Raw genomic sequence first — 72,089 nt, 5'->3', positions numbered from 1 at the left:
CGACACAGTGACCTTAAATATAACACATTCTAATGCTCCTGAATACATATGGTCTATGTTGTGCTCCCTGCACAAAATATGACCCCCACACTGTCTATCTTATGGTACCTGGCCTCCACACTATCCTCTTCTATAAAATAGTGCCTCCACACTGTCCTATCTTATGAACTATACCCATCACTATAGGTATATTTCTGCTATTCACAGGAACAGTCACAGAAACTACGACGCTCATCAGAGAAGCAGCGAAACCTGGCGCAGCGAGACCCGGCTACGCTGATGACCATTCACAGCACTACCTGGCACCTGTGAATAGTGGTCACGTTACAGCTATTCACAGATGCCGGAGACATCAGGGAATGTGGACTACATTGGACCTGCATTGCAACATTTTAGATAATATAGGGAGTTTGTGTTGTCTTTAGTTCTGTTTTTTTATGTCTTTCAGGTATCTTTTTCTGGACTACTTTGGATTAGTTGGATTCGTTTTTTTATAAATTGGTGAATGAGGGAAAGTGTGGAGGTGTCTTTATTCTAATAGTGTTTTTTTCTGTTTGTGCTTTTATTTTTTAGTACCAGTTAGTAATAGGGGTGTCTGATAGATACCTCTCAATTACTAATCCCACGGATTGATGGCAGCTGTTACCCCAATAGCCAGCGCACTTGGGCATCTAATGTGATGCGGTGATGCGCCAATTCTGAGGCGGCTGTAGGCTTGTATTTTTAGGCTGGGAAGGGCCCAATAATCATGGAAATTCCAAGCCTGATAATATAAGCCCGCAGCTGTCTGCTTTACCTGGGCTGGTTATCAAAAATACGGGGGACCCAACGTTATTTTTTTAATTATTTGTTAAAGCCAGGTTAAAAACACCTGCGCAAGTGCACTTACAATGCATGTGCTTTTTTATCTGTGGATTTACCGCATCTATACTATGACAAGATTGTTCTCAGCTGCAACCTGGGAGTCAGAGATGCGACCTGGGAGTCAGAGATGCATCCAGGCTTCTTCCCCTTGCTGTTACCATTCAATTTGAGCAATGTTTCCATCCACTTCAGCGATTTTCCTGCCTCCCTAGGCCTCCTGTTAGGGTCTTCAGGAAAAATGCTTGAGTTTCCTATTGACTTTCATTATACTCGGTACTCGAGTCAAGCCCATCTGAGCTTCCGACCTGCTTGATTCGAATACCGAGCACTCGAGCATTTTAGTGTTGGATCATCACTAGTCCCCATTCCATGCTAACACTTGTGGCATGAAGAGGGGTAAGTAACAAGTCCCCACAATGTGCACTCACACTCATGGATACCGTAGCAAGGAGTTAAAGGACATGGATACAGATGTCAGCAAAATCCCTCCCTTACAGCATCCCCTCACAAGATCCCACCACCCAATAAAACTCCTCTTTCTTGGGGTCCATCGAGTTGCTTACCTTAGCACTGTCCTCCTCTGCAGTGCAGAATTGACATCAACAGCGTGATGACTTGACTTGATCACTCAGCTGATGTTGCCTTGACCCAGGAAGTGTTGGTGGTCAGATATCCAAATGTATTTGCGATATCTAAACACAAAATTGAAAGCAATGGCAGGAGATTATTATTGGCACCCTTGTTCAGTTTAAAACAAAAGACAAAATCAGATTAACCTGTGATTAATTAGAATTTAAGGGACCCATACACATTAGACTAGATCAATGGGTTCGTCCTATGGTCTAATATGCATGGGATACTGTACTCTGTGTCTTTGTAGTTGCATTACCTCTTGCTGTTCTAGAATCAAAAGATTACTGAGATGAATGGGCACCTCAATAAATGAACATTCTGTCAATCAGGCACATTCAGCTACACTCATCTGTCAAGGATTTTAGATGTGGCTGCAAAGCAATGAGTGAAATTCATAGCTAAATCTGAAACTAAATGTTATATGAGTGTGTGGCACACTGCTGTTCACAGGTACCACAGGACCCAAAAGGGTGCATGGACGGACTTCGCCACAAGAGGCCCTCATTACATACAAACACCTCCACCCTTCCTCCTCATACCACCAGAGGGAGCCCGTTAGGGATATATATATATATATATATATATATATATATATATATGGAGGGTGGAGCCAGGCAGTCAGTCAGACTGAGTGAGAGAGTCAGAAGTTCAGTTAGTCTGAGGAATCATAGAATCATAGAATCATAGAATGGTTGAGTTGGAAGGGACCTCCTGGGTCATCTGGTCCAACCCCCTGCTCAAAGCAGGATTCACTAGATCATCTCAGACAGATGTCTGTCCAGCCTCTGTTTGAAGACGTCCATTGAAGGGGAACTCACCACCTCTCGTGGCAGCCTGTTCCACTCATTAATCACCCTAACTGTCAAAAAGTTTTTTCTAATATCTAATCTGTGTCTCCTCCCATTTAGTTTCATCCCATTGCTTCTAGTCTTTCCTTGTGCAAATGAGAATAAAGATGATCCTTCTACAATGTGACAGCCCTTGACATATTTGTAGACAGCTATTAAGTCTCCTCTCAGTCTTCTTTTTTGCAAGCTAAACATTCCCAAATCCTGCAACCGTTCCTCATAGGACATGGTTTGCAGACCAGTCACCATTCTGGTCGCTCTTCTCTGAACTTGCTCCAGTTTGTCTATGTCTTTTTTAAAATGTGGTGCCCAAAACTGTACACAGTATTCCAGATGAGGTCTGACCAAAGAGGAGTAAAGACCGATAATGACTTCACGTGATCTAGACTGTATGCTTCTGTTAATACATCCCAGAATTGTATTTGCCTTTTTTGCTGCTGCATCACACTGTTGACTCATGTTTAGTCTATGATCTATTAGTATACCTAAGTCTTTTTCACATGTACTGTTGCTTAGCTCTATTCCTCCCATTCTGTATATGCTTTTTTCATTTTTATTGCCCAGATGTAGTACTTTGCATTTTTCCCTGTTAAAAACCATTCTGTTGGTTGCTGCCCACTGCTCCAGTTTATTTAGGTCTTTTTGAATCCTCTCTCTCTCTTCTCTAGTATTAGCTATCCCTCCTAGCTTTGTGTCATCAGCAAATTTAATCAGTTTACCCTCAATTCCTTCATCTAAATCATTGATAAAGATGTTGAACAATACAGGTCCCAGGACGGAGCCCTGTGGTACCCCACTTGAGACATTCATCCAGTTAGATGTGAAGCCATTTACAACCACCCTTTGAGTCCGATCACTAAGCCAGTTATGAATCCACCTAACAGTTGCCTGGTCCATTGCATACTTGGTCATTTTTTCAATAAGGATGGTGTGAGATACTTTGTCAAATGCTTTGCTGAAGTCAAGATATACTATATCTACAGCATTTCCCTGATCCACCCAGTCAGTGATTCTGTCATAGAAGGAAATTAAGTTAGTCTGACATGACTTGTTAGTTACAAACCCATGCTGACTCTGGTTAATCACTTCATTCTTATCCATGTACTTACATACATGTTGTTTAATAATTTGTTCAAAGATCTTTCCTGGTATAGAAGTCAGACTCACCGGCCTATAGTTCCCTGGGTCCACCTTCTTCCCCTTTTTGAAGATAGGAACAACATTTGCTCTTCTCCAGTCTTCTGGGACTTCTCCTGTTCTCCAAGAATTTTCAAAGATTATGGAGAGTGGTTCTAAAATTTCTTCTACGATCTCCTTCAGTACTCTGGGGTGTAATTCATCTGGACCTGGAGACTTGAACTCATTTATGTTAGCTAAATATTCCCTCACAATCTTTCTGTTTACAGATAACTTTGATTCCTCTATTCCTTTAAAAGGACAGTGAAGATCAGTTGATGTTACATTTTCTTTCTGAGAGAAAACAGATGCAAAATAGGAATTAAAAAGTTCGGCCTTCTCAACATCCTCTCTTACCATTTCTCCATTTTCATCCTGTAAAAATCCTATAGCATCTTTGACTTTTCTTTTACTTTTGACATACCCCCAAAATCCTTTTTTATTGCTTTTGACATCTCTTGCAAGCCTTAATTCATTGTCAGCTTTAGCTAACCTGATACGTGTCCTGCAGGATCTGCAGACTGCATTATAATCTTCTTTAGATATGCCTCCCTCTTTCCATTTAATAAACATTTCTTTCTTTCTTTTTAGCATGTGTTTAAGTTCTGTGTTCATCCATCCTGGTTTCCTTAAATGCTTCCCATTCTTCCTACTTTTTGGGATTGTTAACGATTGTGCTTTGAGAATCTCATTTTTAAAAATTTCCCATCCTTCCTGGACATTTTTGCCCTTAAGGACATCCAGCCATTGGATCCCTCCTATTCTCTTTCTGAGTCTCTTAAAATCTGCCTTTCTAAAATCTAACCTTGAAGTTTGAGTCTTCACATGTCTTCCTCCTCTAGTTATCCAAAATTCTATAATAGCATGATCGCTGCCTCCTAGGGTCCCAGCCACCTTTACCTCCTCAACCATTTCCTCCCTGTTTATAAGGATTAGATCCAAAGTAGCAGATCCCCTTGTTTTCTCCCCTACCTTTTGGAAGATAAAGTTGTCAGCAAGAGAGGATAAGAATTTGCTTGACCTGTTAGTTTTACTTGAGAGAGATTCCCAACAAATGTCTGGATAGTTGAAATCTCCCATGACCACTACGTCATATTTTTTGGAGAACTTGGTCATTTGATACATAAAGAGTTCATCCATATCTTCAGCTTGCCCAGGTGGCCTGTAGTAAATGCCTACAATGGTGTCCTTTCCGTTGTTCTCTCCTTGTATTCTTACCCAAACAGTTTCCACAGAACTCCCAGTCTCTGAAGCTTCAATCTCTGTGTAGATATACGCTTTTCTAACATACAATGCAACACCTCCTCCTCGTTTATCAAGTCTGTTTCTTGCAAATAAGTTGTATCCTTTTAGCCTTTTATTCCAATCATGTGTATCGTCCCACCAAGTTTCAGTGATTCCAATGACATCATATTCCTTTTCCTGCATTAGTAGTTCCAATTCTCCTTGTTTGTTGCCCATGCTTTGTGCATTTGTGGCACCCCAGGGGTCTGGTTTCCACAGTAACAGCAATGTTATGTCTGAGAGCAGGTGGGAGGTCTCTTGGTCAGGAATCCTCTGCATGCCACACCTCCTGCCCAGTCCTGGGAGGGGAAGGACTTCCCCTATATAAACCTGGGGCTGAGGCAGGGTTAGTGAGAAGAGTAGAGAGAAGAAGAGAAGCAGCATAGGAAAGAAAGATCAGGAGCTCTGTGGGAGCAGGCTAAAAGGAATCAGGGGCTGGCAGCTGAAGAGCTCGCCCTGATTGAAGAGTTACTACCGGACCCGGAGTCCGAGGCTGTGGGGATTAACCCAGACCCAGCAGCAGAAACCGCCCGGCAGGGGATTTCAGGTCCTCTGGCCAAGAAACCCGAAGGCACGGTCACACGCGTGGGACCAGCACCGCCGTCGTGGAGCGGAAGCCACTAGAAGGCCCCGAGTCACCGGGCATACGGGTGAACACCACACGGTACACTCGGGGACGTGGGCTACTTTTACCCGCCTCTAGCAAGGTAGCCAGAAGAGTACGATTAGTTGGGGAGGCCTACAACTCCGCCTGGCCAAGGGGATCCCATCTGCTCAAGGACTGACCAGGCCCCGACCGCTAGCCAGTACTCCGGGAGGGTCTATCTTTGTCACCAGTAAAGACCCTGAACTACACCGCATCGTCTCTGAGTGGTTCCTGCTACCCCCATCATCCACGTCGGCTGCCCTGAGGCCATACCCCTCCCGTTGGGGGTTATACCATCTACGCTGCACTATCCTACCACCGGCCTCAGCGGTCTGCCCTGCAGCGGCAGCTCCATAGCTGCATTCAACGGGTGGCGTAGTCGTCCTACATCTACTGCTAATATACCGCCACTTAGTCTGACTCCCTGGGCACGGACCGGGTCACCGCCACGAGACTACTACCCCCAACAGGCCCGGCTCCGGGTAGTCCCCGCGTGCGCAACGCTACACCAAGTAGGCCCAGGGGCGCGTCAACATTTGGCGTAGTCGGCAGGATTTCGTGCCCGCAACCACCGGGTACTGCGTGCCTGAAAAAGACTGTTCAAACTTACCAGTGGTGAAGATTCCCGCCATCCGGCGCCATCTTCAGCCTTCTTCCCGCCATCGGTGAAGGTTTCCGCCATCCGGCGCCATCTTCAGCCTTCTTCCCGCCATCGGTGAAGATTCCCGCCATCCGGCACCATTTTCAGCCTTCTTCCCGCCTTCCGTGGAGTTTTCCCGCCGTTGGACGCCATCTTGAAGACGCCGCGCGGGAAGAAGAGGGGCGTGGACTCCAAAAGCGCGCGAGAACTGAAGCCTCGCCTCACGTCCGGACGTTGCCTAAGGTCCTGGAAGGAGCCCAGCAGACGCCGACGTCACAGGAGCGCGACGGAAGGTCCTCAACCCTGACGATCCACTGCGGAGCTGCGGCCTACGGAAGAGGATCATCGCAAGGTAGGCCACGGTCCACTAGGGGGGAGGAAGATGTCGGATACGGAGGAGAGCTTCACTGCCTCAACCCCCGCCAGCGCTGCTGCAGTCATGCCTTTCACCATGCCCTATATCCCGGGAGCAGCCTGGCTACCCCAGTACTCAGGGGAGTCACATACCCTGAATGACTTTAAAGAAAAGCTGGATAGCCTCTTCCAGATGTACCCCCTCACAGAAGAGCAAAAAGTGAGCATCCTGGTGGCCCAACTAACCGGGGCAGCCCAAAGGGAGGTAAAGTCCTGGCCACCTGGGAGGAGGACTGTCGCAGGGATACTAACCCGGCTGAGGGACACCTTTGATACCCGCACCTCAGCTGAGATTAAGCTTAGATTCTATGGGTGCAAGCAGCGAGCACATGAGAGTATAAGGGACTATGCACTAAACCTACAAGAGGCCCTGAGAGCCATTAAGCAGACCGACCCTGACGGCGTGGGAAACGAGGACAGGCTGTTGACCGAACAATTTATAGAGGGACTATATTGCAATGCCCACCGAACCCAGTTGCGGGCAATGGCCTTACAGGATCCTCATCTGGACTTTGCACAGTTCAAGGACAGAGCCATCCGGGTGCTCCGAGAACCGGCACCGGGTGGCGTTGTGACCCACAGGCGCCCTACTACCGCTTACCACCAGGAGGCGGCGCCCTTGTCGGCAGGGCCTGTGGGAGCTGACGCGCAGGCTTTGAACAATGACCCGGCTCCAGACCTGCACCATCAGGTCCAAGAGCTAGCTAAAAGCGTTGCTGCGCTAACCCGAACTGTGCAGTCTTTACAGGTTTCCATTCCAGGGAAGATCCAGCTGGCATCCGGACCGGAGGACATCCCGTGGCGTCGACCAAGGAGGACCCCACCGGCCAGAGGAAGACCCAGCGACCGATACAACGAGGACGGACAACCCATCTGCCGCCGCTGCAATCAACCCGGACATATGGCAAGGTACTGTCCTTTAAACTGGCACAACCTGGGGTAGAGGGCCAACCCCCAGGAAAAAGATCACCAGGCCCATCGAACTGGCGCGACAAATATGTGGGAGGACGTCCAGTCTTGCCTGTGGTACTGGATGGCATCCCTATGAGTGCCCTACTGGACACCGGGTCACAGGTCACCACCATCCCGTACGTGCTCTTCAAGCAGTACTGGAATGACTCGGATATAACCCGCTACCCTGACGACGACTTGAGTATCATCGCCAGCAATGGTCAGCCCGTGCCACAGATCGGATTTAAAGAGGTGACCATTAAAATCGGTAGAGTCGAGCTGGCAGCCCAGGGACTGATCATTGTGGACATTGACAAGCGCGAGAGTCACCCTAAGATAACTCTAGGAACTAATGTAATTGGAAATTGTCTTGCAGAGGTGATTTTTATTTTACAGCAGGTTGCCAAGAACGCCAGCTCCGGCCAGCAGCGAGTGCTCCAAAAAGAGATCCGGGCACTGATGCGACGGCAACAGGTGGAACTCTCCGGCGGTGAGATTGGTAGCGTGAGAATGTGTGACCCTTTTCCTATTGCCATGCCCCCAAAAAGTGAAATGATGATTTGGTGCCGGGCAGCTATTGGTCTGAGGGGTAGAGATTACCAGGCAATGGTAGAACCAGTTTACTCAGACAGTAGGCCCACCATTTTGACAGCACGGGGGGTGGTCAATGTACGCCATGGGAGGGTGCCCGTTCGCATAATAAATATCGGGAAGAGGGAAGTGTACCTGCCCCGGTATGCCACGCTACCCAAATTGTATACTATCAATCAGAATTCCATACAGTCCGTAGAACCCTTGCCTCCATCTTCTCCGGAGGAAGGTAACGGCTCTAAACAACAAATGGAGGATTGGTGTCAGCAACTACATTTGGGTACTGACTCCACTCCCTCACACCAGAAACAGGGAGTCTATCGGGTGGTTCAAGAGTATGAGAGAGTGTTTAGTAAACACCCGTTAGACTTCGGGCGAGTCAAGGGGGTAGAACACCACATCCCCACGGGAGACCATCCTCCCATAAAAGAGAGGTATCGACCCGTACCCACTGCACACTACCAACACGCCAAGGGGATGCTTACAGACATGAAGGAGGCTGGGGTAATCAGAGATAGCTGTAGCCCCTGGGCAGCTCCACTAGTCTTGGTCAAAAAGAAAGACAACACCATGAGAATGTGTGTAGATTACCGGAAAATCAACCGTATCACACACAAGGATGCGTACCCCTTACCAAGGATAGAGGAGTCTTTGGCTGCTTTAAAATCTGCTAACTTCTTCTCTACCTTGGATCTCACTAGCGGGTACTGGCAGGTTCCTGTAGCAGAGGCGGACCGGGAGAAAACTGCATTCACCACCCCGATGGGACTTAGTGAGTTTACCTGCATGCCGTTCGGGCTCTGTAACGCACCAGGAACCTTCCAACGATTGATGGAATGCTGTCTGGGACACCGAAACTTTGAGACGGTTTTGTTGTACCTGGACGATGTCATCGTATATTCCAAGACTTATGAGGACCACCTGAAACACCTGGCGGAAGTGTTCGAAGCTCTGGCAAGCTACGGCCTAAAGGTGAAACCCTCCAAGTGTCACCTCCTGAAGCCAAAGGTGCAGTACCTGGGACACGTGGTGAGTGCGGACGGAGTGGCTCCCGACCCTGATAAGATCACCGCAATTAAGGAATGGCCAAGCCCCTCCAGCGTAAAGGAAGTGAGGCAGTTCCTCGGGTTGGTAGGCTACTACCGAAGGTTCATTCCCGGTTTCACCAAAAAGGCAGCCCCTATGCAGGACCTCCTGATAGGCCAGTCCAGGAAAGCCAAGAACCAGAAGCCACCCTTCAGATGGGAGAAGCTGGAAGAAGAGTCCTTCCGTCAGCTGAAGATGGCCCTCACGGGGGATGAAATCCTGGCGTACCCTGATTATAGCCAGCCCTTTATCCTCTACACCGACGCCAGTAACATCGGGCTAGGAGCCGTACTGTCCCAGATCCAGCAGGGGAAAGAACGGGTAATTGCTTACGCCAGCCGAAAACTGCGACCCACCGAAAGAAACCCTGAGAATTACAGCTCATTTAAGCTAGAGTTCCTGGCAGTGGTGTGGGCAGTCACCGAACGCTTTAAGCACTACCTCGCTTCTTCCCGGTTCACCGTGTACACGGATAACAACCCGTTGACACACCTGGACACTGCAAGACTCGGTGCCCTAGAGCAGAGATGGATGGCCCGCTTGTCCAACTATGAGTTTACAATCAAATACGGGGCAGGACGCTCCAATACCAACGCGGACGCCCTGTCCAGGATGCCAAACCTACCGGACGAGGGTGAGGATTCAGAAGACTTGGAAGAGGTCGAACTCCCTGCGTTTCACCGTCATGGGACTATCCAGTATTCCCACCGTGTAAGGGGTAAGCAAGCCGCTACGTTCAACCCCTTACCTCACTACAACTGGGCGGAAATGCAAGACAGTGACCCTGCCGTCCGGCTGGTGAAGGAGATGCTGACTCAGCCAGAAGCTCGCCTTGACCCAGACGCTCCGGAGGAGGCCAAGCAACTGTGGGCAGAGAAGAGTCGACTGTTCCTTTACAAGGGGAAGTTGTGCCGCAGAATGGTTAACTCCCGGATGCATGAACTGATCTGGCAAGTAGTGGTGCCAAGAAGGGACGCAGCTATGGTGATGGAGGCATACCACGACGGGGCTGGGCACTTCGGATGGAAGAAGCTGGAGTTCCTGCTGCGCGGGCGGTTCCATTGGGTAGGCATGAGAGGAACCATCGAGAGGTGGTGCAGAGACTGTGGCCCATGTAACCTAAGAAGGAAGGACCGTGCCAGCCAGAAGACCCCCCTTCAGTCCATCGTCACCCGGCAGCCGTTGGAACTGGTCGCCTTGGATCATGTAAAACTGACCCTAAGCAGAAGTGGCTACGTCTACGCATTAACCATCGTGGATCGCTACTCCCGGTTCTTGGTTGTCATCCCCGTCAAGGACTTAACGGCTCAAACAGCAGCTAGAGCCTTCCAGCAACACTTCTGCCGTCCACACGGCTACCCAGAGCAGGTGCTGACGGACCAGGGACCTGCCTTTGAAGCGGAGGTCTTCCAAGAGTTCTGTACTCTGTATGGCTGCCGGAAGATCAGGACGACACCCTATCATCCGCAAACTAATGGACTTTGTGAGAAAATGAACCAGGTGGTGATAGATCTTCTAAAAACATTGCCCCTGGAAGAACTCAGTCTGTGGCCTGAGAAGCTGCCCGACCTGGTGGACCTATACAACTACATCCCTGTAGGTTCCACCAACTGTACCCTGGCTTACCTAATGAGGGCAAGACCCGGTAAGCTACCTGTTGACCTGGAGATGGGAGTCCTGACACCCGAGGACACTTCACCGGAAGCAGACTGGGACACAGAGAGGCAGCAGCGGTACCGGAAAGTACAGGAGAGCGTGGAGCGAAGTCTCTGTCTAGCTAGGGAAAGACAAGAGAAAACTTACAACCAGTATGCTCCCGCTGTTCCCTTGGTACCCGGAGAGCAGGTCTTGAAGAGGAAAAGACGGCTCCACAAGTTGGACGACCAGTGGGAGAAGGACCCGTACATCGTACTGCCCTCAAGCCACGACAACCCAAAGGTCTGTACCATCAGTAAAGACGGAGGGGAAACCACAACCATTGTATCCCGGGATCACCTGAAGAAGTGTCCCGAACAGCTACGGAACCCTGAAGAGGAACAAGAAGACCCTCGACCCGTAGAGGAAAGGGAAGATGTGGTTAGTACTGTGCTCGGAGACTTCCCTCGGTCCTGGACTCAAGTCAATGGTGCAGTTGTGGTACCCGTCCTCACGTTCCTCCAACCAGCATCCCAAGTACTTACGGAGCAACCGGTAGAGCTGGAAGAACAGCCGGTCCAGGAGGCAGAAGACTCCACACAAGCAGATCAGGAGGATCAACCCTCTGCTTATAGTGAGCCTGCCATATCCCTAGTGAGCCAAAGAGCCCATAAACAGCTGCCCAGTTTATCCTTGACAGCTCTTACACCCTGTAGTTCAGGGCCAGACAGTCAGCTCCGTAGGTCCACTAGGGCCACTAGAGGCCAGTTACCCGCACGTTGGAGGATTTGAAGTGTTTAAATTGTTTTATTTGTGGTCACCTGTCTGTTACTTGTAAATAATTATGTGTTTCTAGTTATTTTTAGGAGTACTTGGTGGATTACCGGGAATCCTTGTACAATTGGTTGGAGCGTAACTTAGGAATGGACTAAAGACTGTTAAGGACTCGGGGCAGGATAGACCCCTACCTTGTTACGTCTCCCTGTTTTGGTGAAATGGACACCTTGCTTTTCTTCAAAAACTGCACCCGGTTGCGGACACGCCGTGACCATTCTAATATGTTTTTTTTTATTATTGTACCGTTTCTGTTTGTATTGGTTATGTTTTTCTAAAAATATGTTTAGTCCCGGAGTACTAAATTTCACTAGGGGGGAATGTGGCACCCCAGGGGTCTGGTTTCCACAGTAACAGCAATGTTATGTCTGAGAGCAGGTGGGAGGTCTCTTGGTCAGGAATCCTATGCATGCCACACCTCCTGCCCAGTCCTGGGAGGGGAAGGACTTCCCCTATATAAACCTGGGGCTGAGGCAGGGTTAGTGAGAAGAGTAGAGAGAAGAAGAGAAGCAGCATAGGAAAGAAAGATCAGGAGCTCTGTGGGAGCAGGCTAAAAGGAATCAGGGGCTGGCAGCTGAAGAGCTCGCCCTGATTGAAGAGTTACTACCAGACCCGGAGTCCGAGGCTGTGGGGATTAACCCAGACCCAGCAGCAGAAACCGCCCGGCAGGGGATTTCAGGTCCTCTGGCCAAGAAACCCGAAGGCACGGTCACACGCGTGGGACCAGCACCGCCGTCGTGGAGCGGAAGCCACTAGAAGGCCCCGAGTCACCGGCCATACGGGTGAGCACCACACGGTACACTCGGGGACGTGGGCTACTTTTACCCGCCTCTAGCAAGGTAGCCAGAAGAGTACGATTAGTTGGGGAGGCCTACAACTCCGCCTGGCCAAGGGGGATCCCATCTGCTCAAGGACTGACCAGACCCCGACCGCTAGCCAGTACTCCGGGAGGGTCTATCTTTGTCACCAGTAAAGACCCTGAACTACACCGCATCGTCTCTGAGTGGTTCCTGCTACCCCCATCATCCACGTCGGCTGCCCTGAGGCCATACCCCTCCCGTTGGGGGTTATACCATCTACGCTGCACTATCCTACCACCGGCCTCAGTGGTCTGCCCTGCAGCGGCAGCTCCATAGCTGCATTCAACGGGTGGCGTAGTCGTCCTACATCTACTGCTAATATACCGCCACTTAGTCTGACTCCCTGGGCACGGACCGGGTCACCGCCACGAGACTACTACCCCCAACAGGCCCGGCTCCGGGTAGTCCCCGCGTGCGCAACGCTACACCAAGTAGGCCCAGGGGCGCGTCACATTTGTATAAAAACATTTTAGTTTGTGATTGGTTTCTCTTCCTCCCATATTTTTATTATTTCAATTGTTTTGTCTTTGTTCTTCCTTTCCACTTCCAGTAGCAGAGATCTCAATAGTATTTGTCAGCTGTATGGCTTTTTCTGGCCTTTTGCTTCCCTTCCCACATTGTTCTAGTTTAAAGCTCTTCTGATGAGTGTAGCAACGCGACTTCCAAATACATGTTTTCCAGTCTTCGTAAGGTGCACCCCATCTCTAACAAGTAGTCCATCGTATAGGTAATTCATTCCGTGATCCAGAAATCCAAATCCTTGTTGACGACACCATCGACGTAGCCAGTTGTTCACCTGTAGAATCTTATTCCACCTCATTGTTCCATGGCCATCCACTGGGAGGATGGATGAGACCACCTGCGCTCCCAATTCTTTCACTTTCTTGCCTAAGTCTTCAAAGTCACTGCAGATGGTTTCCAGGTCCTTTGTTGCGGTGTCATTTGTCCCCACATGTATTAGCAGGAATGGGTAGTGATCTGTAGGTCTGAAGAGTCTTGATATCCTGTCAGACACATCTTTAATTTTTGCTCCTGGAAGACAGCACATTTCTCTTGAGGTTATGTCTGGTCTGCAGATAGCGGCCTCTGTTCCTCTTAACAGGGAATCCCCCATGACCACCACTCTCCGTTTTTTCTTCACAACATTCTTCTTTCTCCATCCAGGAGGATTCTGAGGGCTTACAAGGTTATTCATTGCTGGCAAAGTCTTATTTTGCTGTATTTCTTCATGGTTCTCCTGCGTGAGAGCCTGGTACTGGTTCCTGAGCAGTATGGGTGCTGACTGCCTCTCGATCCTCCTGCTTCTGTGGGTCACATGCTTCCATTCCTCTGTTTCGTCAGATGCAGTTTGAATTTCTTCTCTTTCTGAATCATGAAGAGATAATTCTGCTCTGTCTAAGAACTCTTCACCTTCCTTAATGATTTTCAAGGTAGTTAACCTCTCTTCTAGATTTCGCAACTTTTCCTCCAACAGGGACACAAGCTTGCATTTCTGGCATGTGAAGTTTGGCTTTTCCACTGGCAAGTCTGTGAACATGTAGCAGGATATGCAGCTCACCAAATGGGTCCTGGACTCTTCCATGTTCTTATTGTTAATGTTCTGAAAACAGTGAAAAAAGCTTAAAAATAAAGCTTCAAAATGCGCGCACCGGTAGGCGCGCGGTTTACCGATGTCTTCTTTTCAGCTCCAACAGCCAAAATCCAGTGTTCTTTGAGCTCGCGGAGACTCTTCACTTACCCCAAAATGCAGTGGGAATATGCAAATTATCTCCTCAGGACTCCTCCCCTGGTTTACCGATGTCCTCTTTTCAGCTCCAACAGCCAAAATCCAGTGTTCTTTGAGCTCGCGGAGACTCTTCACTTACCCAAAAATGCAGTGGGAATATGCAAATTATCTCCTCAGGACTCCTCCCCTGGTTTACCGATGTCCTCTTTTCACCTCCAACAGCCAAAATCCAGTGTTCTTTGAGCTCGCGGAGACTCTTCACTTACCCCAAAATGCAGTGGGAATATGCAAATTATCTCCTCAGGACTCCTCCCCTGGTTTACCGATGTCCTCTTTTCAGCTCCAACAGCCAAAATCCAGTGTTCTTTGAGCTCGCAGAGACTCTTCACTTACCCCAAAATGCAGTGGGAATATGCAAATTATCTCCTCAGGACTCCTCCCCTGGTTTACCGATGTCCTCTTTTCAGCTCCAACAGCCAAAATCCAGTGTTCTTTGAGCTCGCGGAGACTCTTCACTTACCCCAAAATGCAGTGGGAATATGCAAATTATCTCCTCAGGACTCCTCCCCTGGTTTACCGATGTCCTCTTTTCTGCTCCAACAGCCAAAATCCAGTGTTCTTTGAGCTCGCGGAGACTCTTCACTTACCCCAAAATGCAGTGGGAATATGCAAATTATCTCCTCAGGACTCCTCCCCTGGTTTACCGATGTCCTCTTTTCAGCTCCAACAGCCAAAATCCAGTGTTCTTTGAGCTCGCGGAGACTCTTCACTTACCCCAAAATGCAGTGGGAATATGCAAATTATCTCCTCAGGACTCCTCCCCTGGTTTACCGATGTCCTCTTTTCAGCTCCAACAGCCAAAATCCAGTGTTCTTTGAGCTCGCGGAGACTCTTCACTTACCCCAAAATGCAGTGGGAATATGCAAATTATCTCCTCAGGACTCCTCCCCTGGTTTACCGATGTCCTCTTTTCAGCTCCAACAGCCAAAATCCAGTGTTCTTTGAGCTCGCAGAGACTCTTCACTTACCCCAAAATGCAGTGGGAATATGCAAATTATCTCCTCAGGACTCCTCCCCTGGTTTACCGATGTCCTCTTTTCAGCTCCAACAGCCAAAATCCAGTGTTCTTTGAGCTCGCGGAGACTCTTCACTTACCCCAAAATGCAGTGGGAATATGCAAATTATCTCCTCAGGACTCCTCTTCTGGTTTACCGATGTCCTCTTTTCAGCTCCAACAGCCAAAATCCAGTGTTCTTTGAGCTCGCGGAGACTCTTCACTTACCCCAAAATGCAGTGGGAATATGCAAATTATCTCCTCAGGACTCCTCCCCTGGTTTGTAGTTTAGAGCATGCTGATGCTGAGAGCAGCAAAGAGACAGCACGTCTGCTGCAGTGTTCTGAGGGCCCCGAGTGTGGCCGAAGGAAAAGAGGAGATGAGAGAGGAGATGAGAGAGGAGTTGAGGGGGCAGAGGAGCATCATTGGCTCACCCCCGAGTATACAAACCGGACACCGGGTCCGCGCCTACAGGGTCCCTTTATACAAAGTAGGGATCACCGGCATACCAGGAGGACTACAAGTTCCTGGCCGACCTGAAGCTAAACCCATTACAGGACCCGGAACCACGAAGGTCCCGGTGCCCAGGGATAGTGGTTGCCAGCGGAAGGTCCTACTACCAAGCGACAAGTGAAGAGAGCAACACGATACAGAAGCTAGGACCAGTTGCAGGTTGGCCAGGAGCTTAGAGAGAGGGAGACACGGACCAGGAGGCCCTATACCCGCAAACTGGGCAGAACTCCTGAAGTGCACCCTTCCTACCGAGTACCCTGGACCGTACCTGACATCCACACCAGTAAAGGTATTGAAGCGAATGCCCTGTCTCTGTCAGTTACTCCTGCTGTGCCATCCCATCTGCACTACAAGCCCCAGCATCACCACCCACTGTTAAACTCTACACTGCCCTGAGGCCCACTCCACCTGTGGGGAGCTGTTCCATCCTAGCTGCCTATCAACTGCCTCAGAGGTCTGCAGCAGCGCTGGTACAAATTACCAGAAACCACAGGTGGCGTCACGATCAAACTACAAATCCCATATAAACTATCCCCTTTTTGTTGACCGCCCTGGGCCACGGACCGGGCCAGCCACTGTGACATATTCCCCCCCAGCATCCATAGGCCCGGACACCGAGTACCCCACTGCCCTGGAGCCGCGTCAAGTGTAGGCGGCACAGTACTGCACTGCACACTGAGAGTAATCTGCTTAGTAATGTGATGCAATTTTTGCCACAAAATTGGCATGTGTGCAGTGCTGTGTTACCAAGAATGCTTAAAGTGCACCTATCAGTAAAATTGTTATCATTTATTTTAAAAGCTGATGTGATATTATTAATTATTTCACAAAAAAACTTGTAAGCGAAGCATATACCAAATCTGAAAATCTGAGAAAAACATCTTTATGGCACTCGTCTCTCAGTCAGATGAGACGACTATATACTACTATGAGACGACTACTATACTATATGTATATATATATGTATATACACACACACACACGTGGTCAAAATTGTTGGTACCCCTCGCTTAATGGAAGAAAAACCAAAATTGGTCCCAGAAATAACTTGAATCTGACAAAAGTAATAATAAATTAAAAATCTATGAAAATGAACGAATGAAAGTCAGTCATTGTATTTCAACCCTGCTTCCATACAATTTAAAAAAAAATGAAACTCATTAAATAGGCCTGGACAGAAATGATGGCACTCTTAACTTAATATTTTGTTGAACAACCTTTTGAGTAGTGATGAGCGAGCACTAAAATGCTCGGGTACTCGTTGCTCGGGTTGAGCAAATTGGAATACTCGGGTGCTCGACCCGAGCAATGAGCCCAATTTAAGTCTATGGGAAACTCAAGCATTTTTCAGGCGGCTCCCCCCGGCAGTCTGCAGAGGGCCTAAAAATTGCCCAAATCGATGGAAACAGTGCTCAAATGACATGGGAACAGCATGGGGAAGACCCCTGGAAGCATCTCTGACTCCCAGACACTACTGTCAACAACATGGTCAGAGTATTACGCCACTTTTACGTACTCACAATGAAACATACAAAAACTAAGCCAAAATGGATTTTCCAGGGAAATATGTTAAGGAAAATCCTTTCCTGGGTAATGACTTGTATATAAGGCAAAATAAATAACCAAAAACAAAAATACTCGTCCACAACTTGGGCTATGTTCACACGTAGTGTTTTTGATGCGTTTTTGCACTTTTGCATTGCTTTCAACCAAGACAAATGCATTCACCAGGAAATGTCATTTTAACATTTTACAAACTTATCTGGCCATGTGGTGTGTGACACATTATCAGACACATGCATACAGTGCTGAAAAGACATGGGAACAGCATGGGGAAGACCTCTGGAAGCATCTCTGACTCCCAGGTCACTACCTAAAAGTGTGCCCATCATAAGTGATCCCTAGTGCATGTGAAGATGCCTCCCGCCATGCACATGTCATTGCAGTTGTCCCTACCCCATTCCTTGGAATGCAAGCGCAAGTATTCAGGCAGCCACCCACCCACCGGCTGCAATACTATACTGTCAAATTTTTTACAGCTGCTTGCACTTGAAATGTGGCCTTTTAGTCTCATTGAGGCGGAAGCTTTTCATAACCTCATGCCGGCAGCGGCCGGGTGTCCCTACTCGATCCCCAGCCGCCACTTTATTTCCCGGTATAGCCTCCGCCTTCCACAAGCACGGGTCCCAAAACATTACCCATGCCCTCCCCTGTGCACTTACTGGGAAGGACCGCCTAACCACAAACACGTGGAAAAGTGAATGTGGCCAGGGATGGTACGGAGCCAGTTCACAACTTTTTTTGCTGAGAGTTGTATTTAGCTCGGTGAAAGGACTGGCATAGAGGGAAACCGTATCTACCCTGCGTGTCATTTCTCCCAGGAAGTCCTGTAATTGAGCTTGTTGCAGAAGCAATGACAGCCCATCCAACATCAACTCGCACTTGTCGGTGGTGCTTTGACACACACACATCTTTCTTTGCGCATTTAATTTCTTGAATACAGAGTTGGACAATGGCCTGATCCGTAATGCGTTTTGAGAAATAACATGCATAAGCATGGCCGATCCACATTAAAAAAGCAGCCATAGAATGTCCGGGAAACTTCCCCCACACTTTTCTTAGCCAGGGCTGCTTTTCGGCAGGGTTGGATGGGCCCACCAGAGAACCGGAGACTGCTCCGGCAGGCCCTGGCTTCTCCTTCAGGAGAGTTCATAGTGCCGAGGTGAGGCCATGATGATGATAGAGGCCACCATTTGCTTAGTTTTCTGTCACTTGGAATGCAAGTGCAAGTATTCAGCCAGCCACCCACCCACCCACAGCCCGCAACACTAAACTGCCAGATTTCTGGGCAGCTCTTTGCACTTGAAATATGGCCTTTTAAGCTCGTGGAGGCGGAAGCTTTTCACAACCTCATGCCGGTGGCGGCGGGGTGTCCATACTCGGTCCCCAGCCGGCACTGTTTCTCCCGGTGTTGCCTCCACCTTCCACAAGCACTGGTCCCACAACATTACCCGTGCCCTCCCCAGTGCACTTACTGGGAAGGACCGCCTAATCACAAACATGTGGACAGGTGAATGTGGCCAGGGATGGTACGGAGCCAGTCCACAACTTTTTTTGCTCAAAGTTGTATTTAGCTCGGTGAAAGGACTGGCATAGAGGGAAACCGTATCTACCCTGTGTGTCATTTCACCCACGAAGTCTTCTAAAGCTGCTTGCACTTGAAATGTGGCCTGAACATTACTGCTGGTACTTTTCTGTGGGTATTTGCTTGCCTCCTACCAGCCTGGAATATTTCCAGCAAACTATGATACGACGCCATGGTATTAGCACTGCCCCCAGTACCAGTAGCAAAGCCATCCCCAATTTCCTTCTCAGGAATTTTATTTGGTAGACTGAGTGGCTGCCCAAATACATTTTCTCACAAAGGAGCTGAAGATAGAGTGGCAGTAGGTGCAAGTTTCTCCAGCCTGTTAGATATTAGAGGGTGAACGGCAGCACATTGGATCAGTGGTTAGCACTGAAGCCTTGCAGCGCTGGGATCCTGGGTTCAAATCCCAGCAAGGACAACATCTGCAAGGACTTTGTATGATCTCACCGTGTTTGTGTGTGTTTCCTCCACAGTAAAAAAAGAGTGTCCGGGAACCTTCCCACACACTTTTCTTAGCAAGGACTGCTTCTCGGCTGGGTTGAACGGTCCCACCAGAGAATCCTCTGGTGTGCCTTGGCTTCTACCTCAGGAGAGTTCATGATAGCGCTAACTTTACAGCTGCTATGGGGCTCTTGAGCAGGTGAGAAAGGTTATCCCTCAGAATTAAATCCACTGGTGGGCACAATGTTTTTTAATCTGAAACAGCTTCTCAGTGGGAGTTGTATTTCCCCACAGCCATATTCTTTAGCTTGGTGAAAGGACTGGCATAGAGGGAAACCATATCTACCCAGGCTGTCATTTATCCGTCACCAGGTTCCGCCAATTGTCACACACGAACATGCCTGGCTTTATGTTCATCGGTGAGAGCCACAGATCAGGCTGCTGTGTTACAGCTTTCAACAATTCTGCAGCGTTTGTCAATTAAGCTTTAAGCATGTTATCTTCAGCACAGCCTGTTGCCGATTGGACAAGGCAGTGCTGCAGTGCTGTCAGTTTGTGACTGATGTAGTCATTTCGGAGATGGAGGAGCTGGTGCATGAGCTGAACAATGTGATCACATTGAGGTTAAATTGGTGACATTGTTTTTTATACTAAAGAAATATCCTATTGTTTTGTTTTTTTTTACGTTATTTTTTAAGACAAATGCATTCACCGGGAAATGTCATTTTAACATTTTACAACCTTATCTGGCAATGTGGTGTGTGACACATCATCAGACACATCCTGTTTCATTTATGATGGAGGGACTCTAAAAGTCACAAAGCGTATTTTTATAGGGCCATCAGGCAGCCCTTACTATTCTTAAAAGGCCAGCAGTCAGCCCTCGCTATTGTTAGAGAGCCATCAGCCAGCTATGCTTTGTTGCTCTTATTATTAACAAGTGGGTCTCCTATACTGTTATTGCGTATCCAGTGACTGCAATGGCTGCCAAAAATTTGGACGCAACTAGAGATGAGCGTTGTTCTACTCGAACTGTTCGCCAATCTCAAATTCGAGCTGTTTTGGGCGGTGTTCGAGCCGGTCGGCGAACACGAACAATTTGAGAAAAATTCGGCTGTTCGAGGTTATGTTCGATAACTGTTCGTGCACCAAAATCATAACTGGATTTTTTCTCAGTAATGATGAAAATTAATGTTAATACGCAGTTTGAGTGTACAGCGGGGCGGGGGGAGGGGCAGGGGATGGATCTCTGCAGGAACAATGAAGATCTCCATTTTTTTTCCTCTTTCCCGCATTTGCAGTGGGGAGGTGCAATCTGTCAGCCTATCAGCAGCGCACACACGGAGCGAAGTGCTTTTTTTCACACAAGCAAGGGCATGTGTGATTGGCAGTGTATGTCACATGTCCTTGCCCTATAAGACCAAGCCATTTTCCCCGTCGCCACCATTTTCTCACTGCTGCAGCTGCGTGTTAGATGGCACCGCTGTTGCTGTGTGCGCTATACCTTGTTAATTTCAAGCCAATTTTCGCACAAATATACAGATAGCTTGGGAGTAGGGAATAGTTGTGATTGCAGTCCTTTTAAGGACTAGGTTACAGCATTTCCTACGACTTTTATCAGGCAGGTCTGTGCTCTTAAATAGATAGATTGTGGGAGTAAAGACTAATTGTAATTGGAGTCCTTTTCAGGACTAGGTTACATCAGTTCCTATCAGTTTTTGCCAGGCAGGTCTGTGCCAGTGCTGTGCAAGTTTTTTTCACAGCATTTGGCTGAATCTAGCAAAGCTAATCCTTTTTGGCCTATTGCAGAGTGTGTTAGTCAGTGGAGTAGCCTATCTGTGTTGCAAGATATACCACCTGTGTATAGAATACCAATTTTTTTACTGCACCTAGTGAAGTAAAATCTTTTGGGCATAGCATCATTCTATTAGTCCATCTATACTGACCTCCATCAGGTTGCAAACTGAATATAATTTTTTTCTGCATCGAGCTCTGAAAAAATATTTGGGCTTCTAGCAGTGTGTGGGACTTGGTCTATTAGTCCATCTATACTGACCTCCATCAGGTTGCAAATTAAAAATAATTTTTTTCTTCATTTAGCTCTGAAAAAATATTTGGGCTTCTAGCAGTGTGTGGGACTTGTTCTATTAGTCCTTCTATACTGACCTCCAGCAGGTTGCAAATTGAATATAATTTTTTTCTGCATCTAGCTCTGAAAAAATATTTGGGCTTCTAGCGGTGTGTGGGACTTGGTCTATTAGTCCATCTATACTGACCTCCATCAGGTTGCAAATTAAAAATAATTTTTTTCTGCATCTAGCTCTGAAAAAATATTTGGGCTTCTAGCAGTGTGTGGGACTTGGTCTATTAGTCCATCTATACTGACCTCCATCAGGTTGCAAATTAAAAATAATTTTTTTCTTCATTTATCTCTGAAAAAATATTTGGGCTTCTAGCAGCGTGTGGGACTTGTTCTATTAGTCCATCTATACTGACCTCCATCAGGTTGCAAATTAAAAATAATTTTTTTCTGCATCTAGCTCTGAAAAAATATTTGGGCTTCTAGCAGTGTGTGGGACTTGGTCTATTAGTCCATCTATACTGACCTCCATCAGGTTGCAAATTAAAAATAATTTTTTTCTGCATCTAGCTCTGAAAAAATATTTGGGCTTCTAGCAGTGTGTGGGACTTGGTCTATTAGTCCATCTATACTGACCTCCATCAGGTTGCAAATTGAATAAAAAAAATTTCTGCATCTAGCTCTGAAAAAATATTTGGGCTTCTAGCGGTGTGTGGGACTTGGTCTATTAGTCCATCTATACTGACCTCCATCAGGTTGCAAATTAAAAATAATTTTTTTCTGCATCTAGCTCTGAAAAAATATTTGGGCTTCTAGCAGTGTGTGGGACTTGGTCTATTAGTCCATCTATACTGACCTCCATCAGGTTGCAAATTAAAAATAATTTTTTTCTTCATTTAGCTCTGAAAAAATATTTGGGCTTCTAGCAGTGTGTGGGACTTGTTCTATTAGTCCTTCTATACTGACGTCCAGCAGGTTGCAAATTGAATATAATTTTTTTCTGCATCTAGCTCTGAAAAAATATTTGGGCTTCTAGCGGTGTGTGGGACTTGGTCTATTAGTCCATCTATACTGACCTCCATCAGGTTGCAAATTAAAAATAATTTTTTTCTGCATCTAGCTCTGAAAAAATATTTGGGCTTCTAGCAGTGTGTGGGACTTGGTCTATTAGTCCATCTATACTGACCTCCATCAGGTTGCAAATTAAAAATAATTTTTTTCTGCATCTAGCTCTGAAAAAATATTTGGGCTTCTAGCAGTGTGTGGGACTTGGTCTATTAGTCTATCTATACTGACCTCCATCAGGTTGCAAATTAAAAATAATTTTTTTCTTCATTTAGCTCTGAAAAAATATTTGGGCTTCTAGCAGTGTGTGGGACTTGTTCTATTAGTCCTTCTATACTGACCTCCAGCAGGTTGCAAATTGAATATAATTTTTTTCTGCATCTAGCTCTGAAAAAATATTTGGGCTTCTAGCGGTGTGTGGGACTTGGTCTATTAGTCCATCTATACTGACCTCCATCAGGTTGCAAATTAAAAATAATTTTTTTCTGCATCTAACCCAGCCAATAGTTTTGGCCTAATACCACAGTTTGGCCACTCAGCTCTGCTCGGTTACCATCCATTGTTTTTTTGTGCAAACAACTCCAGAGTTGTGAATTAGTTAACCACCAAAATGAGTGGAAAAAGGCCTGCTGCTGGTGGAAAGGGGAATAGGCGTGTTGGGAAGGGGAAAAAAGGTTGTGTCCGTGGGGTAGGTGCAGAAGAAAGACCATCTTCCAGCCAAACTAAAATGTCTACTTCTTTTAGCGGACAATGTGATAAGATCCCTTTCTTACGGCCACGCCAATCGCTACAAATTCCAGATGAGGCACAAAAACAGCAGGTGCTTCAACGGATATCAAGTGCTCCTTTAAGTGGGCTCTCCTCCACATCAACTTCAACATCACAAATACTCCAGTCCTCAAAGGTGTCACCCAAATCGCACTTGCTTCCTCACAGCTCCCAAATCTCCAGCTGCCCGTCTGAGTATGAGGTAGAACAGATGGTTGAGTCTGCAGAGCTGTTTACTCATACTATACCCTGGGAATCAGAGGTCGACTCCAGCGCTTCTGTGAATCCAGACGAGGAAATGATCTGCACTGATGCCCAGAATCTTTATGAGTCGGATACAGGACCAGACGCAGAAGGTTCTGACCATAATGTAGACCCTCATTCCCAAACTGTAACTCCTGTTGGTGGAGACAATGAGGAAGACGATGATAAGACTCAAATACCTGATTGGAGCGACAACTTTAGTTTTTTGTCAGGGCAGGAACAGGTTGGCTCTGAGGACGACGGGTGTGATAACGCACAGGGTGATGATGATGAGGTCGGAGATCCCACTTACTGTCAACCCACAGTCAGCCAAGAGATGAGGTCAGCAGAGGAGGTGGAGGAAGATGCTAGTGACGACGAGGTCAGGTTGCGCCTTCCTGGACAGAGACGTAGTACTGGAAGCACGTCAACAACTGCATCCTCAAACACAACTCTGCCTCTCACCACAAGTCGTGGTGGCTCTTCAGGTCGCATGGGTGCTAAGCCTTGCATAGCCTGGGCATTTTTTCAGATCGATAAAGATGACCCAACTCGTGTTATCTGTAACATTTGTCAGCAAAAGCTAAGTAGAGGCCAAAAAATACATAGTTTGAGTACTTCATGCATGAACCGGCACATGGACATGAAGCATAAGTTGCAGTGGGAAGCTCAGTGTGCTACAATGCGGTCTAGCCGGCCGGGCCAACCACCGTCTGCCATATCTTGTGCATCCGCGGCCTCTTCATCCTCTGTGACTGGGGGGACAGCAGTCACACCTGTTTTGGGGCACAGACCTGCCACCTCTTTACCCGCAACAGCCAGCGTGATTGGCAGGTCATCATTTTCTTTGGAGGTGGTAACACCAGCTGGTCTTGAGCGCTGTCCGACATCGATAGCACCACCTTTGGATCAAGGCAACCTAACATGTCCGCCTGCATCTTCCTCACAGACCGGCAGTTTGCCGGGGACACCCTTATCAACCCCGTCTAAGCACAATAGCCAGCCCTCGGTCCCTCAGATGTGGACAAGTAAAAGACCATTTCCTCCTAGCCATGAGAAAGCTAAGAGGTTGAATTTCACCATCTGCAAGCTCTTGGCTACAGAAATGCTGCCTTTCCGCCTGGTGGACACAGAGGATTTTCGAGACCTTATGTCCGTCGCAGTGCCCCAGTACCAGATGCCCAGTCGGCACTACTTCTCAAAGAAAGGTGTGCCTGCGCTCCACCAGCATGTCGCACACAACATCACCGCTTCTTTGAGAAACTCTGTGTGTGACAGGGTGCATTTCACCACAGACACTTGGACGAGTAGGCATGGACAGGGGCGTTACATGTCGCTGACTGGGCACTGGGTAACTATGGTGACAGCAGGACAAGGGGCTGCTGTCCAAGTCTTGCCGTCCCCACGAGTTGTGCGTCAATCCTCTTTATGTCATTTTTCCTCCACTGCTTCTGCCTCCTCAACCTCCTCTCGGTCTTCCACCTGCACCCAAAGCCTGTCTGGTCATGCCACAAGCTTTCTAACTGCGCAGAAGGGATCCTGCACACCTCCTTACTATGCTGGCAGTAGGGCTCAACGTCATCAGGCGGTTTTTACATTGAAATGTCTGGGAAATGTGAGTCACACAGCTGAGGAGTTGTGGTCAGCTCTGGAGAACCAATTTCATGAATGGTTGTCTCCACTGGACCTGAAACCAGGGAAGGCCGTGTGCGACAATGCTGCAAACCTGGGTGCGGCCCTTCGCCGGGGCAATGTCACACACGTGCCTTGTATGGCTCACGTGTTGAACCTGGTTGTCCAGCAATTTTTAGCCCACTATCCCAGACTAGATGGCCTTCTGCAGAGGGCACGGTCGCTGTGTGCTCACATCCGCCGTTCGCATCCCGCAGCTCAGCGACTTACATCTCTACAGAAGTCGTTGGGCCTGCCACTTCACCGGCTAAAATGCGATGTGCCTACCCGGTGGAATTCAACTCTGCACATGTTGCAGCGACTGTGGCAGCACCGACAAGCCCTGGTGCAATACGTTCTGACGTATAGCCTGGGCCAACGAGATTCAGAGGTGGGGCAAATCACGCTGGAGGAGTGGTCTCAGATCAGGGACCTATGCACCCTTCTGCACAGTTTTGAAATGGCGACGAAGATGTTTAGTGCTGACGATGCCATTATCAGCATGACTATTCCGGTGATTTACATGCTGGAGCACATGTTAAACAGAATTCGGAGTCAGGTGGTGGCACAAGAGGAGGTGGAGGAAGTAGAGGAGGAGGAGTTATATGCGGAAGGGCTAACATCTGCAAGGTCCAGACGGTCGGCAGCACCAGGGCGGCAGGCATGTGAGGGTGGGGGAGATGATTTTACCAGGGCGCATGGTAGCAGCCAAACTAGTGAGGAAGGTGCAGGAGCCCAGGAAGAAGTGGAGGACGAACTGATGGAAGACTCATCAGATGAGGGAGACCTTGATCACATTTCTGTTGTGCGAGGTTGGGGGGAGAGGACAGAGGAAGGAAGCATGATTGTTACCTCGCCACCAACACAACAGGGACTTGGTGCTCCTGGATGCGCAACACACATGAGTGCCTTCTTGCTGCACTACCTGCAACATGACCCTCGAATTGTGAGAATTAGAAATAATCCTGACTACTGGGTTGCCACACTGTTAGATCCCCGGTACAAAAGTAAATTTGCAGAAATTATTCCTGCCATAGAAAGGGATGCACGCATGCAGGAGTATCAGCAGAGACTGTTGCAGAATCTTACATGTGCTTTTCCACAAAATACCAGTGGTGCACGTAGTGAATCTCACAGTTTCAACTTGCCAACCGTGGGACCGTCAAGTGTTCAGCACTCAAACCGTAACAGAACCACAGTATCTGCTGGTAACATCAATTTTGCGGAATCATTTCACCACTTTTTTAGCCCATCCTTTGCAAGGCCACAGGAGACAAGAAGTCTGACACATAGTCAACGCCTAGAGACGATGGTACAGGAGTATCTCCAAGTAAACATTGAAGCCACGACTGTGTCACTGGACCCTTGCTCTTTTTGGGCTTCCAATCTGGATAAATGGCTGGAGCTAGCCACTTACGCCTTGGAGATCTTGTCATGCCCCGCAGCCAGCGTTCTGTCTGAACGTGTGTTCAGCGCTGCTGGTGGTGTGCTGACAGATAAGCGCACGCGGCTCTCCACTGATAATGTAGACAGACTCACGTTCATAAAGATGAACAAATCATGGATCCGAAACGACTTTTCTACCCCTGTGTCATCCTGGGGAGAGTAAAAGCTTGATGATTGGTTAAAATCACCCTACCAACCGTTTTAAGCTTTCAAATTACTAATCATGTTTATCTGTATCTTGACTGGAAAATAATTTGGGCTTTGTAGCAGTGTGCAGCACTGATCCTATTAGGCCATCTATAATAAGCTTCACCAGATTTAAAATTAAAAATAATTTTTAGCTGCATCTAGCCCGGAAAATAATTTTGGGGCTCCGAGATGCGCAAGACACATAAGTGCCTTCTTGCTGCACTACCTGCAGCATGACCCTCATATTGTCAGAATTCGAAGTAATCATGACTACTGGGTTGCCACACTCTTAGATCCCCCAAACTTTTCGATCAACCTTTTCATTTTAATAAAGACCAAAAAAATGGTCATTTTTGAAATTATAAGCATTAGCAGGTTGTTAGAAACTGAAATCAAACAGTTTTCAACTCAAAACTTTATTCTAGGTGATGTTACATTTTCACATAGGACCCCTTGTTCGAAAGGAGCTTCTGAACTCTCTCGTCCATTGAATTTGTCAGGTTTTGGATGGTTTCTGCTTCAATTGTTTTGCATGAGGACAGAATACCCTCCCAGAGCTGTTGCTTAGATGTGAACTGCCTCCCGCCATCATAGACACTCCTTTTAATGATGCTCCAAAGGTTCTGAATGGGGTAGAGGTCAGGGGAGCATGGGGGTCACACCATAAGTTTGTCCCCTTTTATGCCCATATCAGCCAGAGATGCAGATGTTTTATGTGCAGCATGAGATGGTGCATTATCATGCAGAAAAATGATCTTGCTGTGAAATACACGGTTCTTCTTCTTGAACCATGGCAGGAAGTGCTGTTTGAGAAAATCCACATACATTATGGAGTTCATCTTTAGCGCCTTCAGGGATCCTAAAGGGGCCGACAATCTCTCTCCCCATGATTCCAGCCCAAAACATTACTCCACCTCCTCCTTGTTGGCGCTGTAGCCGTGTTTGCGTGGGGTGTCCATCAACCAGCCATCCTCCACTCCATTCATCTGGACCATCGAGCGCTGCACGGCACTCATCCGTGAACAAAACAGTTTTGAAATCAGTCTTCATGTAATGTTTGGCCCACTGGAGCCGTTTCTGCTTGTGTGAAGTGGATAGAGGAGGTCGACAGGATGGCGTATGCACAGCTGCAAACCTCTGAAGGACCCTGCATCTTGTTGTTCGGGGGACGTTGGAGGCACAAGCAGCTTCAAAAACTTGTCTGCTGCTATGACAAGGCTTTTTTGCCGCTGCTCTTTCAACCTGACGTAATTGCCTGTAGGAAAGAGTCCTCAATTTGCCCTTATCAGCACGCACACGTGTGTACTGTGAATCAGCTACATACTTCTTGATTGCCAAGACACTTCATCCTGATCATCGCACAATGTTGATTGTAGTCATGCCTTGACCTAAACACTCCACAATTTGTTGCTTCTCAGCAGCCGACACATCCTTTTTCTTTCCCATTTTGGCAGGAAATGTAGGCTGCTTAATAATGTGAGAGAGCCTTCTTAAGTAGTCTTGCCTTTCATTGGACACACCTGCCAAACTAATTAGCACAGGTGTCTGCAATTGCTTACAGTGATATAAAGAGCCCTGACACACATCACCATCAATGAGTTTAACTGACAAACAAACAAATTCTTCCCTTATCACTCCTAAACACTTTTTGCATAATAATTTGGAACGCGGTGTACATGTGCTTTTCCACAAAACACCAGTGGTTCACGTAGTGAATCTTACAGTTCTAACTTGCCAACCGTGGTCTGTATGGAATTGTTCAATAAAGGGCCCAAAATTAAGATAACATAGATGGGAGAGGTCTCTATGAATAGGAATTCCTAAGTATTTGATACCCTGTGAGGGCCAGGCAAAGGGAAAGTTGGACTGGATGGAATCCTATATGGATTTAGGGAGGGAGACATCGAGGGCCTCAGACTTCGCTGCATTGATTTTAAAATTTTACCATGTAACAAAGTGATCTATTTCAGCCATAACAGCAGGGATGGATATATGTGATTGAGTGATATATACTAGGACATCATCAGCAAATAGAGAGCACTTGTACTCGGTGCCTCCCACCTCAATCCACCTAATATTGGGGTTATGGCGAATTGATGAGAGCAGGTGCTCCGTCACTAGGATGTATAAGAGAGGGGACAGAGGACATCCCTGCCTTGTCCCATTGGTGATTGTGAAAGGTGATGAAAATGTTCTGACGCACCCCCTGGGCCTTGGGACACCCGGAGCTGGACCCTTTTTGGTGGATGCTGGTGGTTGTAGTCTTCGTGGCGGCGATCCGGTTCCGTGGCTCAGGGCGGTCAAACCAGTGGCGGAACTATTTATGTGGTTTTGATGTTTAAATGTCCGACTACGCCACCCGTGGATTGCGGTCAGAGTGAACCGCCGCTACAGGGCAGACCGCTAAGGCTGGTGTTGTGGGTTCAGCAGAGCGTAGCATAACTCCCCACGGGAGGAGTATAGCCTCAGGGCAGTGTATGCGGAGGATGGGGGTGATGGTGCAGGGCAGCAGCAGTAACGACACGGAGTCAGTGATGCAGTTCAGGGCCTTTACTCACAGTTCTTATTATCCAGACCACGTCTGCAGGTAACGGCTGCCCACGTCGTACTGTGCTCACCAGGTGAGGGGCTCAGACAACTCCCAGATAACTTTGGAGCGCTTCACAGGACCCCCTTTGTGTGTCCTTTGTCTGGCCTTTCTTACCAACACTTCTGTCCGGCTGCCTCGGGCCTCCTCTTGGTAAACTTGGCGCCAGTTTCCCTGACCCTATGTGGTGCCTTCCTAGCGGGTGGAGCAAGGGGCTGCGCCACATAAAATGTCAGAGCCTCCGGTTTCTAGCTGAGGGTCGTTTCCTGCCTCCACTAGTTCGGGGACCGGTCTCCCCCTTTGGCCTGACCCCTCCACGCAGGTGGATTCGGGCGTGCGGTGGCGACTCACCCGTCCGCACCCCTGGGATCCCTTCATTCCTCGTTCCTGGAGCCTTCTCCGCTCCTCTTCCTTCCTTCTCCCTCTTGCAGGCCTGGGCCTCTGTTACTAGGCCCGCCTCCGGAGCAGAGCTCATGCAGAGCCCCTGCTCCCTGCCACTTCTGCTCAGACTTCTCTGCACTGAACTAAGATGGTGCCCACCTTTTATACTCCCTTCTCAATGCACCCAGGAACTGCTTCCTCCCTGCTCCTGCACTGCAGGGTTCCCCTTCCTCAGTGTTCCCTCCCCCCACTCCAGCCAGGGACAGGGACTGTCGTGCCCATCTCAGGGGCATATTGGTCGCCCTGCCCCACGGCAATGTGGTGTAATGCATGCAGGTGTCGGGTCCTGATCCACACTCCATCCTTATCTGAGAGTGAGATATCACACCTCTGGGTGAGGTACAATACGTCTGTAGCAACCGAGCCCTCGGTGCTACAGTTCCATTTATCTTCAGCCTAGGTGACGTATTGTGATACAGGGCCGTGATTTTGGCTATAAAAGGGTCCCCTAGACCCCTACCCCAAGCTTTTTAAGAGAATCATATATGGCGTGCCAGGAGACTCTATGGAATGCTTTCTCAGCATCCAACGAGAGTATCTACTTACAAATTTTTAACTGCATCTAGCCCAGGAAATACTTTGTGCCTAGTAGCAGTGTCTGCTAGTCAGCGGATTATCCCAGCTGTTAAGCAAGCTACACCACCTGTAGTTTGGACACTTAATTTTTTCAAAGGAAATGCTTCGGGACCACGGGATACTTAGTGAAGAGCATCAGGAGGCACCCCAAGGCATAGGGGCTGGGACTGGCACTAGGATGCCTTGCGGTGGACAGCCGAGCTCGATCCTTATAAAAGCTTTTTAACTGCAGCAGCTTTAGTGGACGCTACTGGAGCTGGAATTACGCGGCTGCTGGCATGAGACTTGCCCTCCAATAGATCCTTGTAAATGGATTTAAAGTGTATTCATTCAAATTAGAGGGACAATTTAAATTAAAAAGCTTAGAGCTGCCTCCACCACAGGGGGGCTCTCTCGACCCACCAGCGGACAGGCACCAGTATTGGGAGAGGGGGGCTGGCCGTCAGGGTTCACCGCGGCTCTGGCACAAACCCGGCGACACGGAGGTGGCACGGGCAGGAGCGGACTGGCCGTCTCGGCTTCTCACTTTTTGGATTTTAGAAGGGCATGACATGCCTATATCTGTGTCTCCCCCTCCTTTTACTCCTCCACCTCTTTTCTTTTCGCATGACTATATGTACTTGTCACTTTTCCATGTGTTAGTTGTGTCTTCTGAGCAGTTTGTCAGCTTTTGGACACCTTTGAAGGTGTTTTCTATGTGTTTCTATGTGTTTTTGTTTGCCTGCCATTGGTTTTAACGGTGTTCGAAGGTGTTCGACGAACAGTTCGACGAACAGTTCGGCGAACACACGGGTGTTCGACGAACCGAACCGAACTCGAACACTACGGGGGTGGCTCAACACTAGACGCAACCCAATACCCCTTTGAAGAGACATAGAGGAGGGTCTCAGTTAAAAAAAATGTTCCCATTATAAAGGAGCGTGTCTCCTATAGTGGTTTTGCCCATGCTGTGACTGCAAGGGCTGCCAAAATTTGGGAAAAACCCCACTAAGAATTTAAAGACACATAGAGCAAGGCCACAGTAACAAAAAATTCCATTTAGAAAGGAGAGAGTCTGCTATACAGTTATAGGGTATGCAGTGAGTCCAACGGCTGAACAATTTTAGGAAAAACCCCACTAAGAATTTAAAGACACACAGAGCAGGGCCACAGTAACAAGGTCCGACATGTTCCCATTAGAAAGCAGAGGGTTTGCTATACAGTTATAAGGTATGCAGTGAGTCCAACGGCTGACCAAATTTAGGAAAAACCCGACTAAGAAATTAAAGACACATAGAGCAGGGCCACAGTAATGACAAATTACCATTAGAAAAGAGAGAGTCTGCTATAGAGTTCTAGGGTATGCATTGAGTCCAACGGCTGACGAATTTTAGGAAAAACCCCACTAAGAATTTAAAGACTCACAGAGCAGGGCCACAGTAACAATGTACAACATGTTCCCATTAGAAAGGAGAGGGTCTGCTATACAGTTATAAGGTATGCAGTGAGTCCAACTGCTCAGAGCTGCCACCAGGTTCTGGCCATTGTCACACACGACCATACCTGGCTGTAGGTTCAGCGTTGTGAGACACAGATCTGCCTGCTCTTTCAGACCTGTCCACAACTCTTCAGCATTGTGCGGTTTTTCACCTAAGCATATTAGCTTCAGCACAGCCTGTTGCCGCTTGGCCGAGGCAGTGCTGCAGTGCTTCCAGCTTGTGACTGATGTGGTCATTTCGGAGATAGAGGCTGAAGAGGAGGAGGAGGCTGAGGAGGATGAGGTGCAGGAGCTGTAGACCGTGGGGGCAACCCTGATTGACCTAGGGCCCGCAATCCTTGGTGTCGGGAGGACATGTTCGGTCCCAAGGTCCGACTGGGTCCCGGCTTCCACTATGTTAACCCAGTGTGCCGTCAGCGAGATGTACCTTCCCTGCCCACAAGCACTTGTCCACATGTCCGTGGTTAGGTGGACTTTACCGGTAACTGCGTTGTTGAGAGCACGGCTAATGTTTTGGGACACGTGCTTGTGTAATGCGGGGACGGCACACAAGGGGAAATAGTGGCGGCTGGGGACCGAGTACCGAGGTTGCGGAATGCTTCCGTCTCCATGAGCCTAAAGGGCAACATTTCGAGCGCAAGCAGTCGTGAAATGTGAGAATTTAGTAGAGTGGCCTTTGGGGCGTTGGCTGCATATTTGCGCTTGCGTTCCAAGGACTGGGGTATGGACAACTGAACGCTGCGCTGGGACAAGGACATGGACGTGCTTCTTGATGCTGCTACTTCAGAGTGTGCAACAACAGGTGCAGGGCAGGAGGCGAATTCGCATGCACCATGGACAGGGGATTGGCTTGCATGCACAATAGCGGATGAAGCAATGGTGCCACCCGCAGACACTGTTCCTGAACCCTGGGGTTTGGCCCACAAAGTCAGGTGCTTTGCTGCCATGTGCCTGATCATGCTGGTGGTGGTCAGGCTGGTAGTTTTGCCACCCCTGCTGATGCTGGCCTGACAGGTGGTGCACATGGCCTTTTTGGGGTTATCGGCAGAGTCTTTAAAAAACAACCAGACTCGGGAAGACCTAACAGTTGTACTGGCAACTTCCTTCGTGTTGGTGTTATCGGGAACGGTTGCCTGCCTTCTGTCTGTGGCCACCACAATGCTTCTTCCTGCCTGTTGGGGTGCTCTGCCTCCCTCCCCCTGTGTGCTGCTGTCCTCCTGCCAGGTTGGGTCAGTTACTATATCATCCACCACCTCATTTTCCACTTCTGCACTCTGATCCTCCTCCTGACTTTCTGGCAATTGTGTCTCATCATCGTCCACCTCTTGTGACACTTTCCCACTGTCGCCTTCGTGTGACCGTGGCTGCTCAAATATTTGGGCATCGCTACACACGATCTCCTCTTGCCCCGCTTCAAGTGGACCGGGTTAGAGGCCCGAATCTATAAATGGAAAAGTGAACAGCTCTTCAGAGTGTCCAAGTGTGGGATCAGTTGTCTCTGGGTACTCGGCATGGTGGGAGGAAGGAGGATCAGGGTGAGGAATATGCGGTCCAGAATAACGGCTACTGAGACTTGACCGTGTGGAAGACAGGGTGATGGTGGCTAAGTGACTGGAAGCATTATCCACTATCCAACCAACAACCTTTTGACACTGCTCTAGGTTCAATAGTGGTGTGCTGCGGTCCCCTAGATATTGAGACAGGAAGTTCAGGCGAGAAGATGTGGGTGTTTGTTGTGGCACAATTTCGGGTTGCCCACGGCCTTGTCCTCGGCCTCTGCATGCACCATTACCATCACGTCCAGTTCCCCATCCCTTGCCCATTTTAAATGGTGGACAGTATCTTCCTTGCTCACTACAAATGACTGAGTTTGGAGCGAACTTATATGTGATCCGTGTGATGGAGAAAACAGAGTTTTAAATACCTGGCCTGTAGGTTAGTAGTTTGATCAGTAAACTGCTGTGAATTGCTTCACTGACACAGTGAAAGAAATTTTTAATGGAGGCCAGAAATGGCAGTATATTCTGACAACGTATATGTGATCTGTGTGATGGAGAAAACAGAGTTTTAATTACCTGGCCTGTAGGTAAGTAGTTTGAACAGCAAACTGCTGTGAATTGCTTCACTGACACTCTAAAGGAAATTTTTAATGGAGGCCAGAAATGGCATTATTTTCTGACAACGTATATGTGATCCGTTTGATGGAGAAAACGCAGTTTTAAATAGCTGGATTTCTAGCGCTCTAATATGGAAAGGACCTGGCTGTATTCTGCAGTGCCAACAAGCAAATGGTGCAGAAAAAATGGTGTTCTCTGGATTGCTTTTTAAGCAAAATATGAGGATTAAGATCCAAAGAAAAGTATTCCTGGCCCCTGAGACCTGGGCCTTTGTATAGAAATATCTAACAGCAGCAGAAGGCAGAATTGGAATGGAGCCTCTTGTGCTATATGCACTGCAGTCTGCTATATACACTGCCTGCCTATACACCCTGCCTGCTTGATATCTCTGCAGATGGATTAGTCCTCAGAAGGACTGTTTGTTAAGATGGATATGTGTAATGTACGGTTTCTCTCCCTACACTACCTAATACACAAGCACATCAGTCCCTGACGCAGCAGCACCTCTCTCTACACAAGCAAATGGCGCAGAAAAACGGTGTTCTCTGGATTGCTTTTTAAGCAAATAATGAGTATTAAGATCCAAAGTAAAGTATTCCTGGCCCCTGAGACCTGGGCCTTTGTATAGAAATATCTAACAGCAGCAGAAGGCAGAATTGGAATGGAGTCTCTTGTGCTATATACACTGCCTGCCTATATACAACCTGCCTGCCTGATATCTCTGCAGATGGATTAGTCCTCAGAAGGACTGTTTGTTAAGATGGATATGTGTAATGTACGGTTTTTCTCCCTACATTACCTAATACACAATCAAATCTCTCCCTACACTGTCTGATCTGGAGTGACTGTGACGAGCATGGCGGCGTCAGGTCTGATATAGACCTGATGACGCTGTGCCGCTAGCCAATCACTGTAATGTCCACAACCAACATGGTTAACATGCAGGGAGGGGACCCGAGATCCCGCCCGAGCAACCCGGAAATACTCGGCGAGCGCCGAGCACCTCGAGCAGTGAGATGCTCTGGCGAGCACCGAGCAGTAGCAAGCATGCTCTCTCATCACTACTTTTGAGGCAATCACTGCAATCAAATGATTCCTGTAACTGTCAATGAGACTTCTGCACCTCTCGACAGGTATTTTGGCCCACTCCTCATGAGCACCCTGCTCCAGTTGTCTCATGTTTGAAGGTTGCCTTTTCCATATGGCATGTTTCAGCTCTTTCCAAAGATGCTCAATAGGATTTAGGTTAGGGCTAGTGATGAGCAAGTATGTTTTGTTAACCCTTTCACCGAGTATACTCGGCCGAGCACTGAGTACTTATAGCGTGCTCGGGCTTTAAGCTTTCGTCGCTCCGTGATCATGATTTGCAACTGTTTGACAGATTTAATACATGTGAGGAATGCCTGTTTTTCCAGCATTCCTCACATGTATTAAATCTGTCAAACGGTTGCAAATCATGTTCACGGAGTGATGAAATCTTAAAGCCCGAGCACGCTATAAATACTCAGTGCTGGCCGAGTATACTTGGCGAAAGGGTTAACAAAACATACTTACTCATCACTAGTCAGGGCTCATAGAAGGCCACTTCAGACTAGTCCAATGTCTTCCTCTTAGCCATTCTTGGGTGTTTTTAGCTGTGTGTTTTGGGTCATTATCCTGTTGCAAGACCCATGACCTATGACTGAGACCAAGCTTTCTGACACTGGGTAGAACATTTCTCTCTAGAATCCCTTGATAGTCTTGAGATTTCATTGTACCCGGCACAGATTCAAGACACCCTGTGCCAGATGCAGCAAAGCAGCCCCAGAACATAACAGCCTCCTCCATGTTTCACAGTAGGGACAGTGCTCTTTTCTTGCTATGCTTCATTTTTCCATCTGTGAACATAGAGCTGATGTGCCTTGCCAAAAACTTCCATTTTTGTCTCATCTGTCCATAGGACATTCTCCCAGAAGCTTAGTGGCTTGTCAACATGTAGTTTGGCAAATTCCAGTCTGGCCTTTTTATGATTTTTTTCAACTATGGTGTTCTCCTTGGTCGTCTCCCATGAAGTCCACATTGGATCAAACAACGACGGATGGTACGATCTGATACTGATGTTCCTTGAGCTTGAAGTTCACATTTAATCTCTTTAGACGTTATCCTGGGCTCGTTTGTTACCATTCATACTCTCCGTCTCTTTGATTTGTCATCAATTTTCGTCCTGCGGCCACATCCAGGGAGGTTGGCTACAGTCCCATGGATCTTAAATTTCTGAATAATTTGTGCAACTGTAGTCACAGGAACATCAAGCTGCTTGGATATGGTCTTATAACCTTTCCTTTAACATGCTTGTCTATAATTTTCTTTCTAATCTCCTGAGACAATTCTTTCCTTTGCTTCCTTTGGTCCATGTTGAGTGTGGTACACACCATGTCATCATGTCATCAAACAGCACAGTGAGTATCTGTAGCCCTATATACAGGCCCACTGACTGATTACAAGATTCTAGACACCTGTGATGCTAATAAGTAGTGTTGAGCCACCCCCGTAGTGCTCGAGTTCGGTTCGGTTCGTCGAACACTGGGATGTTCGAGGAACTGTTCGTCGAACACCTTAGAACACTGTCGAACACCATCGAACACCGTTAAAACCAATGGCAGGCAAACAAAAACACATAGAAACACATAGAAAACACCTTCAAAGGTGTCCAAAAGCTGACAAACTGCTCAGAAGACACTCTCTTTAAAAAAGCCGGCCGGCAATTCAGCAGCGGCATACACCGGTACCCGACAATTTAGACAAGAAGGAATAGAGCATCACACATATATTAGATAGAAACATGTCAGTCGCGTATATAAGAAGTACAGTGACAGTGTTGGTTACTGTACTTGTCATTTAGTGTTAAAGGATTTATTAAAAAAAATATTAGAGTTTTCATGCACCGTCTCTTTAAAAAAGCCGGCCTGCAATTCAGCACCCGACAATTTATAACAGAAAGAATAGAGCATCACACATAGATTAGATAGATAGAAACATGTCAGTCACATTTATAAGAAGTACAGTGATAGTGTTGATTACTGTACTTGTCATTTAGTGTTAAAATAAAGGATTTATTAAAAAAAAAATTGGCGTGGGGCTCCCCGTAATTTTAGTCTCTAGCGGAGGTTAAGCAGATGGCTGGGGCAGATGTTTGAAGCCTGGGAAGGGGGTTATACCCACGGAGCTTCCCAGGCTACTAATATCAGCCCCCAGCTGAATACCTAGCCTTTACTAGCTATTAAAATGGGGGACCCCCAAAAAAATGACATGGGGTCCCCCCTATTTTAATAGCTAGCAAAGGCTAGGCAGACAGCTGGGGGCTGATATTAATAGCCCAGGAAGGGTGCCATGAATATTGGCCCCCTCCCAGGCTAGAAACACCAGCCGTCAGCCGCCCCAGAAATGGCGCATCCACAGGATGGCACTTAGCCTCGCTCTTCCCACTGCTCTGTAACGGTGGCAGTGGGGTAATAGGGTTGGGGTTGATGTCAGCTTATAATGCCAGCTGACATCAAGCCCAGGTTAGTAATGGAGAGGCGTCTATAAGACACCCCCATTACTAACCCCATAGTCAAAGTTACAAAAAAACACAAACACCCAGAATAAAGTCCTTTAATTGAAATAAACACACAATTCTTTATTGCTCAGCTGTGATCCAGCCTGTCATCTCAATGCCATCCCAGCGTGGGAGAATTCTCCTGCTCAAGCGCAGTGACGTGCATGAGGTGAGCTGAGTTCATTGGACATGAACTCGGCTCATCTGGATGCCGTCACAGCCAGACACTGAGGAGCGCAAGCATGCCTGCGCTTCTCAGTGTCTGCCGCATGGCAAGCTGGATGGCAGCGTTCTGCTGCGGTCCAGCCTGTCATGTGAATGTAGCAGAGCTGAAGCTGTCGTGGGAACAATGGAAAGGTAAGGATGATGTTGCTTTATTATTTTACTTTTATTGCAGGAGATCGTTGGCTTCAGCTGGAATGGGCTTGATGGTAAGTATGGTTTAATTTAGAACAATAAAGAATTGTGTCTTTATTTCAATTAAAGGACTTTATTCTGGGTGTTTGTGTTTTTTTGTAACTTTGACTATGGGGTTAGTAATGGGGGTATCTTATAGACGCCTCTCCATTACTAATAGTGTTGAGCCACCCCCGTAGTGTTCGAGTTCGGTTCGGTTCGTCGAACACCCGTGTGTTCGCCGAACTGTTCGTCGAACTGTTCGTCGAACACCTTCGAACACCGTTAAAACCAATGGCAGGCAAACAAAAACACATAGAAACACATAGAAAACACCTTCAAAGGTGTCCAAAAGCTGACAAACTGCTCAGAAGACACAACTAACACATGGAAAAGTGACAAGTACATATAGTCATGCGAAAAGAAAAGATGTGGAGGAGTAAAAGGAGGGTGAGACACAGATATAGGCATGTCATGCCCTTCTAAAATCCAAAAAGTGAGAAGCCGACACGTTCAGTCCGCTCCTGCCCGTGCCACCTCCGTGTCGCCGGGTTTGTGCCAGAGCCGCGGTGAACCCTGACGGCCAGCCCCCCTCTCCCAATACTGGTGCCTGTCCGCTGGTGGGTCGAGCGAGCCCCCCTGTGGTGGAGGCAGCTCTAAGCTTTTTAATTTAAATTGCCTCTCTAATTTGAATGAATACACTTTAAATCCATTTACAAGGATCTATTGGAGGGCAAGTCTCATGCCAGCAGCCGCGTAATTCCAGCTCCAGTAGCGTCCACTAAAGCTGCTGCAGTTAAAAAGCTTTTATAAGGATCGAGCTCGGCTGTCCACCGCAAGGCATCCTACTGCCAGTCCCAGCCCCTATGCCTTGGGGTGCCTCCTGATGCTCTTCACTGAGTATCCCGTGGTCCTGAAGCATTTCCTTTGAAAAAATTAAGTGTCCAAACTACAGGTGGTGTAGCTTGCTTAACAGCCGGGATAATCCGCTGACTAGCAGACACTGCTACTAGGCACAAAGTATTTCCTGGGCTAGATGCAGTTAAAAATTTGTAATTAGATACTCTCGTTGGATGCTGAGAAAGCATTCCATAGAGTCTCCTGGCACGCCATATATGATTCTCTTAAAAAGCTTGGGGTAGGGGTCTAGGGGACCCTTTTATAGCCAAAATCACGGCCCTGTATCACAATACGTCACCTAGGCTGAAGATAAATGGAACTGTAGCACCCTGAGGGCTCGGTTGCTACAGAGGTATTGCACCTCACCCAGAGGTGTGATATCTCACTCTCAGGTAAGGATGGAGTGTGGATCAGGACCCGACACCTGCATGCATTACACCACATTGCCGTGGGGCAGGGCAACCAATATGCCTCTGAGATGGGCACGACTGTCCCTGTCCCTGGCTGGAGTGGGGGGAGGGAACACTGTGGAAGGGGAACCCTGTAGTGCAGGAGCAGGGAGGAAGCAGTTCCTGGGTGCATTGAGAAGGGAGTATAAAAGGTGGGCACCATCTTAGTTCAGTGCAGAGAAGGCGGGCCTAGTAACAGAGGCCCAGGCCTGGAAGAGGGAGAAGGAAGGAAGAATAGCGGAGAAGGCTCCAGGAACGAGGAATGAGGAATGAAGGGATCCCAGGGGTGCGGACGGGCGAGTCGCCACCGCACGCCCGAATCCACCTGCGTGGAGGGGTCAGGCCAAAGGGGGAGACCGGTCCCCGAAACTAGTGGAGGCAGGAAACGACCCTCAGCTAGAAACCGGAGGCTGTGACATTTTATGTGGCGCAGCCCCTCGCTACACCAGCTAGGAAGGCACCACATAGGGTCAGGGAAACTGGCGCCAAGTTTACCAAGAGGAGGCCCGAGGCAGCCAGACAGAAGGGTTGGTAAGAAAGGCCAGACAAAGGACACACGAAGGGGGTCCTGTGAAGCGCTCCAAAGTTATCTGGGAGTTGTCTGAGCCCCTCACCTGGTGAGCACAGTACGACGTGGGCAGCCGTTACCTGCAGACGTGGTCTGGATAATAAGAACTGTGAGTAAAGGCCCTGGACTGCATCACTGACTCCGTGTCATTACTGCTGCTGCCCTGCACCATCACCCCCATCCTCCGCATACACTGCCCTGAGGCTATACTCCTCCCGTGGGGAGTTATGCTACGCTCTGCTTCACCCACAACACCGGCCTCAGCGGTCTGCCCTGCAGCGGCGGTTCACTCTGACCGCAATCCACGGGTGGCGTAGTCGGACATTTAAACATCAAAACCACATAAATAGTTCCGCCACTGGTTTGACCACCCTGTGCCACGGAACCGGGTCGCCGCCACGAAGACTACAACCACCAGCATCCACCAAAAAGGGTCCGGCTCCGGGTGTCCCAAGGCCCAGGGGGTGCATCAGAACATTTTCATCACCTTTCACAATCACCAATGGGACAGGCAGGGATGTCCTCTGTCCCCTCTCTTATACATCCTAGTGACGGAGCACCTGCTCTCATCAATTCGCCATAACCCCAATATTAGGTGGATTGAGGTAGGAGGCACCGAGTACAAGTGCTCTCTATTTGCTGATGATGTCCTAGTATATATCACTCAATCACATATATCCATCCATGCTGTTATGGCTGAAATAGATCACTTTCTTACATGGTCAAATTTTAAAACCAATGCAGCGAAGTCTGAGGCCCTCGATGTCTCCCTCCCCAAATCCATATAGGATTCCATCCAGTCCAACTTTCCCTTTGCCTGGCCCTCACAGGGTATCAAATACTTAGGAATTCCTATTTATAGAGACCTCTCCCATCTATGTTATCTTAATTTTGGGCCCTTTATTGAACAACTCCATACAGACCACGGTTGGCAAGTTAGAACTGTAAGATTCACTACATGAACCACTGGTGTTTTGTGGAAAAGCACATGTACACTGTGTTCCAAATTATTATGCAAAAAGTGTTTAGGAGTGATAAGGGAAGAATTTGTTTGTTTGTCAGTTAAACTCATTGATGGTGATGTGTGTCAGGGCTCTTTATATCACTGTAAGCAATTGCAGACACCTGTGCTAATTAGTTTGGCAGGTGTGTCCAATGAAAGGCAAGACTACTTAAGAAGGCTGTCTCACATTATTAAGCAGCCTACATTTTCTGCCAAAATGGGAAAGAAAAAGGATGTGTCGGCTGCTGAGAAGCAACAAATTGTGGAGTGTTTAGGTCAAGGCATGACTACAATCAACATTGTGCGATGATCAGGATGAAGTGTCTTGGCAATCAAGAAGTATGTAGCTGATTCACAGTACACACGTGTGCGTGCTGATAAGGGCAAATTGAGGACTCTTTCCTACAGGCAATTACGTCAGGTTAAAAGAGCAGCGGCAAAAAATCCTTGTCATAGCAGCAGACAAGTTTTTGAAGCTGCTGGTGCCTCCAACGTCCCCGGAACAACAAGATGCAGGGTCCTTCAGAGGTTTGCAGCTGTGCATACGCCATTCTGTCGACCTCCTCTATCCACTTCACACAAGCAGAAACGGCTCCAGTGGGCCAAACATTACATGAAGACTGATTTCAAAACTGTTTTGTTCACGGATGAGTGCCGTGCAGCGCTCGATGGTCCAGATGGATGGAGTGGAGGATGGCTGGTTGATGGACACCCCACGCAAACACGGCTACAGCGCCAACAAGGAGGAGGTGGAGTAATGTTTTGGGCTGGAATCATGGGGAGAGAGATTGTCAGCCCCTTTAGGATCCCTGAAGGCGCTAAAGATGAACTCCATAATGTATGTGGATTTTCTCAAACAGCACTTCCTGCCATGGTTCAAGAAGAAGAACCGTGTATTTCACAGCAAGATTATTTTTTTGCATGATAAAGCACCATCTCATGCTGCACATAAAACATCTCCATCTCTGGCTGATATGGGCATAAAAGGGGACAAACTTATGGTGTGACCCCCATGCTCCCCTGACCTCTACCCCATTCAGAACCTCTGGAGCATCATCAAAAGGAGTGTCTATGATGGCGGGAGGCAGTTCACATCTAAGCAACAGCTCTGGGAGGGTATTCTGTCCTCATGCAAAACAATTGAAGCAGAAACCATCCAACTCCTGACAAATTCAATGAACGAGAGAGTTCAGAAGCTCCTTTCGAACAAGGGGTCCTATGTGAAAATGTAACATCACCTAGAATAAAGTTTTGAGTTGAAAACTGTTTGTTTTCAGTTTCTAATAACCTGCTAATGCTTATAATTTCAAAAATGACCATTTTTTTGGTCTTTATTAAAATGAAAAGGTTGATCGCAAAGTTTGGGGGATCTAAGAGTGTGGCAACCCAGTAGTCATGATTACTTCGAATTCTGACAATATGAGGGTCATGTTGCAGGTAGTGCAGCAAGAAGGCACTTATGTGTCTTGCGCATCTCGGAGCCCCAAAATTATTTTCCGTGCTAGATGCAGCTAAAAATTATTAATTTTAAATCTGGTGGAGCTTAGTATAGATGGCCTAATAGGATCAGTGCTGCACACTGCTACAAAGCCCAAATTATTTTCCAGTCAAGATACAGATAAACATGATTAGTAATTTTAAATATGGTGGAGCTTATTATAGATGGCCTAATAGAATCAGTGCTGCACACTGCTACAAAGCCCAAATTATTTTCCAGCCAAGATACAGATAAACATGATTAGTAATTTGAAAGCTTAAAATGGTTGGTAGGGTGATTTTAACCAATCATCAAGCTTTTACTCTCCCCAGGATGACACAGGGGTAGAAAAGTCGTTTCGGATCCATGATTTGTTCATCTTTATGAACGTGAGTCTGTCTACATTATCAGTGGAGAGCCGCGTGCGCTTATCTGTCAGCACACCACCAGCAGCGCTGAACACACGTTCAGACAGAACGCTGGCTGCGGGGCATGACAAGATCTCCAAGGCGTAAGTGGCTAGCTCCGGCCATTTATCCAGATTGGAAGCCCAAAAAGAGCAAGGGTCCAGTGACACAGTCATGGCTTCAATGTTTACTTGGAGATACTCCTGTACCATCGTCTCTAGGCGTTGACTATGTGTCAGACTTCTTGTCTCCTGTGGCCTTGCAAAGCATGGGCTAAAAAAGTGGTGAAATGATTCCGCAAAATTGATGTTACCAGAGTGCTGAACACTTGACGGTCCCACGGTTGGCAAGTTAGAACTGTGAGATTCACTACGTGCACCACTGGTGTTTTGTGGAAAAGCACATGTAAGATTCTGCAACAGTCTCTGCTGATACTCCTGCATGCGTGCATCCCTTTCTATGGCAGGAATAATTTCTGCAAATTTACTTTTGTACCGGGGATCTAACAGTGTGGCAACCCAGTAGTCAGGATTATTTCTAATTCTCACAATTCGAGGGTCATGTTGCAGGTAGTGCAGCAAGAAGGCACTCATGTGTGTTGCGCATCCAGGAGCACCAAGTCCCTGTTGTGTTGGTGGCGAGGTAACAATCATGCTTCCTTCCTCTGTCCTCTCCCCCCAACCTCGCACAACAGAAATGTGATCAAGGTCTCCCTCATCTGATGAGTCTTCCATCAGTTCGTCCTCCACTTCTTCCTTGGCTCCTGCACCTTCCTCACTAGTTTGGCTGCTACCATGCGCCCCGGTAAAACCATCTCCCCCTCCCTCACATGCCTGCCTCCTTGGTGCTGCCGACCGTCTGGACATTGCAGATGTTAGCCCTTCCGCATACAACTCCTCCTCCTCTACTTCCTCCACCTCCTCTTGTGCCACCACCTGACTCCGAATTCTGTTTAACATGTGCTCCAGCATGTAAATCACCGGAATAGTCATGCTGATGATGGCATCGTCAGCACTAAACATCTTCGTCGCCATTTCAAAACTGTGCAGAAGGGTGCATAGGTCCCTGATCTGAGACCACTCCTCCAGCGTGATTTGCCCCACCTCTGGATCTCGTTGGCCCAGGCTATACATCAGAACGTATTGCACCAGGGCTTGTCGGTGCTGCCACAGTCGCTGCAACATGTGCAGAGTTGAATTCCACCGGGTAGGCACATCGCATTTTAGTCGGTGAAGTGGCAGGCCCAACGACTTCTGTAGAGATGTAAGTCGCTGAGCTGCGGGATGCGAATGGCGGAAGTGAGCACACAGCGACCGTGCCCTCTGCAGAAGGCCATCTAGTCTGGGATAGTGGGCTAAAAATTGCTGGACAACCAGGTTCAACACGTGAGCCATACAAGGCACGTGTGTGACATAGCCCCGGCGAAGGGCCGCACCCAGGTTTGCAGCATTGTCGCACACGGCCTTCCCTGGTTTCAGGTCCAGTGGAGACTACCATTCATGAAATTGGTTCTCCAGAGCTGACCACAACTCCTCAGCTGTGTGACTCACATTTCCCAGACATTTCAAAGTAAAAACCGCCTGATGACGTTGAGCCCTACTGCCAGCATAGTAAGGAGGTGTGCAGGATCCCTTCTGCGCAGTTAGAAAGCTTGTGGCATGACCAGACAGGCTTTGGGTGCAGGTGGAAGACCGAGAGGAGGTTGAGGAGGCAGAAGCAGTGGAGGAACTTTGACATAAAGAGGATTGACGCACAACTCGTGGGGACGGCAAGACTTGAACAGCAGCCCCTTGTCCTGCTGTCACCATAGTTACCCAGTGCCCAGTCAGCGACATGTAACGCCCCTGTCCATGACTACTCGTCCAAGTGTCTGTGGTGAAATGCACCCTGTCACACACAGAGTTTCTCAAAGAAGCGGTGATGTTGTGTGCGACATGCTGGTGGAGCGCAGGCACACCTTTCTTTGAGAAGTAGTGCCGACGGGGCATCTGGTACTGGGGCACTGCGACGGACATAAGGTCTCGAAAATCCTCTGTGTCCACCAGGCGGAAAGGCAGCATTTCTGTAGCCAAGAGCTTGCAGATGGTGAAATTCAACCTCTTAGCTTTCTCATGGCTAGGAGGAAATGGTCTTTTACTTGTCCACATCTGAGGGACCGAGGGCTGGCTATTGTGCTTAGACGGGGTTGATAAGGGTGTCCCCGGCAAACTGCCGGTCTGTGAGGAAGATGCAGGCGGACATGTTAGGTTGCCTTGATCCAAAGGTGGTGCTATCGATGTCGGACAGCGCTCAACACCAGCTGGTGTTACCACCTCCAAAGAAAATGATGACCTGCCAATCACGCTGGCTGTTGCGGGTAAAGAGGTGGCAGGTCTGCGCCCCAAAACAGGTGTGACTGCTGTCCCCCGAGTCACAGAGGATGAAGAGGCCGCGGATGCACAAGATATGGCAGACGGTGGTTGGCACGGCCGGCTAGGCCGCATTGTAGCACACTGAGCTTCCCACTGCAACTTATGCTTCATGTCCATGTGCCGGTTCATGCATGAAGTACTCAAACTATGTATTTTTTGGCCTCTACTTAGCTTTTGCTGACAAATGTTACAGATAACAAGAGTTGGGTCATCTTTATCGATCTGAAAAAATGCCCAGGCTATGCAAGGCTTAGCACCCATGCGACCTGAAGAGCCACCACGACTTGTGGTGAGAGGCAGAGTTGTGTTTGAGGATGCAGTTGTTGACGTGCTTCCAGTACTACGTCTCTGTCCAGGAAGGCGCAACCTGACCTCGTCCTCACTAGCATCTTCCTCCACCTCCTCTGCTGACCTCATCTCTTGGTTGACTGTGGGTTGACAGTAAGTGGGATCTCCAACCTCATCATCATCACCCTGTGCATTATCACACCGGTCGTCCTCAGAGCCAACCTGTTCCTGCCCTGACAAAAAACTAAAGTTGTCGCTCCAATCAGGTATTTGAGTCTCATCATCATCTTCCTCATTGTCTCCACCAACAGGAGTTACAGTTTGGGAATGAGGGTCTATATTATGGTCAGAACCTTCTGCGTCTGGTCCTGGATTCGACTCATAAAGATTCTGGGCATCAGTTCAGATCATTTCCTCGTCTGGATTCACAGAAGCGCTGGAGTCGACCTCTGATTCCCAGGCTATAGTATGAGTAAACAGCTCTGCAGACTCAACCATCTGTTCTACCTCATACTCAGACGGGCAGCTGGAGATTTGGGAGCTGTGAGGAAGCAAGTGCGATTGGGGTGACACCTTTGAGGACTGGAGTATTTGTGATGTTGAAGTTGATGTGGAGGGGAGCCCACTTAAAGGAGCACTTGATATCCGTTGAAGCACCTGCTGTTTTTGTGCCTCATCTGGAATTTGTAGCGATTGGCGTGGCCGTAAGAAAGGGATCTTATCACATTGTCCGCTAAAAGAAGTAGACATTTTAGTTTGGCTGGAAGATGGTCTTTCTTCTGCGGATGTTACTGTTGCTTTAACACCTACCCCACGGACACAACCTTTTTTCCCCTTCCCAACACGCCTATTCCCCTTTCCACCAGCAGCAGGCCTTTTTCCACTCATTTTGGTAGTTAACTAATTCACAACTCTGGAGTTGTTTGCACAAAAAAACAATGGATGGGAACCGAGCAGAGCTGAGTGGCCAAACTGTGGTATTAGGCCAAAACTATTGGCTGGGTTAGATGCAGAAAAAAATTATATTCAATTTGCAACCTGATGGAGGTCAGTATAGATGGTCTAATAGAACAAGTCCTACACACAGCTAGAAGCCCAAATATTTTTTCAGAGGTAGATGCAGAAAAAAAATATATTCAGTTTGCAACCTGATGGAGGTCAGTATAGATGGACTAATAGAGAAAGTCCCACACACTGCTAGAAGGCCAAATATTTTTTCAGAGCTAGATGCAGACAAAAAATTATTTTTAATTTGCAACCTGATGGAGGTCAGTATAGATGGACTAATAGAGAATGTCCCACACACTGCTAGAAGGCCAAATATTTTTTCAGAGCTAGATGCAGATATAAATTATTTTTAATTTGCAACCTGATGGAGGTCAGTATAGATGGACTAATAGAGAAAGTCCCACACACTGCTAGAAGGCCAAATATTTTTTCAGAGCTAGATGCAGACAAAAAATTATTTTTAATTTGCAACCTGATGGAGGTCAGTATAGATGGACTAATAGAGAAAGTCCCACACACTGCTAGAAGGCCAAATATTTTTTCAGAGGTAGATGCAGAAAAAAATTATATTCAGTTTGCAACCTGTTGGAGGTCAGTATAGATGGATTAATAGAACAAGTCCCACACACAGCTAGAAGCCCAAATATTTTTTCAGAGGTAGATGCAGAAAAAAATTATATTCAGTTTGCAACAAGATGGAGGTCTGTATAGATGGATTTATAGAACAAGTCCCACACACAGCTAGAAGTCCAATATTTTTTCAGAGGTAGATGCAGAAAAAAAATATATTCAGTTTGCAACCTGATGGAGGTCAGTATAGATGGACTAATAGAGAAAGTCCCACACACTGCTAGAAGGCCAAATATTTTTTCAGAGCTAGATGGAGACAAAAAATTATTTTGAATTTGCAACCTGATGGAGGTCAGTATAGATGGACTAATAGAGAAAGTCCCACACACTGCTAGAAGGCCAAATATTTTTTCAGAGCTAGATGCAGACAAAAAATTATTTTTAATTTGCAACCTGATGGAGGTCAGTATAGATGGACTAATAGATAAAGTCCCACACACTGCTAGAAGGCCAAATATTTTTTCAGAGCTAGATGCAGATAAAAATTATTTTTAATTTGCAACCTGATGGAGGTCAGTATAGATGGACTAATAGAGAAAGTCCCACACACTGCTAGAAGGCCAAATATTTTTTCAGAGCTAGATGCAGACAAAAAATTATTTTGAATTTGCAGCGTGATGGAGGTCAGTATAGATGGACTAATAGAACAAGTCCCACACACAGCTAGAAGGCCATATATTTTTTCAGAGGTAGATGCAGATAAAAATTATTTTTAATTTGCAGCCTGAAGGAGGTCAGTATAGATGGACTAATAGAGAAAGTCCCACACACTGCTAGAAGGCCAAATATTTTTTAAGAGCTAGATGCAGACAAAAAATTATTTTGAATTTGCAACCTGATGGAGGTCAGTATAGATGGACTAATAGAGAAAGTCCCACACACTGCTAGAAGCCCAAATATTTTTTCAGAGCTAGATGCAGAAAAAAATTATATTCAATTTGCAACCTGATGGAGGTCAGTATAGATGGACTAATAGAATGATGCTATGCCCAAAAGATTTTACTTCACTAGGTGCAGTAAAAAATTGGTATTCTATACACAGGTGGTATATCTTGCAACACAGATAGGCTACTTCACTGACTAACACACTCTGCAATAGGCCAAAAAGGATTAGCTTTGCTAGATTCAGCCAAATGCTGTGAAAAAAACTTGCACAGCACTGGCACAGACCTGCCTGGCAAAAACTGATAGGAACTGATGTAACCTAGTCCTGAAAAGGACTGCAATTACAATTAGTCTTTACTCCCACAATCTATCTATTTAAGAGCACAGACCTGCCTGATAAAAGTCGTAGGAAATGCTGTAACCTAGTCCTTAAAAGGACTGCAATCACAACTATTCCCTACTCCCAAGTTATCTGTAGATTTGTGCGAAAATTGGCTGGAAATTAACAAGGTATAGCGCTCACAGCAACAGCGGTGCCGTCTAACACGCAGCTGCAGCAGTGAGAAAATGGTGGCGACGTGGAAAATGGCTTGGTCTTATAGGGCAAGGACATGTGACATACACTGCCAATGACACATGCCCTTGCTTGTGTGAAAAAAAGCACTTCGCTCCGTGTGTGCGCTGCTGATAGGCTGACAGATTGCAACTCTCCACTGTAAATGCGGGAAAGAGAAAAAAAATGGAGATCTTCATTATTCCTGCAGAGATCCATCCCCTGCCCCTCCCCCCACCCCGCTGTACACTCAAACTGCGTATTAACATTAATTTTCATCATTACTGAGAAAAAATCCAGTTATGATTTAGTTGCACGAACAGTTATCGAACATAACCTCGAACAGCCGAATTTTTCTCAAATCGTTCGTGTTCGCCGAACGGCTCGAACACCGCCCAAAACAGCTCGAATTTGAGATTGGCGAACAGTTCGAGTCGAACAATGCTCATCTCTAATTACTAACCTGGGCTTGATGTCAGCTGGCATTATAAGCTGACATCAATCCCAACCCTATTACCCCACTGCCACCGCTACAGGGCAGTGGGAAGAGCGAGGCTAAGTGCCAGAATTGGTGCATCCTATGGATGCGCCATTTCTGGGGCGGCTGACGGCTGGTGTTTCTAGCCTGGGAGGGGGCCAATATTCATGGCACCCTTCCTGGGCTTTTAATATCAGCCCCCAGCTATCTGCCTAGCCTTTGCTAGCTATTAAAATAGGTGGGACCCCACGTCATTTTTTTGGGGGTCCCCCATTTTAATAGCTAGCAAAGGCTAGGTATTCAGCTGGGGGTTGATATTCGTAGCCTGAGAAGCTCCGTGGGTATTACCCCCTTCCCAGGCTTCAAACATCTGCCCCAGCCGTCTGCTTAACCTCCGCTAGAGACTAAAATTACGGGGAACCCTACGCCAATTTTTATTTTTAATAAATCCTTTATTTTAACACTAAATGACAAGTACAGTAATCAGCACTATCACTGTACTTCTTATATATGTGACTGACATGTTTCTATCTATCTAATCTATGTGTGATGTTCTATTCTTTCTGTTATAAATTGTCGGGTACCGATGCTGAATTGCCGGCCGGCCGGCTTTTTTAAAGAGACGGTGTATGAAAACACTAATATTTTTTTAATAAATCCTTTACACTAAATGACAAGTACAGTAGCCAACACTGTCTCTGTACTTCTTATATATGTGACTGACATGTTTCTATCTATCTAATGTATGTGTGATACTCTATTCTTTTGGTTCTAAATTGTCGGGTACCGGAGTATGCCGCTGCTGAATTGCCGGCTTTTCATGTTTCACTGTGAGCACTGTTCCCATCGATTTGGGCAACCACTGTAATGCCACAACCACCATAGCTGTGGCATTACAGTGAGTGGCAGACAATTCCTGCATGATTGGTGCTCTAAATAGCACCAGACATGCAGGACACGCTTTTGGTGCACGAACAGTTATCGAACATAACCTCGAACAGCCGAATTTTTTGCAAATCGTTCGCGTTCGTCGAACGACTCGAACACTGCCCAAAACAGCTCGAATTTGAGATTGGCGAACAGTTCTAGTCGAACACCGCTCATCTCTACTAATAAGTGGACACAACTTAATTTAACATGTCCCTTTTGTCACAGGGGTACTATTATTTCTGTCCAGGCCTATTTCATGAGTTTTTTTTTTTTTAATTCTGTGGAAGCAGGGTTGAAAAGCAATGACTGACTTTCATTTGTTCATTTTCATAGATTTTTAATTTATTATTACTTTTTTCAGATTCAAGTTATCTCTATGACCATTTTGGGTTTTCTTTCATTAAACGAGGGGTACCAACAATTTTGACCATGTGTGTATATATAAATGTCTGACCAGTGTGTATTACCAAGTGTGGATCTACAGTACAGACCAAAAGTTTGGACACACCTTCTCATTTAAAGATTTTTCTGTATTTTCATGACTATGAAAATTGTACATTCACACTGAAGGCATCAAAACTATGAATTAACACATGTGGAATTATATACTTAATAAAAAAGTGTGAAACAACTGAAAATATGTCTTATATTCTAGGTTCTTCAAAGTAGCCACCTTTTGCTTTGATGACTGCTTTGCACACTCTTGGCACTCTCTTGATGAGCTTCGCTGCACTGGGGCAAGGACATGGACGTGCTTCCTGATGCTGCTAGTTGAGAGTGTGCAACGACAGGTGCAGGGCAGGAGGCATCTTCGCATGCACCATGGACAGGGAATTGGCTTGCATGCACAGCAAAAGAAGCAATGGTGCAACCCGCAGACACTGTTCCTGGACCCTAGAGTTCGGCCCACAAAGTCAAGTGCTTTGCTGCCATGTGCCTGATCATGCTGGTGGTGGTCAGGCTGGTAGTTTTGCCACCCCTGCTGATGCTGGCCTGGCAGGCGGTGCAAATGGCCTTTTTGGAGTTATCGCCAGAGTCTTTAAAAAACAACCTGACCCGGGAAGACCTAACAGTTGTACTGGCAACTTCCTTCGTGTTGGTGTTACGGGTAACGGTTGCCCACCTTCTGTCTGCGGCCACCACACTGCTTCTTCCTGCCTGTTGGGGTGCTCTGCCTCCCTCCCCTTGTGTGGATAGAGGGGGAGGGAGGCAGAGGATACAAATAATGAGGATTAAGATCCCCAAAAAAATATTCCTGGCCCTTGAGACCTGGGCCTATGTCTAGAAATGTCTAACAGCAGCAGCAGACAGAACTGGAATGGTGACTCTTGTGCTATATGCTCTGCAGTCTGCTATATACACTGCCTGACTGCCTGCCTATATACACTGCCTTCCTGATATATCTGCAGATGGATTAGTCCTCAGAAGGACTGTTTGCTGAGATAGATATGTGTAATATGCTTCTGTTCTACCTACACTACCTAATAAACAAGCGAATCTCTCCCAAGCTCAGTAGCACCTCTCCCTACACTGTCTGATTGCGGAGTAGACTGATGAGCAAGGCGGAACCAGGTCGGATATAGACCTGATGATGCTGTGTGGCCAGATAATCACTGTAATGCCACAACCAGCATGGCTGCAGCATTACAGTGAGTGGCAGGCAATCACTGCATGTTTATTGGCTCTGTAAAGAGCGCCAAACATGCAGGGAGGGGATCCGAGCAAGTACCGAGTACTTGCGAGTATGCTGTCTTATCACTAGTCTCCATCTATTGGGTTGGCTGTAGTTGTTATGTTCTGCAACTTAGAACTAAGGAATAGGAGGGAAAAGCTGTCCTTGCACTGAGACTAAGCTAAACCCTATGCTGGGGTGGGTGCCCTATTCCTTTTGAATAGCCTCACCAAAACTCCTGCACTGAACTCAAACACAGACCTGTAGGACGGGGAAAGGGGTCCCTAAAAGATCTAAAGACTGGGAGCAAAAACAGGAGACCTCCTAACAGAAAAGCTAGTTGCAGAAACGGAAATAAAAGAAAACTAAACTGGTGGAACTAGAAGTCCCAGGATGACTATATTCAAAAGCAAGTAGAACTAAACCAGGCTACTTAGCCAGAGCACGAGCGTTACAACACTGATGTACAGCAGGGAATGAGGGCCAGGTGCTGGGTAATAAACAGTGCAGAGATCAGGTGACCAAGAAACCCAGCACCAGAGCAAAAGACTAGAAGCAGCAAACCACAACAAGATGGCCGATGGTAAAACAGATTCTAACAGTACCTCCCATTTTACGAGGATCCTCCGGATCCTCTAGGCCGAGCCTTACCAGGAAATCTCCTGTGAAAAGCCTTAATTAGCCTTGAGGCAGAGACATCCTCGGCCTTCACCCAGGAATTATCCTCGGGGCCGAAACCTCTCCAGGACACAAGATACTGTAATCTTCCTCTATGCCACCTGGAATCCAAAATGCGAGAAATCTCAAATTCACCATCCTCATCAACAGGAGGAACAGTAGGCTTTGCTTGCTTATCAGGAGTGTGCGCCTTCTTAAGTAACGACACATGAAACACAAAATTAATCCTCCAGGACGAGGGAATGCCCAACCTCACAGCTGCCGAGTTGACAATCTGAACCACTTTGAAAGGACACACAAATTTAGGCCCCAGTTTTTTAGAAGGAATTTTCAAACGAAGATTACTAGCGGACAACCAGACTATATCCCCAACAGCAAACAAGGACTCCTTTCTTTTTTTGTCAAAATACCTTTTTGATCTCCTGTTAGCCTCTTTAAGGTTCACGGGTACACTGGTCCAAACCCTCTCCAAATCGCCAGAAAAATTGTTCTCCTCCAGTACAGCAGCCCTAACTTTGGAAAATGGACCAAAAAATGGATACCTGCCAGTACAACAAAAAAAAGGAGAACAACCAGCCGAGGAGGAAGTATGATTATTAAGGGCAAGCTCTACAAGTGGTAGAAGTTCAGACCACATTTCCTGATTCTCTGCCACAAAACATCTCAAAAACTGCTCGGCATCCTGGTTCTTCCTTTCAGTCTGTCCACTGAACTCTGGATGATATCCGACGAGAATGACAAATGAATTTTCAATCTGTCACAAAACGAGCTACAAACTGTGGTCCTCTATCGGAAACAATGTCCGTGGGAACACCATGGAGCCTGACAATCTCCTTCACAAAAGCCTTAGCAAGAGTCTTGGCGCATGGTAACTTGTTGAATGGAACCAGATGACACATTTTACTAAACCGGTTGACAACAACCCCGATGACAGAAAAACCCTCCGCTAAAGGCAGATCGGTGATAAAATCCATGGCAAGGTGCGTCCATGGTGAACTAGGAACATCCAAGGGGCATAGCAACCCCACAGCCAGAGCGTGAGAGGCCTTCGACCTAGCGTACACAGAACACTGACGCACCCACTTGATGACTTCCCTTTGCCACTCTAGCCACCAGAAACTCCGACCGATAGACTTCCTAGTTTCCGAAATTCTTGGGTGACCCGCCAACCGAGACTCATGACATTCAACAAACAACGATATCCTCAAGCCTCTAGGCCCAAACAATTTACCACACGGAGTGTTAGTTGGTGCCGCACTCTGAGCTCCTAGGATGCTATTCTCCCACTCAGAATCCAATGCGGCCACCACCACTCCTCTCTGCAAAATACACTCCTCCCTCTCAGCATTCACCGCTGGAGAGAAACTACGAGACAAAGCGTCAGCCTTGACATTCTTGGTCCCCGGAATAAAGGTTACGGACAAATTGAACTGGTCAAAAAACAGTGCCCACCTAGCCTGACGGGCACTCAAACGTTTAGCTGCGTCCAGATAAATCAAATTCTTATGATCAGTGAAAACCTATACAGGATGTAGAGCCCTCTCCAAAAAATGTCGCCAATGCTCGAACACGAGTTTAATAGCCAACAACTCACGATTCTCAACATCATAGTTGAGCTCTGTCTCAGAAAATTTTTTTGAAAAGAAAGCACAGGGATGCACCCCATCCTTACCCTCCTGGGACAGAACTGCCCCTACGCCTATAGATGAGGCATCCACCTCAACCAAAAATGGCTTGGTCTCATCCGTCTGGATAAGAACAGGAGCAGAGCTGAACCTCTCCTTGAGATACTCAAAAGCTTCAATAGCCTCAGTGGACCGTATAAGCACCCTTCTTGGTGAGATCAGTAATGGGTTTAGCGATGACAGAGAAATTCTAAATGAATTTCCTGTAATAATTGGAAAACCCCAAAAACCTCTGTACGGACTTCAAACCCTCAGGCCTCGGCCACTCCAGCACAGCCTGAACTTTCACTGAGTCCATCTCAAAACCATCACAAGAAACAAAGTAACCCAAAAAACTAATTTTCTGGACAGCAAACTGACACTTCTCCAATTTAGCAAAGAGTGTGTTATCTCTCAGTATCTGAAGAACTTCGCGGACTCTCTGCCAATGAGACTCAAGATCCGATGAATAAATCAAAATGTCATCCAGATAAACAATAACACTCCTACCCATCAAGGGTCTCAGAATGTCATTGATGAAATTTTGAAAAAATGCAGGGGCGTTAGTAAGCCCAAAAGGCATCACCAAAAACTCAAAATGTCCTTCCGGGGTGTTAAAAGCTGTCTTCCATTCATCTCCGTCCTTCACCCTCAGCAAATTATATGCCCCACAAAGATCAATCTTAGAAAACCCTTTAGCTCTGGTCAATTGGTTAAACAAATCCGGAATAAGTGGTAACGGGTAAGGATTGCGCACAGTGATCTTATTAATCTCTCGAAAATCCAAACATGGCCTAAGACCCCCATCCTTCTTTTTGACAAAAAAGAACCCAACCGCCACAGGAGATTTAGAGGGTCTTATGTGACCTGCAGCTAAATTAGTCTGAAGGTACTCCTTCAAAGCCTCCCTCTCAGGAATTGTCAGATTAAACAAACGGCTCTTAGGGAGCTTAGCATCAGGGACGAAGTCAATAGCGCACTCATAATCTCTATGAGGTGGTAAAGCTTTCGACTCCACCTCCGAAAAAACCCTCCAAAAATCCTGAATGGGTTCAGGTAACTCCCCCTTCACAACAGCCGCAATGTGAACATTACAACACTTATCATAACACCCCTGACCGCAGGATCTTATGGAACCAGACGACCAGTCCAGCAAAGGATTATGCACCTTTAACCAGGGCAACCCCAGGACGACCGGGGAAGGCAACTTAGCAAGTACAAATAAGTCAATCTGCTCATGATGTTACATATTTATAGTAAGCTGAAACCCAGTGACCTTTCGAAGAATGCTCCCATGCTCCAGGGGAGTATTATTAATCGCCACCACAGGAAAAGGAGATGACAAGTTTCAGAATCAAACTTATACTTTTCAAGAAATTTTTGATCAATCAAATTAAGTGCAGAACCACAATCCACCATAACCTGAAACTCAACTAAACGACCCTGACAGGTTGTATTACCAGGAAAAAACACCCCAGCAGAACGTAAAAACTCAATGCAAATGGAAGTGTTATTTCTACTGACCTTTTTTTTTTCTTTCCTTAAGCAAACCCCACATTGCTTTAAAAAATTATCAGCCTTACCGCAATACAAGCAAAGTCCCTTAGAGAACCTCCTGTCCCTCTCTCTGGAACGGGATGACATTGCCCCGACCTGCATAGGGTCCCCAGTGTCGGCAGGAATATCGTGAGAAACAGAATCCAACAATACAGGCAACTTCTCCTCATTCTGTCTAGCCCTCAACCTTCTATACACATGGATAGCTAACTGCATGGCAACTTGCAGAGTATCAGGAGAAGGGAATGCAATGAGCAAATCTTTAACCCTTTCACTCAATCCTGCCAGAAACTGAAACTTGAGTGCAGGGTCATTCCGCCTGATCTCTGCAGACCAGTCTGAACAGGGTGCAATAACTCTCAGCATCAAGAGAACCCTGTTTGAGACATCTGAGCTCTGCCTCAGCTAATGCAACCCAATCAGGATCATCATACAGCAAACCTATGGCATTAAAAAAAGCTTCCACAGACTTCAGACATTGATCATCAAGAGACAAGGAAAACGCCCAGATTTGAGGTTCCTTGCGCAATAGAGACATAATAATTCCTACACGCTGTAGTTCATTACCAGAAGATCTAGGTCTGAGCCGAAAATACAACAAACAAACATTTTTAAATGAAAAAAAATCTTGTTGTTTCCCTGAGAAACACTCAGGTAATCCTATCTTAGGTTCTTCATAGCATTCTGCAGGGTATTTACTCACGTACTGCTGAAGATCGGCAACCTCAAAAGTTAACCCTTGCAAGCGTTGAGCAAGTTCCTGGACGGAAACCATACTGAAGAAAATCTAGGGAGAGGAGAGGAGAGGGAAAAAAAAAACCTTTTTTTTTTTGTTAAAACGTGGCTGGACATACTGTTTTGTTCTGCAACTTAGATCTAAGGAATAGGAGGGAAAAGCTGTCCCTGCAGTGCGACTAAGCTAAACCATACGCTGGGGTGGGTGCCCTATTCCTTGTGAATAGCTCCACCAAAACTCGAGCAATGAACTCAAACACAGGCCTGTAGGACGGGGAAAGGGGTCCCTAAAAGATCTAAGTACTGAGAGCAAAAACAGGAGACCTCCTAACAGAAAAGCTAGTTGCAGAAACGAAAATAAAAGAAAACTAAACTGGTGGAACTAGAAGTCCCAGGATAACTATAGTCAAAATCAAGTAGAACTAAACCAGGCTACTTAGCCAGAGCACGAGCGTTACAACACTGATGTCCAGCAGGGAATGAGGGCTAGGTGCTGGGTAATAAAGAGTGCAAAGATCAGGTGACCAAGAAACCCAGCACCAGAAGAAAAGACTAGAAGCAGCAAACCACAACAAGATGGCTTTACATGTCAAAAGGGGTCACCGACTGGTACAAGAGGAGAGAGGACCCTGCCTTTGAGGGTGCACAAACAATCTGCAAGGGATGGGGGGGGATACAGTAGGTCAGGGTACAGCTAATCGTGCAGTGGTATGCTAGAGAGAGAGCTACCACAGATTGTATGCTTGTCACAAGAAGTTGGTCTTCAACTTCCTTTTCATGGTTTCCACAGTAGGCGACAGTCTGATGTGTTGGGGTACAGAGTTACACAGTAGCGGAGAAGCACCGGACAATCTTGTATGCGATTGTGGCAAGAATACATAAGAAGGAAGTAGAGAAGGAGATCTTGGAAGGATGGGAGGTTGCGTGCAGGTAACTAGTACAGGTAGACTAGGTCACACATGTATGGAGGAAACAGGTTTTCGATGGCTTGGTATGCCAAAGTTAGGCTTTTCAACTGGAGTGCCTGGGCAACAGGGAGCCCGCGCAGGGATTGACAGAGGGGAGAAGCGGGGTCACAGGTGGATTAATCGGCCAGCACACTTTAGGATAGATTGGAGGGGTGCGAGACTGGTAGAAGGGAGGCCACAGAGCAGGAGCTTGTAGTAAAAGAGGCGGGAGATTATGAGGACTTTTTCTAGATGCATGCTTGAGGAATGTGCGGATCCCTGAGATACTTTGGAGTTGGAGTCAGCAGCAAGTCGAAAGGGCTTGAATCTGACGTTTGAAGGACAGATCAGGGTCAAGCTTGCGGGACTGGGGAGAGTGAGCTGCCATTCACTTTGATGGATAGGTCAGTTGGGGGGGATGAATGAGATGGTAGAAAGACGATGCATTCGTTTTTTTTCCATGTTAACTTTTACAAATCTAGCTGAGAAGAAAGATAAAATACAGGACACATATTGTGGTATTCTGGTTAGTAAGGAGGTGATATCAGATCTAGAGAGGTAGATCTGTGTGTCGTCAGCACAGAAATGATACTGAAAGCCGTGAGGCCATGAGCTGTCCCAGGCCAAAGGTGTAGATTAAGAAGAGCCTGGGTCCCAGAACATTACCCGTGCCCTCCCCAGTGCACTTACTTGGAAGGACCGCCTAACCACAAACACATGGACAAGTAAATGTGGCCAGGGATGGTACGGAGCGAGTCCACAGCTTGTCAGTGAGAGTTGTATTTCACCACAGCCATATTCTTTAGCTCGGTGAAAGAACTTGGGTAACTGCATCTACTCCAGCTGTCATTTCTCCCAGGAAGCCCTCTTATGCAACTTCTTGCATAAGCAATGGCAGCCCTTCCAATATCAGCTCATACTTCTCATTGGTGCTTAGCCACCGACAAAGATCTTTCTTTACACCTTGAATTTAATCACTACAGAGTTGGATAATGGCCTGATCTGCAATGCGTTTTGAGAAATAACGTGCATAAGCAAAGCCACGGTTTAGGCCACTGAAGGTCATAAAGTAAAACTCATACAGCTTTCCCACAGACTGAAAGAGGGGTGTCAAGACTTTCAAGACAGGCAAGACTTCCCTGTCCTCCCAAGAGGATGAGGGTCCATGTTCTCCTCCTCATCCTCCTCCTCCTCATTATCACCCAATCCGCATAGAGATGAGATGAGGCTGGGCTGCATAGTTCCTTGCTCTGCCTGCAATGCCTCGTCTTTAACTGTGAGCAGTGAGCGTTTCAGTAGACAGAGAAGAGGGGTGGTGATGCTAGTTATGGTGTCATCGCCACTTACCATCTTGGTGGAGTCCTCAAAGTTTTGGAGGACGGCACAAATGTCAGACATCCATGCCCACTTATCAGCTTTTATGTGCGGAGGCTGACCTGAATGTCGATGGGCATGTTGAAGCTGGTACTCAACAACTGCCCTCTGCTGCTCACAAATTCTTCCCAACATCTGCAACGTTGATTTCCAACATGTTGTGACATCGCACAACAGTCGGTGAGCTGGAAGCTGCAAATGCCGCTGAAGCACTGCCAGCGTGGCGGAAGCAATAACTGACTTTCTCAAATGGGCATACACGTGTTGTACTTTCACAAGCAGCTGTGGCAGATCTGGGTAGGTTTTGAGAAATCGCTGAACCACTAAGTTGAGCACATTTAGTGCTCTCTTATTACTAATGTGTAACCCTGTATGTAGAACAATATCAGCACCGAAAAAATTGAAAGATGAAATATAGCCTGCTTTATATACCACGGTACTAAGAAAACCAATTTCGATTATATCTTGTGTACCCCTGTGACAAAAATATCTTCACCAAAGAATTAATTTCACTAGAGTAGAACTAGTATAATGGTGACCAACATCTCTTCCACTACAGCCAAACCCAATGGAGACCCAATCAGGATATTCCACAAATCGATTTCAACAGAGTAGAAGTAGTTTAATGGAGACAGAAACCTCTTCCACTACAGCCAAACCCTATAGATGAAGACCCAATCAGGATTCTTCACATTTCCAAAAATTAGTGGCAGACACCAGCAAAGTGGCATCAATTTCATTACAGTACAAATAGTATAATGAGGACTGACACCTCTTCCACTACAGCCAACCCAGGAGATGGAAACACAATCAGGAATGTTCACAAAATTAGAGCTTAAGACTAGTGTTGAGCGAGCATGCTCGACACTGCTTGGTACTTGCCCGAGCATCTCACTACTCGGGATGTTCGGTGAGCACAGAGTGTTTCCGGGTTACTCGAGCGGGAGCTCGGGTCTCCGCCCTGAATGTTTGGCGCTCTTTACAGAGCCAATGAACATGCAGGGATTTCCAGCCAGTCACTGTAATGCCGCAGCCATGTTGGTTGTGGGCATTACAGTGATTGGCTGGCCGCACAGCGTCACCTCGAGTATTTAAAACCGGGCGCCGCCAACTTGGACACAGTCGCTCCGGATCAGACGGTGTAGGGAGAGTGCTGCTGAGCTAGGGAGAGATTTATACTGTGAAATAGGTTGTGTAGGGTCTCTAAAGCCTGCAAAATCAAACAAACAGTCCTTCTCAGGACTAATATCCATCCCAGATATCAGGCAGGCAGGCAGGCTGTATAGGAGATGCAGTGGTTATACCAACAAACACTGCATTACAGTCCTGTGTGCTGCTTTTCAAATTGCTAGACTTACCCCCAGGTCTCAGGGGCCAGTAAAAATCCTTTTTTTTTTTCATCTAAATCCTCTTTTTTTTTTTTCCCTCAGTCAGACTGTACAAATACCCATCTTATTAACCTTTTGGTATTTTTCCCCCTCAAAAAAAATATTGAGTGTGTCTGTGAGTGTTCAGACACAAATATATCTGTTTAAAAGAGTCTGGTGTAGGCCAGATAACTATAACCGTGGTTTTCCAGTTCCACGGTTCAAATCTCTGTATTATCCACTTTTTTGCCTTTTTCCATAATAAAAAACATTTTCAGTGTCTTGCTGACTGTTCAGACACAAATATATCTGTCTAAAAGATTTTGGTGTAGGCAAGATATCTAGAACTGTTTTTTTCCTCTTCCACAGTTTAAATCTGGGCGTAATCCACCTTTTTGCATAAAAAAAAATAAAAATTAGTGTCTCGCTGACTGTTCAGACACAAATATATCTGTTTAAAAGATTCTGGTGTAGGCCAGATAACTAGAACTGTGGTTTTGCAGTTCCACGGTTCAAATCTCTGTATTATCCACTTTTTTGCCTTTTTTTGTATAAAAAAAAACATTTTGAGTGTCTCGCTGACTGTTTAGACACAAATATATCTGTTTAAAAGATTCTGGTGTAGGCCAGATAACTATAACTGTGGTTTTCCTCTTCCACGGTTCAAATCTCCTTTTTATTACCCTTTTGCCATTGACAGTGCGAGTGTAAGCTATTTTACTTCATTTACAATGGGCAAGGCACGTGGCAAGGGACCTGGAACTGGACGCTCTGGTGATGGTGCGTGCATTGGACGGGGCCGTGGCCAAGGTGAAATTGTGCCACAACCAACAGCCACATCTTCTCGCTCCCAGTTCTTCACCGAATTACTAGGGAAGCACACAATAGCACCACTATTGCGAACTGTTCAGTGTGAACAGGTTATTAATTGGATAGCAGATAATACTTCCACTCACCTGGGCACCACCACCTCCGGTCTGTATTCCACACGGTCAAGTGTTAGTAGCCGTGAGTCTCGACTGCATACTCCTCCTCACCCTGATGCTCCTTCCTCCCACCATGCCGAGTGTCGTCAGACAGCAACTGATCCCACAGTTGGACACTCTGAAGAGCTGTTCACTGGTCCATTTCCATATTTGGGCCACTCGCCTGCTCCACTTGAAGTGGTGGAAGAGGATATCCCATGTAGCTATGGCCAAATATTTGAACAGCCACGGCCACAGGAAGGCGACACTGGCAATTTGTCACAAGAGGTGGACGATGACGAGACACAACTGCAACAAAGTGAGGAGGAGGACTGTGTTGCGAAAGTGGAAGAGGAGGAGGTGGTGGATGATCTAGTAACTGACCCAACGTGGCAGGAGGGCACGCAGAGCGAGGCCAGCAGCACACAGGGGGAGGGAGGCAGAGTACCCCAACAGGCAGGAAGAAGCAGTGTGGTGGCCGCAGACAGAAGGCAGGCAACCATTCCCCGTAACACCAACACGAGGGACATTGCCAGCACAACCTGTAGGTGTTCCAGAGTCTGGAATTTTTTTAAAGACTCTGCTGATAACCCCAAAAAGGCCATTTGTAACACCTGCCAGACCAGCATCAGCAGGGGTGACAAAACTACCCGCCTGACCACCACCAGCATGATCAGGCACATGGCAGCAAAGCTCCCGACTTTGTGGGGCGTACCCCAGGGTCCACGACCAGTGTCAGCGGGTGTCACCACTGCTTCTTCCACTGTTGTGCGTGTAAGAGAACCCCCGGTTGTGCGTGCAAGGCAATCCCCTGTCCATACTGCATTCAATGATGCCCCCTCCTCTCAGTCTTCACTTGTTATGGCAGTTTCTCAGAAACAGCATCAACGTCCACGCCCCACCGCAGCGTTCTATTGTCCATATACCAGACCTTTGAACGATAGCGCAGCCAACGCCCCACAGGCCACAGTCCTAAATTCGCACATTTCACGACTGCTTGCATTGGAAATGCTGCCTTTTAGGCTGGTGGAGACTGAATCCTTTCAAAACCTTATGGCAGTGGCCGTCCCTCGGTACTCGGTCGCCAGCCGATACTATTTTGCCCGGTGTGCCATCCCCGCACTGCACAAGCACGTGTCCAAAACACATCTGCCGTGCCCTCAACAACGCAGTTACTGGGAGAGTCCACCTGACAACGGACACGTGGACCAGTTGCTTGTGGCCAGGGACAGTACATCTCCCTGATGGCACACTGGGTAAACATAGTGGAAGCCGGGACCCAGTTGGACCTTGGGACGGAACACATCCTCCCCACACCGAGGATTGCGGGCCCTATGTCAGTCAGAGTTGCCTCCACAGTGCACAGCTCCTGCGCATCATCCTCCTCCTCCTCATGTTCAGCCTCCATCTCAGATATCACCACATCAGTTACAAGCTGGAAGCACTGCAGTACTGCCTCCGCCAAGCGGCAACAGGCTGTGCTTAAACTCATAAGCTTTGGTGATAAACCTCACACTACTTGTGAGTTGTGGACAGCTGTGAAAGAGCAGGCAGATCTGTGGCTGAGACCGCTGAACCTACATCCAGGCATGGTCGTGTGTGACAATGGCCGTAATCTGGTGGTGGCTCTGAGGCGAGGCGAGATCACACACGTACCATGCCTGGCTCATGTGCTTAACCTCGTGGTTCAGCGGTTTCTTAAATCGTACCCCGAGTTGCCAGATTTGCTCGTCAAAGTGCAACGCCTGTCAGCTCATTTTCGGAAGTCGGCTACAGCTTCTGCCGCCCTTGCTGTGTTGCAGCAGCGTTTGCAGCTTCTGGCACGCCAACTGGTGTGTGATGTCCCCAACGTTGGAACTCTACCCTCCGCATGTTGCAAAGGATTTGTGAGCAGAAGAGAGCAGTTGTGGAGTACCAGCTGCAACAAGGCTGTCGATATTCAAGTCAGACTCCACACATAAGACCTCAGGAGTGGACCTGGATGTCAGACATATGTACCATCCTGACAAACTTTGAGGAGTCCACCAAGATGGTGAGTGGCGATGACACCATCATTAGCATCAGCATCCCATTTGTCTGTCTTTTGCAATGCTCTCTGCAGAGAATTAAAGAGGAGGCATTGCAGCCAGAGTGTGATGAGATGGATCAAGAAGCTGTAGCGGGCGATTACACACAGCCCAGCCTCATCTCATCCCAACGTGCATTGGGGGACAATGAGGGAGAGGAGGAGGAGGAGGAAGAACAGGAGCTGGTATCATGCGCTGTAGATGGTAGTACATGTATAACTATCATACCGTCGGTTCAGCGTGGGTGGCCTGAGGACAGGGGGAGGAGGAGGAGGAGAGCATGGTCAGTTGTCATCTTGGTGAGGACACGGAAGTCTTGCCCTTTACCAGTCTTGCACGTATGGCTGACTTTATGCTACGCTGCCTAAACTGTGACCCTCGCGTTGTCAAAATATTGGGTGACAGTCATTACTGGTTGGTGACACTTTTAGACCCCCGCTACAATGAGAACTTTCACTCTCTTATTCCTGAGGTGGAGATGTCTACAAAAATGGGGCAGTACCAGAAGGCCCTTGCTGCAGAACTGTTAAAAAAATTCCCATCTGAACACGCTAGTGGCAGAGGTCACAGTTCGTTGCCCAATCAAGGCGTACAGGCGAGAGAGACGCAACTCCAATCCAGCAGAGGCAGGGTAACACTGTCAACATTCTGGGACAGTTTTCTGAGACCCGCCCAGCTTACAGGCGCGGGGTACTCTCACAAGGAGTGGAGAGTTTCAAAAGATGGTGAGGGAGTACCTTGCCGACTGTACCAGCGTCCTCCGTGATTCCTCTGAGCCTTTTAATTATTGGGTATCCAATCTGGACACTTGGAATGAACTCACTCTGTACGCCTTGGAGGTCCTGGCCTGCCCTGCCGCTAGCGTGTTATCGGAGCGTGTTTTTAGTGCTGCTGGGGGAATTATAACTAATAAGAGCACTCGCCTGTCAACTGACAATGCTGACAAGCTGACCCTTATCAAAATGAACAAGGGCTGGATTGGGCCAGACTTCTCATCACCACCAAATGACAGCAGAGAAACATAAAGTCAAATCCACTGTGTTATTTCGGGAGGTGTATTCCCATTCACCGCTTCACAACCACACATGGGTATACGCTTCCTCATTTCGGCTGTTTTTTGCTCTTCTCCTTATCCTCAGCCTCCACTACCACTATACCACCAGACCATGGTCCGTGTTGCCAGCCTTGCAAGTTCCTCCATCCTAATTTTAGGCAGCTTTTGCTTGGAAGGCATAGGCAAAGACTATGGGAGACCCACTCCCCAATAATGGGAATAATGTTTTAATACGCTGTACTGCATGGCTCTTGTAAGGGGCAGTAGAATCGTCTTGTTAAGCTATTGTGACCTCCACGTCTCTTCCAAGGGTCATTGATATTGTCTTTAAATTCCACTGGGACCTCCACGTCTCTTCCAAGGGGCATTGATATTGTCTTTTTATTCCACTGTGACCTCCACGTCTCTTCCAAGGGGCATTAAAACCATCTTGTTAAACCACTCTGAACTCCACGTCTCTTCCATGGGGCATTAAAACCGTCTTGTAAAGCTACTGTGACCTCCACGTCTCTTCCAAGGGGCATTAAAACCGTCTTGTTAAACCACTCTCTTCAAAGGGGCATTAAAATCATCTTCTTAAGCTACTGTAACCTCCACGTCTGTTCCGAGGGTCATTGATAATGTCTTTTTATTCCACTGGGACCTCCACGTCTCTTCCAAAGGGCATTGATATTGTCATTTTATTCCACTGTGACCTCCACGTCTCTTCCAAGGGGCATTAAAACCGTCTTGTTAAGCTACTGTGACCTCCACGTCTCTTCCAGGGGGTATTAAAACCGTTTTGTTAAGCTACTGTGACCTCCACGTCTCTTCCAAAGGGCATTAAAACCATATTCTTAAACCACTCTGTACTCCACGTCTCTTTGAAGGGGCATTAAAACCGTCTTGTTAAACCACTCTGAACTCCACATCTCTTCCAAGAGGCATTAAAACCGTCTTGTCAAGCTACTGTGACCTCCACGTCTCTTCCAAGGGGCATTAAAACCGTCTTGCTAAACCACTCTGAACTCCACGTCTCTTCCAAGGGGCATTAAAACAGTCTTGTTAAGATACTGTGACCTCCACGTCTCTTCCAAGGGGCATTAAAACCGTCTTGTTAAACCACTCTGAACTCCACGTCTCTTCCAAGGGGCATTAAAACCATCTTGTTAAGCTACAGTGACCTCCACGTCTCCTCCAAGGGGCATTAAAATCGTCTTGTTAAACCACTCTGAACTCCACGTCTCTTCCAAGGGGCATTAAAACCGTCTTGTTAAACCACTCTGAACTCCACGTCTCTTCCAAGGGGCATTAAAAGAGTCTTGTTAAACCACTCTGAACTCCACGTCTGTTCCAAGGGGCATTAAAACCGTCTTGTTAAGCTACTGTGACCTCCACCTCTCTTCCAAGGGGCATTAAAATCGTCTTGTTAAACCACTCTAAACTCCACGTCTCTTCCAAGGGGCATTAAAACCATATTGTTAAACCTCTCTGAACCCCACGTCTCTTCCAAGGGGCATTAAAATAGTCTTGTTAAGCTATTGTGACCTCCACGTCTCTTCCAAGGGGCATTAAAACCGTCTTGTTAAACCACTCTGAACTCCACATCTCTTCCAAGGGGCATTAAAACCATCTTGTTAAAACACTCTGAACTCCACATCTCTTCCAAGGGGTATTAAAACTGTCTTGTTAAGCTACTGTGACCTCCACGTCTCTTCCAAGGGGCATTAAAATCGCCTTCTTAAACCACTCTGAACTCCACGTCTCTTCCAAGGGGCATTAAAACCGTCTTGTTAAACCTCTCTGAACTCCACGTCTCTTCCAAGGGGCATTAAAACCGTCTTGTTAAGCTACTGTGACCTAGACGTCTCTTCCTAGGGTCATTAAAACCATCTTGTTAAACTACTCTGAACACCAAGTCTCTTCCAAGGGGCATTAAAGCCGTCTTGTTAAACCACTCTGAACTCCACGTCTCTTCCAAGGGGAATTAAAACCATCTTGTTAAGGAACTGTGACCTCCACGTCACTTCCAAGGGGCATTAAAACCGTCTTGTTAAACCACTCTGAACTCCACATCTCTTCCAAGGAGCATTTAAACCATCTTGTTAAACCACTCTTAACTCCAAGTCTCTTCCAAGGGGCATTAAAATCGTCTTGTTAAGCTATTGTGACCTCCACGTCTCTTCCAAGGGGCATTAAAACCGTCTTGTTAAACCACTCTGAACTCCACATCTCTTCCAAGGGGCATTAAAACCATCTTGTTAAAACACTCTGAACTCCACGTCTCTTCAAGGGGTATTAAAACTGTCTTGTTAAGCTACTGTGACCTCCACGTCTCTTCCAAGGGGCATTAAAATCGCCTTCTTAAACCACTCTGAACTCCACGTCTCTTCCAAGGGGCATTAAAACCGTCTTGTTAAACCTCTCTGAACTCCACGTCTCTTCCAAGGGGCATTAAAACCGTCTTGTTAAGCTACTGTGACCTCGACGTCTCTTCCTAGGGTCATTAAAACCATCTTGTTAAACCACTCTGAACACCAAGTCTCTTCCAAGGGGCATTAAAGCCGTCTTGTTAAACCACTCTGAACTCCACGTCTCTTCCAAGGGGAATTAAAACCGTCTTGTTAAGGAACTGTGACCTCCACGTCACTTCCAAGGGGCATTAAAACCGTCTTGTTAAACCACTCTGAACTCCACATCTCTTCCAAGGAGCATTTAAACAATCTTGTTAAACCACTCTGAACTCCAAGTCTCTTCCAAGGGGCATTAAAACCATCTTGTTAAGCTACTGTGACCTCCACATCTCTTCCAAAGGGCATTAAAACTGTCTTGTTAAACCACTCTGAACTCCACGTCTCTTCCAAGGGGCATTAAAAGAGTCTTGTTAAACCATTCTGACCTACACGTCTCTTCCAAGGGGCATTAAAATCGTCTAGTTAAGCTACTGTGACCTCCACATCTCTTCCAAGGGGCATTAAAATCATCTTGTTAAACCACTCTGAACTCCACGTCTCATCCAAGGGGCATTAAAACCGTCTTGTTAAACCACTCTGAACTCCACGTCTCTTCCAAGGGGCATTGAAATCATCTTGTTAAGCTACTGTGACCTCCACGTCTCTTCCAAGGGATCATTAAAACCGTCTTGTTAAACTACTCTGAACTCCACGTCTCTTCCAAGGGGCATTAAAACCATCTTGTTAAACCACTCTGAACTCCACGTCTCTTGCAAGGGGCAGTAAAACCGTCTTGTTAAACCACTCTGAACTCCTCGTCTCTTCCAAGGGGCATTAATACCGTCTTGTTAAACCACTGTGATCTCAACGTCTCTTCCAAGGGGCATTAAAACCATCTTGTTAAGCTACTGTGACCTCCAAGTCTCTTCCAAGGGGCATTAAAACCGTCTTGTTAAACCCCACTGAACTCCACCTCTCTTCCAAGGGACATTAAAGCCGTCTTATTAAGCTACTGTGACTTCCACGTCTCTTCCAAGGGGCATTAAAACTGTCTTGTTAAACCACTCTGAATTCCATGTCTCTTCCAAGGGGCATTAAAATTGTCTTGTTAAGCTACTGTGACCTCCACATCTCTTCCATTGGGCATTAAAACCGTCTTGTTAAACCACTCTGAACTCCATGTCTCCTCCAAGGGGCATTAAAACTGTCTTGTTAAACCCCTCTGAACTCCACGTCTCTTCCAAGGGGCATTAAAACCGACTTGTTAAGCTACTGTGACCTCCACGTCTCTTCCAAGGGGCATTAAAACCGTCTTGTTAAACCACTCTGAACTCCATGTCTCTTCCAAGGGGCATTAAAATCGTCTTGTTAAGCTACTGTGACCTCCACGTCTCTTCCAAGGGGCATGAAAACCGTCATGTTAAACAACTCTGAACTCCACGTCTCCTCCAAGGGGCATTAAAACCGTCTTGTTAAACCAGTCTGAACTCCACAGCTCTTCCAAGAGGCATTGAAATGTTGTTTTTAATTAACTCTAACCTCCACGACTCTTCCAACGGGCATTGCATTTCCTCCTAATTTTAGTCAGCTTTTGCTTTTCAATGCATAGGCGAACACTAAGGGAGACCCACTCCCCAATAATGGGTAGAAAGTTTTTAGAATGCTGTAATCCACGTCTGTTTCAAGGGGCATTGCAGTTCCTCATAATTTTTGGAAAACCTTCCATTCACTGCTTTGGCCAACAGTGCACAGGAGACCCAGTTGCTATAAATGGAAAAAACGGTTTAGTTAAGGCCCTCTGACCTCCATGTCACTTCCAAGGGGCATTGGAGTGCCTCAAAATTTTTGGTAGGCATTGCACTCACTGTATGCCCTATAACTGTGTAGCCGAACCGCTCCTTTTGGTACAGAAACATATCCTACAATACATGTGTGCTTGACTGGCCTGATATTGATGTGAATGGTCCCTGTTCCTCTTGCTCTTTCCCCATTGCCACCTCCTCATCCATCATTCAACACCTGAAGCTTTGTTTTAACGGGAGTCATAAAACTGGCATAGTAGCAGGAAAACATCCAGCAATCCTCGGAAGAGGTAGGATATGCGCCAAAAAGCTGACCACCTCAGGCCTAGCCGCTACTACATATGTAGCACCCTGAGGATTCGGCTGCTACAGGGGTATTGCACCTCAACCCAGAGGTGTGATATTCCACTCCCGGGTAAGGATGGAGTGTGGATCTGAGCTCGGTAGGCTGCATGCACTACATACATCCCATTTCCGAGGAACAGGCCGACGGTACTCCCACTTAGAAATGTGCAGGTACGACCGAGTCTGTTCCTGGCTGGAGTGGGAGGGGGGTGGTACATCCCAAGTAGTGTAGGGGCAGATAGGGGGAGCAGCCTGGGTAAAGATAGGAGCTCATTGGGTGCTGGTCACCTGAGCTCACACATAGAGGGTGTATATAAGGTGGGCACCATCAAAGAACAGGGTCAGTCTGTCAGAGTAAGAAGCAGAGGAGCAGAGCAGCCCAAAAGAGAGAGAGGAGAAAGCAAGAGAGACCCAGAGGGGGAAGCAGAAGAGAGGACTCTAAGACCCCAAATCCAATCCACGGGTGAAGAGTCGGCATCAGGGTACCGGAACCCAAGCTGGTGGGGGCAAAAACACACCCCAGCCAGAGACCGGAGGCCGTGGGCAGCGTCTGCCACGGCCACCCACCACATCCACCCCGAAGGCATACCACGTGGAGGGTCAGGGAACCCAAGGCCAAGGGTCTCCCAACAGAAGGCCCGAGGGAGCTGGACCTGGGTGGATCAATAGTGGGGACGGCCAGAGAAAGGACAGAAGGAGAGCTCAGGGTCACGCTCCGGACTCGCTTGGGGGTTGGCTGGATCCAGGACCTGGTGGATGCAGCACGGCTCGGGTGGTCACTTGAAGCTAGAGTGACCGGAACATCAGCAGTGAGTAAATACCCTTAACTGCATAACCCGACTCTGTCTTCCTTTAACACCTATGCTGCACCACCACAACCCCCATCCTCTGCACCTGACCCCCTGAGGCTATACCCCACCCGTTGGGGGTTATACCATCACAAGCTGCACCTACACCATCAGCCTCAGCGGACCCTGCTGCAGCGGCGGCCATAGTGACCGCAATACAACGGGTGGCGTAGTCGACAATAAAGAACTTAATAACATCTGTAGGACTGCCACATACAACTGAGTTTGACACCCTGGGCACGGACCGGGTCACAGCCACTCGGAAGACTACAACCCCCATCTGATCCGGCTCCGGGTATTCCCCTAAAGAATATGGCCCAGGGGGCGCGTCAACTTTGGCGTAGTCGGCAGGATTACGTGCCCGCAACACCCGGGTACTGCGTGCCTGAAGAAAAGAACGAGTTTACCTCAAAAAGAAGTCTCCTGCCGGTTCCGGAGGGTCCCCGCCATCGGACCCCATCACAGGTCGATTCCAGCCGGTTGTCCGCCATTAACAGCGTTTTCCCGCCATCTGCAGAGTTTCCCGCCAAGGGGAAGCGATTCCCGCCATTTCCAAAGGTTTCCCGCCTTGGAAGAGCGGACGCCATTATGGGCGTGTAAGAGGGTGGCGAGAGGCCACCTCCCATCGTGGGCCAGGATTGAAAATGGCGCCAAAAGTGGAAACCGCCCCCACCAACAGAGACTGTGATGCTAGAGGTGTCTGTCAGCGTGAAAGAACAGCCCCAGGAGCTGACAATCACAAAATGGCCTCGGGACCGCCCTCGAAGTGGGAGGAGACGAAAGGAGAGAACAAAGATGGGTGCCGCTTGGAGCAGTCTAGAGCGAGCGCTCCCGGAGGCAAGAAGCCTGGAGAAGAATATCGGAGGAGCTTACCCGGAGATGGCGAGAAAGCAGAGCAGCACCGGCCCGCTGGCCAGGAGCCTGCTGGAGACGACTGTAGGAGAGCAGAGCAGCACCGACCCGTTGGTCAGGAGCCTGCTGGAAACAACGACCCCACTAGGCCTAGTGGAGGTCCTAGCACAGCTCCCCCGAGACCGGGAGTGTGCACAGACCGCTCTGGAGGGCCTCGCAAGGAGGATGGCCCGGGTGCAGCGAGAGACGTTGGCGGAGTGGAGCCGTGAGATGGCCCAGCAGACCGAGACCTGTCAGCGGAGCACGCCACCCGAGACGAGGAAACAGACCGCCTCTGAGGATGGCGCGGGAGGATTGAAGGCCGGAGACGGCGCCGAGAAGGGAGCCGAACGAGTGGAGGCAGGTAAAGGGGACGTCTATACCCCAAACCGGGAAACCGCGTAACTGCCCCAGCTCCCCGTCGCAGAGCCCGAAGTCTATCCTGCCGTGCCCGTCGCTGCAACGTCACCGCCGCAGACTAGGCCTCAAACGGGAGCCGCGACCCCTGTGACGTCACACGCCTCGACCCCGAGCGTGACCAAGCAGGAAGTACCACCAGCCTGGTCGCAAGGCCTAGTACCCCCGGGCGCCGCAATACCAACAGCGCCCCCTACCTCCGCGGAGCCCCCGGCCTGGTCGCAGGGCCAAGTAGCCCAGGGTGCCGCCGTCCTTACGGTGCCCTTTACCTTCCAGATACCCCAGGCCTGGCCGCAAGGCCCGGGCAACCCGGGCGCCACCACCACTGCGCCCATAAGACCAAAAGTGCCGCATCTGGGAGAGGACCTGTACGCCCAGCACACGTGCCCGGATGGGCAGCCATTTATATGGCCACCGGAGTTCCACCATCCCCGACTCCGGAGAGAGAGACCCCTGGATGAACCCCTGATCCCGGCTCCAAAGCCCGTAAAGAGGATCTCGCCCCCGCTAGCGGAAGCGCAGTTTGAGTGGGACCCCACCGGAGAAGATCTTATGGGGTTCACTCAAGAGACTCGGGCAGCTGCAGCGGAGCGTGCTGAGTGCTGCCGCCAACAGCTCGAGGACTTCGAGAGGGAGCGGAGAGAGAGGCGGGTCCGGGAACAGCAAGCTCAAATAAGGAGCGCGGAGCAGAAAAGCCGGGCCAGGAGAGACCCCCGTGCAGCGCATAGTCCCCGCACCACCGGGACTGTGATAAAGTTTAACTTGCAGCATGGGTGGGGCTTCATCCGAGACCACCACACCGTAGGCGACGTCTTCGTAACCAGGAGAGACGTTGAATCCCACCTACCGGAGGGACACAGAGGTCGTGACCTTTACATCGGGGACGAGGTCACCTTCACCCGGCACAAGTGTGCCAAAGGTCCCTACGCCCTCCATGTGCATCGCCTGACGGAGGAAGAGCTGCGGTGTGAGGAGGAAGAACAAGAGGACCCGGACGGGTCTGAAACTAGAGCCAAAGGTAACCAAAAAGCAAGAGCAGGAGGACGCCGTCGCTAAGGACAGCGAAGCAGAAGCTGTATATAGTTGCCCGTCGGGGCACCGTAAACTGAAACTGAAACTGAAACCGTGAAACTGAAACTGAAACTGAAACTGTTACTGTTGCTAATATAGTCCCCGTTGGGACCAGCAAGTGTGAACTGTTACCCGTTTTTCCCTTAATCCCACTGACCGAGGACTGAGAGCGGTCATTCCTCCCTAATACCTGGCCGAGGACTGAGAGCGGCCATATCCCCTGTATATAGTTGCGCGTCC

The sequence above is a fragment of the Phyllobates terribilis genome, unplaced genomic scaffold (genome assembly GCF_046119375.1).
Source record: "Phyllobates terribilis strain yellow unplaced genomic scaffold, ASM4611937v1 Scaffold_11__3_contigs__length_659146591, whole genome shotgun sequence".
In the NCBI taxonomy this organism is placed as follows: Eukaryota; Metazoa; Chordata; class Amphibia; order Anura; family Dendrobatidae; genus Phyllobates; species Phyllobates terribilis.
The sequence above is the reverse complement of the archived record's forward strand: the minus strand, read 5'-3'. Positions refer to the sequence as shown.